Source organism: Euphorbia lathyris, chromosome 9 (genome assembly GCF_963576675.1).
Source record: "Euphorbia lathyris chromosome 9, ddEupLath1.1, whole genome shotgun sequence".
Lineage (NCBI taxonomy): Eukaryota > Viridiplantae > Streptophyta > Magnoliopsida > Malpighiales > Euphorbiaceae > Euphorbia > Euphorbia lathyris.
The window spans coordinates 78,835,521-78,907,307 of NC_088918.1; the positions used below are offsets into that span (position 1 = coordinate 78,835,521).

At 35.1% G+C, this 71,787-nt stretch overlaps 5 protein-coding genes across 8 annotated transcripts; 4 read left to right on the forward strand and 1 right to left on the reverse strand.

The window, feature by feature from the left end:
- Nucleotides 1–6,296: 6,296 nt before the first annotated feature.
- On the forward strand, nucleotides 6,297–8,259 carry LOC136207098 (uncharacterized). The gene is made up of 2 exons (XM_065998372.1): nucleotides 6,297–6,717; nucleotides 7,490–8,259. Exons 1-2 carry the CDS (start codon nucleotides 6,404–6,406, stop codon nucleotides 7,989–7,991), a joined length of 816 nt encoding a protein of 271 aa, XP_065854444.1. The 5' UTR covers nucleotides 6,297–6,403; the 3' UTR covers nucleotides 7,992–8,259.
- A 3,756-nt stretch (nucleotides 8,260–12,015) lies between these two features.
- Nucleotides 12,016–21,050, forward strand: LOC136205562 (uncharacterized). Of its 2 annotated transcripts, XM_065996213.1 has the most exons (9): nucleotides 12,016–12,223; nucleotides 12,363–12,400; nucleotides 13,324–13,397; nucleotides 15,571–15,708; nucleotides 15,811–15,886; nucleotides 16,225–16,320; nucleotides 17,457–17,973; nucleotides 18,791–18,926; nucleotides 20,477–21,050. In XM_065996213.1, the coding sequence occupies exons 4-9, from the start codon at nucleotides 15,592–15,594 to the stop codon at nucleotides 20,669–20,671; spliced, it is 1,137 nt and encodes a 378-aa protein (XP_065852285.1). In that variant the 5' UTR covers nucleotides 12,016–12,223; nucleotides 12,363–12,400; nucleotides 13,324–13,397; nucleotides 15,571–15,591; the 3' UTR covers nucleotides 20,672–21,050. The 2 variants fall into 2 exon arrangements, with proteins under 2 accessions (XP_065852285.1, XP_065852284.1); XM_065996212.1 differs by lacking the exon at nucleotides 12,363–12,400.
- A 2,846-nt stretch (nucleotides 21,051–23,896) lies between these two features.
- LOC136205563 (sm-like protein LSM8) lies at nucleotides 23,897–27,357 on the forward strand. Of its 2 annotated transcripts, none has more exons than XM_065996215.1 (6): nucleotides 23,897–24,129; nucleotides 25,422–25,495; nucleotides 26,116–26,156; nucleotides 26,245–26,319; nucleotides 26,935–26,987; nucleotides 27,085–27,357. In XM_065996215.1, the coding sequence occupies exons 2-6, from the start codon at nucleotides 25,459–25,461 to the stop codon at nucleotides 27,173–27,175; spliced, it is 297 nt and encodes a 98-aa protein (XP_065852287.1). In that variant the 5' UTR covers nucleotides 23,897–24,129; nucleotides 25,422–25,458; the 3' UTR covers nucleotides 27,176–27,357. The 2 variants fall into 2 exon arrangements, with proteins under 2 accessions (XP_065852287.1, XP_065852286.1); XM_065996214.1 differs by having other exon boundaries at nucleotides 23,899–24,125.
- A 7,429-nt stretch (nucleotides 27,358–34,786) lies between these two features.
- LOC136206740 (receptor-like protein kinase) lies at nucleotides 34,787–40,189 on the forward strand. 2 transcript variants are annotated; one of them, XM_065997888.1, is made up of 3 exons: nucleotides 34,967–35,073; nucleotides 35,187–37,863; nucleotides 39,555–40,189. In XM_065997888.1, the coding sequence occupies exons 2-3, from the start codon at nucleotides 35,367–35,369 to the stop codon at nucleotides 39,917–39,919; spliced, it is 2,862 nt and encodes a 953-aa protein (XP_065853960.1). In that variant the 5' UTR covers nucleotides 34,967–35,073; nucleotides 35,187–35,366; the 3' UTR covers nucleotides 39,920–40,189. The 2 variants fall into 2 exon arrangements, with proteins under 2 accessions (XP_065853959.1, XP_065853960.1); XM_065997887.1 differs by having other exon boundaries at nucleotides 34,787–37,863.
- A 7,871-nt stretch (nucleotides 40,190–48,060) lies between these two features.
- Nucleotides 48,061–56,494, reverse strand: LOC136205667 (exocyst complex component EXO84B). Its single transcript, XM_065996360.1, has 7 exons — nucleotides 56,165–56,494; nucleotides 55,643–55,740; nucleotides 52,872–53,928; nucleotides 51,634–52,149; nucleotides 50,512–50,700; nucleotides 50,295–50,431; nucleotides 48,061–48,442 (listed from the first exon to the last, which is right to left on the reverse strand). The coding sequence occupies exons 1-7, from the start codon at nucleotides 56,306–56,308 to the stop codon at nucleotides 48,280–48,282; spliced, it is 2,304 nt and encodes a 767-aa protein (XP_065852432.1). The 5' UTR covers nucleotides 56,309–56,494; the 3' UTR covers nucleotides 48,061–48,279.
- Between the last annotated feature and the right edge of the window lie 15,293 nt (nucleotides 56,495–71,787).

Consider the following 71,787-nt stretch of genomic DNA (forward strand, 5'->3'; position numbering starts at 1 on the left):
AATTCATATGATCAGATGCAATCAAAACGGATACATTGAGCAGCAAAAAGCAGTATCTCCTCTTCAAGTGATCATAAGGATTTTCCTTCATTGTTCCAAGAAAAATATCTTCTTTCAAGGGTCAAGTCGTAACTCAACGGCAAGACAAATTCGGAATCTTCTAGAACTATCCTCAGCAACAGTGCTGATTAAGCAGATGAATCCTGAAGGCTCAAAGCCAACATGATTATGTCAAAAAAATCATCATCTCTGGCTAGAAATTTTCTTAATCCAACGAAACATCTTTGATCCTTAAAGAGAAAAGTCGAGATGGAGTCATGATACCCCATATAAATGAATTGGTGTTCCAAAGAATGACGAGAAGGAATAACCTACATCAGTTTCAAAAAATTCAGATACTCCAGTGGATGTCTTTCAAGATAGTAAGTCAAAAATAAATCTCAGTTTTTGGAGCCCGTGAAAAAAAGCTCAACAAAGCTAGATGGTGAAAAAAAGAAAAAAAGAAGAAGAAAGAAACGTCAAAATTCCTCGCAAGCAACAATGATCCCTTTAAGACGAATATTGCTCTTCAAAGGAAACAAAAATATCAGAATGTTTGGGGGCATCAGATCGATCTCTTTAGCATCACCCAGTCAATCGTATCTGAATGTGAGCAAATCTAGGGGGCAATTGTGGAAATGCTACCAACAGAAAATCGTCATGTCATTAGTCTAAGCATGGATAGACGAACCTGGGGGGCAATTGTGAAAGCCAGCAATGAAAATCAGTGACTTTGTCGTCAAGAAATGAAGATGCGAAACACAAATTGGGGGCAACCAAGGTGTTGTTACTGAAGAAAAGTCGAGAATCAGAAGAGAAACATCTTAAGAAAATGTGTTAAATAATGAAATCTTCTTGGGAACGCCATGTCATAACTCCGACATTTGAGTATGTTCACTCAGAATTCTTCTTGGGGGGCAACTAGATTGGCTTCCTGAGCACCAAATCCATCAAATGGAGACATCAGTAGCCTGAAACCGAGAATGGAAAACATTGGGGGCATGGTACTTTCATATCAAATGGTTATAAAGAACCATAATCTTTGGAAGCCTTGAGAGCCAAACATCCTCAAAGGAGTCGGCCAATGTTTGAACAAAGAGATGTTGAGATACCGTTCCGATGTTTGAGCGTGTTCATGCAGAGTTTTCTGGGGGGCAACCAGACTGACCTCCTCAGGAACAAATCCATCAGATGGAGACATTAGTAATGCTAAAACCAGGAATGGAAAACATTGGGGGCCTGGTACAATCATATCAAATGGTTATAAAGAACCATAATCTTCAGGAGCCATTGGCTTCAAATATCAACAAAGATAGCCAATGTTCAGGAAACTGATTAGTCTTTGCGAAAATGCCAAAAATTGGATAGTTCACTAAGAGACAATGGCAGGACCACTGAATCTTAAACATAAGAAGTCAAGATCCTGAGAAGAAGTTTGATCTTCTTAGATTGTACATGAGCCAAATATCCCCCAGAATATCGAAGATTCAGAAAGATTGATCAGTCTTTGCGAAAATAAGCCGAGGCAAAGTCAGAATGATTGACTACGAGGCAATTTGTCGAGATATGATACTGGTCTAGAACCATGGAGTTCTGATCAGATGAAGCCAAATTTTCCGAGAAGAAGCACTGATCTCTCTCGGGTTGCACATTACAAATTAGCCGAATAAGAAAAATGACAAAAAAAAAACTAACAAAAAACTTTTCAGTTTCTTATCATTATTTTTCATAACATCTTTCATAGTGATTTCACAAAATTCTCCAGCATATTGCATTCATATTTAAAAAAAAAAAAAATTATATCGCATTAATGTTTTCGTCATTATTTTCCTCAAGAGTTTTCAAAAAGTATTATCATATTACATAAGTAGTTTGAACATCATTTTTTTTTTACAAAAAATCATCATATCAGCTCAATGTTTTCACGAGCATTAAAAAAAATCATCAACTTATATCGTAAAAATTTACAAAAAACATATCGCATTTATCCTTTCACGTTAAAAAAAAAATTCAAAAATTCACATCACATTGATGTTTCCACGAATTTAAAAAAAATCTCATTGATGTTTTCATATCTTTCACGATATTTTCATAAATAAACAAATTTCAAGCAGAAAATCACAAAAAAAATCATTGTCGCACTAAATTACATTTTCCCTCAAATGTTCCCCAAACATTCCTAAAAAAATTTCATTAATTAGAAAATTGCAAGCATATCATGCCTTGATCTATCCATTTCATCACAAGCATTCATTCAAGAAATAGAATCTTTGTGTTCATAAACTCAATTGCATGTCATTTCGAATCTATCATTTATCATGTTATTCCCTTTAAAACTATTGTTTCGTTCCAGTGTCCATCGAATGCTTTTGAAGTAATTTTCAGACCTTCAAGGTCTAAACTGTTCAGAAATTTCTCGCCTTATCAAGCAAGCTCATTCATTTATTCATCATAAATATTTCACACAACAAATTTACATTCTGTCACACCCGACCCTAGACAACCTCAATCGGCATCGGGCGTGAAATAGAAAGATTATAATCAACACTTAGGAGTCTCCAATTTATCCCAATATCATAATATCATATTATATTACAATTGAAATGCCAAAGTTCTAATCATAATTCTAACAATAAGCAGCCAACTTCCAAACCTCGCCTAAACGGTCGGTAACTTTCTCACCTAAAAACATTAAAACATTTAAAAACGTGAGACAAAAATCTCAATAAGAAACTATCAGCTATAAAAACCAACTTTATTTAATATAGCTACATATATACATTTATAAAGGGATTTAATCAAAACCTTTATTTTGTCAAAACGAATCAAAACAAATAAACGTTTCAGCAAACCAATTCAGAATCAAATGAATGTTTTATCAAACCAACTTGTAATCAAATAAATATTTTATCAAACCAACTTGTAATCAATCAAACGTAAAACCTTATATCAAAATCAATCATAACCGAAAACATAATCCAAATGAACTTAAAACATTGTATCCATCATCGAGTTTCTCCCCTTAAGTATCAATCCATAATCACATATATAATCGAGACGTCTCATAATATTGCCTATCCCATATGGTCTTACCCAACACTTCGCTGCCATACCCAATAGGTCTTCAGACTGTGTACACAGGCCATGTCCCTCACTGAACATGGTCTTCAAATATAAAACCACCGATCCGGAGACCTCTCGATGGATATAAAATCATAAAATCATAACGTGCTCAAATTTCCTTTCACAATCAAATCATTTGGCATCAATTAGCCCTTTTGTATCATAAAAATCATAGAAAGATGGAGGATCAAATGTGATATTTGCCAAAAATTCTCAAATCTTCCAGGAGATATCGGATCACTCCATCATCATCCTATATATTCTTTTCCTTTCTTTTTTCTATTCATTTTTTTTCAAATTCATCAATTTTCTCTGAACCGTTTCTCCACCGTTTCTTTGATTTACGGATATTCGACCGTCCGAATCATTCGAAATTGGAACCATAGCATTCTTATGTATAGATCTAAGTCCTAGCCGAAGAGTTTTTGAGTTTCGGCAGTGTTTGGAGGAAAATGTCTTAGACAGAGTTTAGAGGCGAATTGAACGGGTTTGTGGTCTTTAATTAGTAGCCAAGGTAAGTAACTATCAACTATATTTTGAGTTTTATGTATACAGATATATATATATATATATATAATCAAAGAAGTTTCAGAAAGTGATATTTTAGGGTTATGCAGGAATTTTGTAAAATTGAGGTTTTTCATGATTTTGCTTTTTATTGTAAAATTATGGTTCAAATGAAGCTATTGATTATGCTTCTATGTGAATTTCAGATTTTACTTGATTATGTTGATTTAAGGCTTAATTTGGTTGATTTACATATATACATATATGTTTTTTGTTTCAATATCTATATTGAACAAAATGAATTTGATGATTTCTTACGAATTGTTTTTGGATTGAGAAATCTGTTGCGGTTATTGTTGTTAGTATTTGAGATTGAAGTCCAAATATGATTTTTATGATACAAAAGGGCTAATTGAAGCCAAATGATTTGATTGTGAAAGGAAATTTGAGCACGTTATGATTTTATGATTTTATATCCATCGAGAGGTATCCGGATCGGTGGTTTTATATTTGAAGACCATGTTCAGTGAGGGACATGGCCTGTGTACACAGTCTGAAGACCTATTGGGTATGGCAGCGAAGTGTTGGGTAAGACCATATGGGATAGGCAATATTATGAGACGTCTCGATTATATATGTGATTATGGATTGATACTTAAGGGGAGAAACTCGAGGATAGATACAATGTTTTAAGTTCATTTGGATTATGTTTTCGGTTATGATTGATTTTGATATAAGGTTTTACGTTTGATTGATTACAAGTTGGTTTGATAAAATATTTATTTGATTACAAGTTGGTTTGATAAAACATTCATTTGATTCTGAATTGGTTTGCTGAAACGTTTATTTGTTTTGATTCGTTTTGACAAGATAAAGGTTTTGATTAAATCCCTTTATAAATGTATATATGTAGCTATATTAAATAAAGTTGGTTTTTATAGCTGATAGTTTCTTATTGAGATTTTTGTCTCACGTTTTTAAATGTTTTAATGTTTTTAGGTGAGAAAGTTACCGACCGTTTAGGCGAGGTTTGGAAGTTGGCTGCTTATTGTTAGAATTATGATTAGAACTTTGGTATTTCAATTGTAATATAATATGATATTATGATATTGGGATAAATTGGAGACTCCTAAGTGTTGATTATAATCTTTCTATTTCACGCCCGATGCCGATTGAGGTTGTCTAGGGTCGGGTGTGACACATTCCATGAGCAATCAATCATGCATAAAAAAAATTCATAAAAATTTCAAATGAGAAAACTTGTGTTTCTCAAACAAAAAAATCTCAAATATTCTTTTCAAATAAAGAGACAAAAATCATTCCAAAGAAATCACATTACACATGCATTCATCCATTATATCGTGCATAGTTATTGACATCTTTGCAGGAACACAAGAAGCCCTGACAGGTAATCACAAGTACAACTCATCTTCAAAAGGATACGAGGAGCCGTCGTCACTCAAATCAAATCAATCGGGGAGCCGTCATCACTCAACAAAAACTGGAGAAGGTCCAGTCTCAAAACCATTCAAACTGTAGAATGAACAATTTCAAGTCATTCAAAACTGGAGAAGACCCAATCTTTATACGGCGCGACACGATAATTGGCACCTCTAATTAATTAGTTATCTGTGGTTTAATTAAATGAAAGAGATGAAAGAGATGAAGGGAGAAAAAGATAGAAAAGTGAGAGGGAGTGAAAGCGATGAAGAAAAAAAAAAATTTATATAGTGAAAGGGAGTAAAATAGGAAAATAGAGAAATTGAGTTACCATAATAGTGGTCATGAGTGTAATTTAGTGAAAGGTAAGAGTATGTTAAGTTGGATTAACGGTAATAATAGTCATGAGTGTAATTTAATGTAAAATTAAAGGCTTAATACATTATTTGTCCCCTGAATTTATTTAAAAAAATTGATTGGTCCCCTGAACTTTCAAATCGTCCTAATAGCTCCTTCAACTTGCATAAAAGATTCAGTTAGCCCCTGAACTTACGTAAAATATAATCAATTGATCACTCGATTGCAAAAAAAAGTAAGTTAAATGCGGAAGATGTATTCCACGCATCTTATAATGTTATTACATAATTCCAAAATAGATTAAAAATTAAGTTGTTACTTGTTCAACTATAAAACTTGTTTTCTCTAATATTAGAACCGCATTACCCCGATTTTGGTCGTTTTACTTTTTTTAAGACACGTGCAATACATCTTCCACATTTAACTTATTTTTTTTTTTTTGCAATCGAGTGATCAATTGATTACATTTTGCGCAAGTTCAAGGGGTTAACTGAACATTTTATGTAAGTCGAGGGGGCTATCGGGACACTTTGAACGTTCAAGGGGCCAATCAAGTTTTTTGAACAAGTTCAGGAGGCAAAAAATGTATTAAACCAAAATTAAATGATTTTTATATTACGTTTTGAAATTCAGTTATCATACTGTGAAAATGAACAAAATTTAGTGGCCATGAGTGTAATTTACCCGATAATTTAGAGGTAATTGTGTAACTTATTCCATTTTGTTAGGAAGAAAGTAAAGAAGATTAAAGTAGAGGGGTTATATTGCAAAACCCCAAGAGAAAAAGAGGAAAAAGCTTCCGTAGTGCATTTTCAATCTCAGAATATAGACACACTTCCATGGCCACGTTTAGAGCCACTCAAACCCTCAACAGTTTTTGGCTGCCTGCAATTCAGAATCTCCATGAGAAGCTAAGAACCAAGAAAATTCAACATCCATGGCGTTTCTTCTCCCAAATCTCTCTCCTTCGTTGCTTCTCAATTCGAAATCCTCGTCCGGTAAAGAACGAGAGAAATCGATTACTCACCTCCATTCCCAAATTCTCCCTTCTTATTTTCAATCGACGACGACAACAACAACAACAACCACCACACCTACCATTTCTAATCCTTCTCAGTCTCTGACTCGGCTAGATTCGCAGCAGCACCATGAAAGAGATAACTTCTATGTCAATCTCGGGTTAGCTGTACGGACTCTGCGTGAAGATATGCCTTTGTTGTTCACAAAAGATCTCAATTACGATATCTACCGGTAATTTCTAATCTCCGCTTCGAATTCTAATTCTCTGATGTATAAGAGTGGGTTAAATGCATATTTGTTCACTAAACTTTTATTGGCTGTCTCAAAATGTTCATTAAACTTCAATTTGGCTCGATTAAATCACTGTTCCATCACTGGCTGAAACAAGCTGCGACGAATACATGATTGGTTGGGGGCCAATTTTACAAGTGTAGTTGTTTAAATTTTTTCTTTTATCATCTGAGTAGTCTTAATTAATTTTTATTAGTCCTTGTGAACAAACTTAGTGAAATTTATCTGTTCGTGTTTTATAATTAAATACAAACTTAATGAATTAGTTAATGAACCATCCGAATAAACAGGGACCGAAACCATCCACAGTGTAGGGATGGTTCCAATGATAATTTGAAACCATCAACAACAGGGGTGGTTCCAGCAGCCAGAGGGTCTGGCCCCTGTCTCCGCCCATGCACCTGTGTCATTTTGGTCAGTTAGGTAGCAGCCACTTGTCATTTAGGTGTCAGCCACATGTCATTGCCATAAAAGTTGATTACTTCTGATGTGTCAACCACGTCATGTTTTCTGGTATCTTTTTGCTCCTGGAGTCGATGAAGTGACTTAATTAAGAAAAAAAATTCAAAATTGAATGATTTTATTAAGAAAAATTAAAGTCGAGTTACTATTGTGAGACAACCATGAAAGTTCAGTAACCAACAATGCATTTAATCCCGTGTAAGTTTATGTTAAAAAATTGATAGTTGCTTGCTACTTCTGTGTTGTTCAGGGATGATATTACTTTTATTGATCCGTTGAATACGTTCTCTGGTATTGACAAGTATAAATTGATATTTTGGGCACTGAGATTTCATGGGAAGATTCTATTTAGGGATATTTCACTTGAGGTGTATAGAATTTGGCAGCCTTCCGAAAATGTAATACTAATTAGGTGGAATTTGAAGGGTGTTCCAAGAGTTCCATGGGAGGCAAAGGGTGAATTTCAGGGGAGTTCAAGGTATAAATTGGATAGAAATGGCAAAATTTATGAACACAAAGTAGATAATTTAGCCTTTAATTTCCCTCAATCACTTAAACCAGCAGCATCTGTATTGGATTTGGTGACTGCTTGCCCAGCTAGCCCTAATCCTACGTTTTTGTTTGGGCCTCCTGTGGATTATCATATCCATTCATCGTCTTGGATTGAGTTTTATCGTGCAGTTAGATGGACTTTGAATCAACAAGAGTGCTGTCAATTATTGGATCAAGATGGTTTGGTTACTTGCTCATAGTTCCTCATGGAGAATTTTGATTTTTTCTTTTATCAAATGTGTGTTTTAGTTATGAATCATTCATGAAATGAAGAACATATATACTGAATTGGGTTTGATAGAAGGAAGGTAAGGGTAATGTATATAAAGATACAATGTCCTTATCTAATTCTATCCTATGGTAGATAAGCTCACACATAGGCTAAAGCTCATATAGGTTACATATGTATATGTATGTTATACTAAATCTTCAGTTATTACTTCAATGATAGAGTTTTTTTTTTGTTTTGTTTTTCTGTTACAAGGTGGAATTTTGCATGTTTGAATTATGACTATATTAGTTTGAGTCTTCTTTTTTCTGTATTAGTTGTTGTATCATAGGTGTCGGATATTAATATGAAGTGGACCTTTAACTCTATTAGCTTGAGCTTTTAGTTCAATTGGTTTCAGAGCCACTTTAACAAGTGGTATAGGGTTCGATTTCTGGCAGCCTCATTTGTTGATTAAACTGCAGGACATGGTAATATGTGGGAATATGGGCATGCGTTGTGCACGCTGCAAGCCTAAGGGGCATTTGCATGTGGGGGTGTGTTAGAGATTATTAATATAAGATCTATAATTGAGCCTTAACTACCAGCTCGAACTTTTAGTTCAATTGGTTTCATGACGATGTCAATTAGGCTTAATGCATCTGGCTATTGGCCCTTGAACTTTCGAGATATCTCATTATCTTTTTGAACTTGCTTAACATGGTATGATTAACTCTATAAGTCCTACGTGGTAGAGCAAAGTGGAGATTTGTACAAGTTGAAGTGCATACCAGCTTAAGTAAGTTCGGGAATTAATAGTTCAGGATCTTGTGTTTGGCAATAATCCGATTGGCCCCTGAACTTTCGAGATATCTCATTAGCCTTTTGATTAACGTCGCATGATTAACCTCCATAAGTCCTACGTGATAGAGCAAAGTGGAGATTTGTACAAATTGAAGTGCATACTAGTGTAAACAAGTTCAGGGATTAATAGGTCACTTTAATCAAGTTCTAGGAGACCTAATAAAACATGTTCAAAGTTAAGGGGTGAATCAGATTATTGGTCAAATACAAAGGTCTCCTGATGTATTAAGCCCATCAACAAAACTATTCAACTCAAAAGTATATAAAATAAGCCCACCAGGTCCGTGCTTGGCCAACAATTCGATTGGCCCCTGAAATTCATAGATATCTCGTTAGCCCTTTGAATATATCTCATTAGCCATTTGAATTCGTTTAAAGTGTTATGATTAACCTTATAATTTTTTGAAATTTTTAATTTTGAGGTTATCAATGTTCATTTTACTTTTAAGATTTTTGGTTTTAGTAAAAGTGAAAACCTCAGTCACCTCCTAGTCGCAAACGAAATCACAGTCTTCATCTTGACAAATTTTTTTTTTTAGGTATCCGTCTAACAAAGAGTGGTTTTTTTTTTTGAACTTTATCCTTTTTTATTATTATGTCCATGATTGCGACCACGTCCATAATTATTTTTTCATTATTGTATGCCGTTGTATTCACTTCTGAGAATGTAATCGATCCAATAGGACGAGACTCATGATTTTTCATTAAAAGTTTATTATTTTATTTTGCTATAAACAGACAATAAATTAATTCATAATACTTTTTGAAACTTTTCTCTCTATATTGCTCCTGCATGGAGCACATTAGATTCATGAAAAGTAGAGAAAGATTTTTCTAACATAATTTCATCGGTAACATCATCTCCACCTAATTTTAATTGAGATGTAATCTTAGAAAGCGTAAAATTATATTTTGTTACTGATTTAAAATCTTGCAACCTTAATCAGCATGTCATAACGAGCTTTTGGTAATAGGAACAACTTTTGGTTATCATATATTTCCTTTAAATTTTTTCAAAGAACTGATGGATCTTTAACAGGAAGACATTCAAATTTCAGCTATTCGTCAAGGTGATGATGGAGAAAAATCTCGTTTTTGCATGATTTTGTAAATCAGCATTATTTTGGTATTTAATAGTATCTTTGAGACCTTTGACCTCTAAATGAAATTCCACGTCCAATACTCATGTAAAATAATTCTTCCCGAAAATGTCAAGTACCACAAATTAAACATTTGTAAGATTCGACATGTCTAAAATATGATACAAATAATTGTATTAGAAAACAAAATTATAATATGTAACAAAAAAAATAATTTAGAACTTAATTGAGATTAATTAAATGAACAAGTTCGTGATGAAATTAATCGATCAAGTAAACTCATGCTAATAACATGTTATAAAATTATGGATTATAATGTAATTATAACCACACTTATATATAGATTAATATATATTAGTAAATATATATGAAGATTATATATAGTACTAATATAACGAAGAACTTAGAGTGAGAAAATAATAAAAGCATAAAATGTCTTAATTTTGGCGTGTGTTACAAATGGGAAGATAAGTCTTATCTATAATAATAGACTTATATGAAATGAATACATGTTTTTTTTTGGTGTGTGTTACAAATGAGGAGATAAGTCTTAATTTTGGTGTGTGTTACCAATGATTTATATTAATTGCATTTATCTTTAATCATCACATGTGAATAATTAATACATGTTTTTTTTAAGGAAAAATAGAAATTTTATTAAGAATACTCAAGCAAAATGTTACAAAGAAAAGGATGAGGAACATGATCCCACACTCACAACCCGACTCGGGTATATAAGATACCAAATAGATTTTGGAAGACATAATTTATCTGAGGAAGTCCATCGGATGCCTTTTCCATCTCCACCATTCGAGCCCCACCAAAATAAATTTATCAGACGCTCAAGCTTCGCACAAAGTAACTCTGAAATTAAAAACAAGCTCATAGCATAAGAGGGAACTGAATAAACCAATGATTTAATCAACGCTTCCTTACTAGCTCTCGAAAGGAACTTACCCATTCCCCGATAAGTCCAACTTAGAGTACTCATTCTTTCTGACGACTACCAACTCGTCAAAGGCGAGAAATTCTTACTCAATTTTAAATATTAACTCGTCAAAAACGAGATATTTTTTAATTGCTACATGTTTAGTTGTTGGTGAACATACATTTTATCCATTTAATGTAACGGACATCTATTAAATAATTATTAATTTAATGGTTTTATATTATTCTATTAGCTTTTTTATTGAGTATATTTGGCGAAAATTAGAAATAAGGCCAAATACATCCCTAACCCCCAAGTTGTCCAAAAATACAATTGATTCTGAATTTCAAAACATTACAACTAATTCCCCAACTTGTTTGTTTATAACTAATAACTCGTAAAGTTGTGTATGAGTTATTTGTTCCCAATAAACAATTTATAAGGATCAGTTATAATATTTTGAAGTTCGGGATCAGTTTTTGGACAACGCTAGAGATATATTAGACATGTAAAATATCTCTAAAGATTTATCAGTCAACAAATTAAAGTAGAGGATTTATTAGGCTAAAAAATTGTTGTTTTCACTTTTTTTTCCCCGGGTAAATTACACCTATGGCCACTGAACTTTACTCATTTTAACATTGTGGCTACTGAACTTCAATTCTTAATGGTATGACCACTGAATTTTACACTTTTTAACATCGGTGACCACTCAATTTTAACTAACTCCTCAAAATGACCGCTAGCGACATCAAAATGAAAATATTCAAGAATTAAAGTTGTTCAGAACAACATTTATCATGAAGCCACATTTTTTATTTTCCAAAATCATATTTTTTAGAGCTTTCTTTCTCTAAAAAGTCACTCTCTCCTAACAAAACAACACATAAATAACCTCAAAATAAAATTTTTCAAAGAATTAAAGTTCCTTAGAATATTATTAACGCTTCGGATTTTTTATTTTTAGACCGTCAATGGCCGTTTTGAGGCATTGAGTGGCCACCAGTGTTAAAAAGTGTAAAGTTCAGTGGCTGTACTGTTAAGAATTGAAGTTCAGTGGTTATAACGTTAAATGGTTAAAGTTCAGTGGCCATGGGTGTAATTTACACCTTTCTTCCCTCAAACTCAATCCCTAGCAGATGCTCCTAACGTTTTTCTCCCCCACCTGAACGGCTCTTCCTCTCTTCGCCGCTTTCCACCGGTCTCACCTCCTACCGCAGTTCGTCTCACCACCGCCGGTACACCATTCACCAGAATCACCACCACCAGCCATTATAATCGCGACAAGTCTTGCAGCTACTCCAACTGGAATCGTCTCCCCTATCTGTCTCTGTTAGTTATTCTCTCCATCTCCCTTTTATCTTTTTCTCCATCACTCAATCTGTCTTTCTTTCACTCATATTTCTAGTTTATACATTCTTAATGATTAGCTGATGTGTAAATGATTAGATTTTTTTTCTTAATGTTTCAGATTTCGTGAATGTCTTCTTCACTATCGGGTTCATTCTTGTAATTATCTATGATTTTGTCCTTTTCTACATTAAATAGCATCGAAGATTACTCTCTAGGTCCCATAATTCTTGCTTGAGATATCTTATCAGGCTCTTCATGACATCTCAACTTAGTAATTTGATTATCCTTAAAGAGTTTAGTTCGGTGTGTAAAGTCTAGTTCTGAGTTTTAGGTCAAACGCAATTTATATAGTTTGTTACTTCCAGAATTGCAACAACATCGACAACACTAACTAATTGATCACCCTGTACTTGTAGAGTTCAGACTGTCCATTTCTACACATAATCCTTATCTATGTTGCAAAATGAAACGTAATCAGACACAGGGAACATTATTTCTAAGAAAATTTAGCTAGGAAACCGGTAATGGAAACGAAAAAGAAAGAGAAACAGAAACGCTAATGAGTAAGAGTTTCCGTGAAACATATATCCTTATGCTATGTTTATTACCGGAAATCTTTTAAAAACATTAAACCAGCAAAAAGACTTCATTACTTTCAGTGAGGCGAATAAGCAGAAACAATGCAAGGTGTGTGAATCTGTTTATTGAGGTTTAAAATTCTACACAAACTTTGAATTCTATACTTTTATATTCTATTTATAATGTATATTTTAGGCAAAAAAGTCAATTATTAAAAAATATGGTTGGGTTAGTTGGCTTGGGAATAAGTATTACAAGCCTGGGTTGGCCTGAGCTAGTTCTATTTATGGGATGCGCTGAGCGGAGCTTGGGCAACACTATTTATATGCAGGCTGGTCTGAGCCTTGCCCATCCCGCCTAATTAGCAGTTCTAGTTATAAGAATTCCTTAGCTTACTGTAGTTATGGTTTTGCTATTAGGTGATATTTCTGTGTCAAAATTAATTGCTGTATGATCTTGTGTTCTAAAATTATTATTATTGTCTATTTTTTCTGTGACAGGATATTCTTGTGAGAAAGCTGCTTGAGGATTGCTATAATGTCTACTGGCCCTGGACTTGAGTCTCTTGTAGATCGTATGTTTATTCTTTTAAGTACCATTTTGAATTTGAATTGCTTTCGTATTGATGTAGGCATTTCCACTTTCCTTGCTAGTATTAGATGCACTTCGAGTTCTTGTTTACGTATTTTGCAACTTTGATGCATCGATTTTGAGTAATAAGTTATTATATAAGCTCCTTAGCAAAATATTCCTAAACACATAACCAGCTGCCGACCGCATCCCCCAATTTCCCAAATTTAACTTATCTTTTCCATTGTTGAATTGAATCGAGTTCGAACCACTCTTCTCGAATTTCACACTGGAATCAGATTCCCAAATCCCAAATCCACTTCTAACCGGCTCGACTACTGCAGGTGCATCCAGCTTCCATTGTCCACATTAGTTCAAAGTTCTAGAGTCGACTGCTTAGTTCTTATTTAGTCTTCTCAAATCTCAGGCTCACTAGTTTCGCCTCTCTATCTGTTAGGTTGATTCTGCAACTGAATAGCTTTTGTGTTTCGGCTCTACACTTGCATAGTTGGCTTCGGTTCTTAAGCAATCTGAAGCTTCTAGTAGCTTCAATAGGTTGATTATGTATGCTGCTGTCACTGTGATGTTCACCATTAAGATTATTTTCTTATTCATTATTACAATGTGAGGTTAGGGATTGGATAGCGGGTTATTAGAAAATCATATTAGTTTAACAGGAATCAGGATTGAGATTAAATATATGGGTTGGTGTCATCGAGGTTTCAAGGAATTGAGATGAACTTGATTTCTTTATTGGCACATGCGATTGCTTTTCTTGGATTTGATTTCCTATTGATTATTTTGATGTGAGTGCAAAACTTGGGTGTGGTCTGAATTCTGGAGATGAGAACATGAATGCAATATTAGATCAAACCTTTTTGCATCTTCCCTGTAGAAGTAGAACTGTTGAGTTGAGATTAGTGAAATATGAAAATTGAAATGCAGTGTTAGGTTAGGTAGAGTTGTAATTCTTGTGTGGTTTGAGTCCAATTGGCAGAATCAGAATTCAATTAAATTGATTCTGCACAGCGTACTTCAGAATTCAAATACAATATTACTTAAGTAGAGTTGTAATCTGTAAAGTATTCAATTGAATTGATTCTCCATTTGCATCTTTTCAGTTTCTTACTTTTTTTTTTTTGAGCGGAAAGGTGAAAAACTGGGTTAAATGCACCATTGGTCATTGAACTTACATGGTTGTCTCAAAATGGTCAATAAAATCACTCAACTTTGAGTTTTGTCTCAATTATGTTACTCCGCCGATTTCAGTAATTAAAAGTCATCAAAATGATGACATTAGTGACACGTCAGCATGAGTCAACTTAGATCTCTGACCGAAACGACACATGGCATCCACGTATGTGCCACCTGGCCGTCACGTATCAGTTATTTTTATGCAAAAAAATTAATTGTTTTTTTTACCATTAAAATTGCCGATTGAGACAAAGTTCAAAGTTGAGTGATTTTATTGAGACAAATTGAAGTTGAGTGACCATTTTGAGACAACCATGTAAGTTCAGTGACCAATGGTGAATTTAACCTGTGAAAAACTCACTTCGTAAGTTTGATGTAGACCATAGATAGAATGCCAGCAAAATTGTCCTACTCGTATCAATACCATTTCGTAAAACCTGCAAATAATGATTCTAAACCCATTCAAGTTACACCTCCATTATCCATTTTTATCTCATATTCAATTGGTACTTCATGTACAGTGCCAAATAAAAAGGAAAAGAGAAAAAGAATAACTAACTATCTAGAATTCGAAAAAGTATTCATATATGGTACTTTTACATGCTTTAATTAAATCTTAATTTCTTATATTCTGTGTACTCAAGATTACATAATTATCTTTCATCTTCTGTACAATTTGAGGTAAATCAATTTTTTTTCCTTTTTTCATGCTAAAAGCTTTCCTCTCACATCACCATCTGGAAACTGGTCATTGAGTTTTTTTCAAGTGAAGCCAAGTCATCTTACTGTTTGGTGATAGGATCTCCACCTCAAATTTCACTTCTTCGCTAGCCATTGAAAAATGAGACTATTTTGTCGAATCATTTTATCTATCAAGTGGCTTGCATTATTTATAACACATAATCAAATAGATTGTTTTCTTGGGTTGATGATCAAATAGATTTAATGTATCATAAACTGAGAACAGACATTTGTTTTTATAGGGGAGTGAATGTTAAAAGCTAATGGATGAGTTATTGAAGAACCACTTGTTTGCAACACATGCCGTTGCTGCTGCAGGGTCAGTCGCTTTAGGCACTGTCTTTACTTACCCGCTTGACACTATCAAAGTTATTCTCCAGGTTTGTGTGCATTACTTGTCTAGTCAAACATATTTTGGTGCTTGGATATTTTGGAATGCTAATTTTTTTTTTTTTTTTTTTTTTTTGTAACTGGAATAACAGGTTGGTTCGAGTTCCAGTAAACCATTTAATTTGCATCTGGCTTTAAAGAGAGTTCGTCTGGTATCTGGGAATTCAGGTTTGCATTTTTCTTTTCTACACTGTTGATTTCTTCAGGTTTTACATTGCTTTGGCCATCATGTTATTTGCTTGTTTATTTTTGAACTTTTTGTATGCTTACATTTATTTCTTAATTGTTTATAAGACTTCCTTTTCATTGGGCATCATTATTAGCCATTGGTAGGCACCAACGTGATTTGATAAATTGCACTAATTGCATGCAGTATATGAATCACCCGACATGCAAGTCTTTGGCTTTCCCATTTGCTGTGATTTTATCTTATGTGAGCACTTCTGCGTAAATTTCAGTTTGCAATTAATAAACTGACAGCTATCTTTTCCTGCATGAAAATTCAGGCTTGTATAATGGCTTTGGGTGGTTGACATCAGGGAGAGCACTTGGTTTAGGAGCTCGCTTTGGAACATATGAAATTTTGACAGCTTTTTATAAAGGTATACTCTTGAACATAGTTCTTTACTACATATATTTTTGTAATTCTCAGACTGCAATTGTGTACTAGGATTAGGAAAAATGATGTTGGATGCAATGCATATAGTAAAGGCAGGCTTTTTTTCAGGCCATGGCTTAGCAGCTTAGAGCCCTGTTATGAAGTATGCCTTTAGAATGGTAAAATTAACATTCTTTGGATACCCATATGGAAGACTGCAAGGGTAACCGTTATTAGTATCATGTGATTTTTAGTTCAAAGTGTACAATTCATTTCAATTTCACCCTTAGTCCTTTTTCTAAATTTTTAAATTGAGAAAAGTACAAATAACCCTGTGGTTTGGCCGATTTGCAAAGGCAGTCTCCATGGTTTAGAAGTTTGCAAACACGGTTTTGTGCTTTATAAAATTTGCAGTTAAAGGATGTGTGAGTCAATTGTTGGGTCACAATTCTTGTGGTTTAGTTATTTTGCAAAGTTAGTCTTTTTAATTACTCCAAATTGCTCCCTTTTGGGGAAGATAGTTCACAACAACAATTTTTGACGGAATGGCTGAGTTTGTAAACTGCACAAAACACATAACCACTGTTTGCAAACTTTTAAACCATGGGGACTGTTATTGCAAATCGGCCAAATCACATGGTTTATTTTTTCAATTTTTCTCTTTTAAATTTTATTTATGTATTTCTATGGAGTTTACATTTTATGCACCTATCTTTGTGAAATATTACTGTGATCCACAATTTCTTTTATTATGTTTGTCATTCAATTAAGTTAAAGTGGGAGTTCTGGTACCTGCACAAGAGTTATTGTCTATAATATTAGGCATTATGTAATAAAATCACAACATATAATTATATTAGATTGTATATTAGTATAATTTTGTAAAGCACATATCCAATTGGCCCAAGGAGATTTACATATTTGTCAAGATAATAATGTTTTAATGTATTTCACCTATTCCACAAGCACATGTTGTCAGTTTTAATCAATTCTGATAATTTGTGCTGAATTTTGTAATGTCCTTTTCAAACCAAAATATCAATTTGGTTGAATTTAATTTTGACAAATATGGCTAGAGTAGCTACTTGGTATAAAATGTTGAAAGCTTATCAAATTGTTTTTATTTATTTTTTGTGGCAGATGGCCGAGAAGATAGTTATGTGCATGTCTCCGAGGCTTTCATGGCAGGGATGGCAGCTGGTGCAATAGAGTCTTTGATAAGCTCTCCATTTGAAATTATTAAACTTCGTGCACAGGTTGCCTCTGCAACACCCATTCCAAGGACCGCTGCTATTAAAGAAAATAAAGCAGTTGCTCCCTTGATTACTAAATTACTACATGGTTATACTCCAAATAAGACGGCATTGAACCATACTGTTGCCCTTTTATCCACCCTATCTGCTAAACACCCAAAGTTGGCCGGCGCCTTGCAAGAGTACCCTTGGATGATGACTGGCTCGGGAAAGGCACCATCAGTCTGTGATGTACAGAAGCCATCCAAGATAATTTCTTTGGAAGGTTGGGGTGCATTGTGGAGAGGCCTCCGCCCTGGACTTGTCCGAGATTCTATTTATGGTGGGTTTTTCTTTTCTAGCTGGCAATTCTTGCATCGAGCAATGCTCGACTGGAAGGCTGTAGGGATGGATCCTGTACCCAGGTGTGTAAACGTGCCCCATGCTTGAAGTTTATATGAACTTAAATGTCTATTTTCTCTCTCATTTTCTTACGTATAATCCCCTAACCCGCCATATTCCTGGAGTAAAATTTAAAGATTGGAGGTGTAAGTAGTTGATATTTAGAAAGTCTGATAGTTCTTATTTTTCATTTTGATTTGTCTTTTGCTTCTGTTAAACGGTGCACAAGAATGTAAAGATTGAAGAAGTATTCTTCCATGTGAGTTTCACATCAACATTTCACTTGTGGTATTATGCAATGGAAAAATGTAATTCCATGTGACTTTCTATTTCACCTGTTTATTCATTGGGTAAATAATTTATTAGTCCCCTCCTTTTTACCCAACATACTGTTTAGTCCCCTTATTTTGAAAAACACGTTGTAAGGTCCCTATCCTTTCTCATTATTAACCCTCTTGTCCTTCTGTCTATTTTTTTTTAGATTTTTAACCTTTATATTTGGCATAAACACACAAACAGAAAATAACAGATTAACATGGTTATTTTGTATTGTACTATGGATGTCCTGAAAGTTAAGATACGTTCGGTTAAAAATCTAAAAATGTAGACAAAAGGACAAAAGAGTTAATATTGACAAAAGATAGAGACCTTAAAATGTGTTTTTCAAAATAAGGGGACTAAGCAGTGTGTTACGTAAAAAGGTGGGGACTAATAAAATATTTACCCTTATTCATTTATTTGCAGGAGTTAGCTTTTCCATTTGGTACATAATTTATATGTATTAGCTGTACGGAAGACATTGCTTGTTTAATTTTCCTGAAATTCTTGGCTTTCAATCAGGTCTGATGAAGAAATTGGGCCACTCTCTCCTCTCTCAGTTAGCCTTGCAGCTGGTTTTTCTGGCTGTGTTGCTGCTGCTGCATCTCATTGTTTTGACACTGCCAAAAGTCGCTCACAGTGTACTGTGTTGCCCAGGGTATGCTTTTTCATTACAAATAGTTTGTGTATATGCATGTTATCTTATATACGTTACAGTAAACCAAATATCGTGAACGTCGGATAGTCCAAAATAAGGGAGAACTCACAAGCATGATTGAGTAAGCACAAACCAGATAGTACTACCCAATCAATGAAATATTGCTTGTTATATACAACTATTGGTTAATCTCACTTTCTCTTCACCAATTAGGTTTCAAACATAAGCTTTTAAATGTGCCTCAAACGATGAAGTATAGAAGGAAATATGCCCCTCGTTGATTAGCGATTTGCAACAAGGCTGTTGTCATATACACTGTAACAGCCTACATACATTTTATGCCTTTCTTTGACTAATTTGGTTATCTTCGAAAATTTTCAAAATGGGTATGTTAGCTGTTATCTTTTTGCATTTTGGTTTTACATGACACGTGTTCTTTAGACGCTCATGTTGGCAAAGAGTTCCTTGAATATCATACCCTTTGTTAGCAGCAGATACTTCGTGGGAAAATGTCTTTGTGAAGTGTCTTCTTCAGCTCGAATTTCAAATCAATGTGGTGGTCAAGTTTTGAAAACAATTTACCTGGGTTTTAAAATGGAAAATGTCTTTGTGAAGTGTCTTCTTCCACTCGAATTTCAAATCAATGTCGTGGTCAAGTTTTGAAAACAATTTAACTGGGTTTTAAAATGGTGCTAATATATTACTTGAGCTATAGAATCTCACCCAGTTCCTTATTTTCAACTTATTAAAATTTATCTTTGTCAGGTTAAGTTAGTTTTGGAAGTTACTATTTTCCTTGTTTTCTGCGGCAAGTTGCTTATCGATCTATTCTGTATTTCAATTCACGTAAACGTGAAAGGCAAGGGTAAATTACACTCATTGCCAGTGAACTTTACTCATTTTCACGGTATGTTTACTAAACTTCAAAACATAACATAAAGTCACTCATCTGTATACTTTTCAACATTATTGCCACTAAACTTCAATTAACGCCTCAAAATGACAGTTGACGACCTTAAAATAGAAAAATTTCAAGAATTGATAATATTCTAAGCAACTTCAAGTCTTCAAAATGTCGTTTTGAGGTCATCTAGGTTTTGTTTGGTTAGGAGAGAGAAAGAAAGATTCAAAGAGGGTGATTTTGAAAAATAAAAAATTCCGTTCATGTAAATGTGGTTCTAAACAACTTTAATTCTTGAACATTTTCATTTTGAGGCGTTAATTGAAGTTTAGTGGTAATAATGTTAAAAAGTATAAATTGAGTGATTTTTATGTTACGTTTTGAAGTTTAGTAGCTATACCGTGAAAATGAGCAAAATTCAGTTGCCATAGGGTGTAATTTACCCTGAAAAGCAATGTCATCAACTATTCCATTGAGCTCACTTTGCTTTCTGTTTTTGTTTTCCTGTAATTTTTATAGTTTAATGTGGTAATTTATACTACTTCACAATTATTTAGGAGTATCAAACAGTTTACTGTGTCATAATCATGTTATACGATTTATATATTCCGTTTGATAGTATATATTCAATCAAATTGTTTGTTTGTAGTATATTTCCATGGAGAGAAAGCTATTGAAATGGAGACGACCCGGAAAAAGGTTCGAGAGAGCTACCGGTATCCACCCAGCAGATAGAAGTCTCTTGTTTCGTGGCATCGGGTTGCGAACGGCTCGGAGCGGGTTAGCATCATTTATGATTGTAGGGGGCTACTACTTGGCTGTTAATAATCTTGTCTCTGAGTGAACCAAGATAAAAGAACAGGAAAAAATGGATTGAATACAACTTTTAAAGCCTTGGAAAGGGATGGTTATAGGAGGCTGATGAGCATGAATACATTACAGAAATACACAAAATGTACATTTCGGGTGAAGTCCGAGTCTAGTACATCGTATGAAATTTTGAGTCTGTTTAGTTCAACTATTGTTGTTTGGGATCATGATTAAATTTGATCCAAACGTTTTTGAAGAAGTGCAGATGTAGTTCTAAGGTATGAAAATGTAAATTTAAGATCAATTTTAGCCATTCATTATGGAAATCTTGAAAAAGTTGGGTTGACTGTTATTTAAATGTCACATCAAACATTTTAAATAAATTTATTGATAAACTAAGTAGTTTCATAACTTTTTTTTGGTTATTTATAATTGTACAAGTAATACAGTAAACATTTTAGATACATTGACAAAATAAAAGAGAGTAAGGGTCAAAATTTAATCCTAAAGTTTCAAGTGAATTGTGGATTTAATCCTAACTTATGAAATAGTGTAAATTTAATCTTAACGTTTCCAATCAAGATCAATTTTAGCGTTGCGCTATTGAAAATTATAAAAAACGGGTTTGATTGGTATTTAATTGTTATTTCAGACCTTTCAAATTTTTGATAGTGCAACGCCAAAATTGATCTTGATTGGAAACATTAGGTTAAATTTGCACCCTTTTATACGTTAAGACTAAATTTGCACTTTCCTTAAAACGTTAGGGTAAATTTGGTCTTTATCCCCAAAAAAGTTGCGATCATTTTGTATGCCACATACTTAGTTTTTAACATTTTAACTTGCTTTTTTTTATAACTGTGTTAACGACACATTAAATATTTTAGATCTAATTGATGTTTGGAAGGATCGATGTGATAATTAGATCATTTTTTTCAAATTTTCAGTAACGTAGAACTAAAATTGATCTTCCTTGAAATTGTTAGCATCAAATCTAGACTATTTCGTACGTTATGCTCAAATTTGCACCTCACTGAGAATGTTACAAATTTGGCCCTTATCCCATTGTAGATATTAGCTGATTCTTTCTTCATATAGTTATTATTAATTGTTTATCAATTCTAAAAACACTTCACATAACGTAACCCGAAAGATATAAAATAGTTCCCTTTTATTGGTTTCCAATTTTCTGAATTTTTACTTTTAAAGGTACAAAAAGGGTGATATGAATTCTAAGTAGAGTTCTATATAGGATTTCTTATGTTGTTGAATGTTTGGTGTACCAGAAGATAATAGTTCTACTCAACAGATTGATGAAATATGAAAAGAGACAAAAAAAAAAATTATAAAAATAAAGCTTGTGTATAAATATCGTGATTTAGTTGTTTTGTAAAGACAGCTTTTCGTGGTTTAAAGATAAAAAAGATTTACAAAGAGAAGTTTGTATTTTGTGAATTAAATGACATGTATGGTTTAGTTAATTTACAAAGTTAATTTTGGATAATTAATAGAAGCAGTCTTCTTAATTGCTCTTTCCTTTTGAAGTGATAGTCACGATCACCCTTGTCAACGCTTGTCAACGGAATCTTCCACAAACATTATCCAAGGCCTTTTATAGCCAGAATAAGGGATTGGAAGAGAAATATGTCAATTTAGAAGGCTATTTAAATCCTTATTTTTTTCGAATTTCATAGTCGAATGTTCCATCCAATATCTGCAATTCGCTTTGGATGTCTGTCTTTTGTGACGATAGACTATACAATAATGCCTATTAGTACCGATAAGTTTTCACATTATGGCCAGTTTCCGTATAATCTGAATATAACTCTATATGAGTCTTTGATCAACTTCTGATAAGGCACAAACAATTTTTCATTGAATCCAGGTGGGGCGGAATTCAGATTACGTCTCAACAATCCTACCTCGCCAAACAAGAATCCAACAATCTATTCTTGTGAAACTTCACATAAGCCCCGAACTCCACACGAACTTTCTCCACTCATGGAAGATCATCAGCCATATCTCACTGAATTAAGATAATTCCAGCCTAAATTATGCTTCAATAATTTGGTCATGGCAGTTGTTAATTCAGTAGATTGGATCTATGTTACTTTATATGAGTGTCGAATTCTGGTTATCTACTACGAACTCTCCCCCACTTAAAGGGGTTAAATCTCGTAGAATTCCATCGTCTACAATCGCGGGGGAGTATGCATTCGCTTTCTAGCATTTACATGCATTAACTATCACAGTTCCTTTTATCCATTTCTACACTCCCACACACTGTGTAAAAGTCTAGAAAATGGCTCGGTAAGCCACAAGCTTTCAATCAATCCGAAAAGCGTCACAAAATATTTTCGAAAAAAGCATCGTAAAAAATTTCGTTCGTCAACTCGTTGAGGAAATTTTGATATCGCTCGCCCACATCACGAAGGACTCACTTGGTTAAAGCACTGCTCGCTCATACCATGAAAAACTCACTTAGTTAAAGCCCGCACGCTCACACCATGAAGACCTCGTTTAATTAAAGGTTGATCGTGCATCTCGCAAAGAGCTTACTTAGTTAAGGCCATACCGCCCACTTCTTCAAGACTTTGCTTGGTTTAGGCTCTGATACCAAATGTCACGGGATCAGTTATGAGCCGGGTCAAAACCCCGTGTGGCACCGAGAACTACCAAATCCTCAGTTAGCCAACACCTACTGAAAGGGTTTATCCCTTTAAACATCCCATCAATTCATCTGTCGGTGTACCGTCCCAGAGGGTCCCCCTATATAGTAACCTCGCCCTAAAAAGAATACACACTATATGCTAACTCCAGAGTCCAAAGTGTCCATAGGGTTCCACCTTATCAAGACACCCGCCTTTCTTCACGAAGGCCAAATACCCGACTGTTCATAGGGTTCCACCTTATGAGGACATCCACCTCCCTTCACGAAGGCAAATGCCCGACTATGCTAGTCCCTAGTGGACTAGAGTGGATCACTTAAACTAGTATTGACAACTGGTTCAAAGGTTGGTGGAGGTCCGACAACAAAGGTAGTCACTATCGCATATAGTGTTTCTTATGCCAACTCGGACCTCACAGCTGGCTAGCGTGTGTTGATATTTCTAATTTTTTTTTTTTTTTTGTTAATTTACCAAAAATTATGTTGGATTGGATATAATTTTGTTAGTAATTTTTTTTATTGAGTATATTTGACGAAAATTAGAAAATATGTCTAAAGATTTATTAGTCAAAACAAATTGAAATAGAGGGTTTATTAGGCTAAAATATTGCTGTTTTCACTTTTTCCCTAAATCTCAATCCCTAGCAGATGCTCCCTAACGTTTTTCTCCACCTCACCTGAACGGCTCTTCCTCTGTTCGCCGCTTTCCACCGGTCTCACCTCCTACCTCAGTCCGTGTCACCACCGCCGGTACACCATTCACCAGAATCACCACCACCAGCCGTTAGAATCGCGACAAATATTGCAGCTCTCTCTTTCTGTTAGTTATTGTCTCCATCTTTTTCTCCATTACTCAATCTGTCTTTCTTTCGCTCCTGCTGTTTCTAGTTTATACATTCTTAATGATTTTTTCTTGTGTAAATGATTTGATTTTTTTGTTAATGATTCAGATTTCGTGAATGTCTTCTTCACTATTGTTTCATTCTTGTAATTATCTTTGATTTTGTCCTTTTCTCCATAACTCTTAAAATAACATTGGAGATTGCTCACTAGGTCCAATAATTCTTGCTTGAGATATCTTATCAGGCTCTTCATGACATCTCAACTTAGTAATTTGATTATCCTTAAAGAGTTTAGTTCGGTGTGTAAAGTCTAGTTCTGAGTTTTAGGTCAAATTCAATTTATATAGTTTGTTACTCCCAGAATTGCAACAACATCAACAACACTAACTAATTGATCACCCTGTACTTGTACGGGGCGTTTGGTATTTTATTGGGACATGGATAAGGATAAATGTTGGGACAGGGATAATGATAAATGGCTGGGATAAAGATAAAATATGATAGTCCGGAATTATTATTCAATGTTTGGTACGTGGGATGGGGAATAGGGATAAAAGAATACATTTTACTATTTTAACCTTATTTAAATTACATAACATTAATTTGAGGGATAAGATGGACTTTTCCATCCTATTAAAATTGCAGGAGCTTATCCCACCTCCTTATACCACCCCCCTCCCGGGTATAGGATTTAAGGGATAAGAGGCTTATCCCCCATCTGTCCCATTCTTCTATCTCGCAAACAAACACGGGATAACTTATCTCGTGTTTTTTATCCATATCCCTCCTCCTATATCCCTTCTAACAAACACCCCGGTAGAGTTCAGACTGTCCATTTCTACACATAATACCGGGAAACATTATTTCTAAGAAAATTTAGAAAACTTAAAAGAAACTGAGACGGAAACGCTAACATAGATCCTTAAGCTATGTTTATTACCGGGATTTTCTAAAAAACATTAAGCCAGCAAAAAGAGTTCATTACTTTCAGTGAGGCGAATAAGCAGAATCGATGCAAGGTGTGTGAATCTGTTTATTGAGGTTTAAAATTCTACACAAACTTTGAATTCTGTACTTCTATATTCTATTTATAATGTATATTTTGGGCAAGACTATTTATATGGAGGCCTGGCCTGAGTCTTGCTCATCTCGCCTAATTAGCAGTTCTAATTATAAGAATTCCTTAGCTTACTGCAGTTCTGGTTTCTGTGTCAAAAGTTAACTGTTGTGTGATCTTGTGTTCTAAAGTTATTATTATTTTCTTTTTGTGACAGGATATTCTTGTGAGGGAGCTGCTTCAGGATTGCTATAATGTCTACTGGCCCTGGACTTGAGTCTCTTGTAGATCGTATGTTTATTCTTTTAAGTACCATTTTGAATTGCTTTCATTTGATGTAGGCAGTTCCATTTTCCTTGCTAGTGCCTAGTCCCTTAGATGCAATACGAGTTCTTGTTCACGTATTTTGCAATTTTGATACATCAATTGAGTAATAAGTATTTTTATAAGTTACTTTGAAAAACAGTCCTCAAGACATTAAGAAATCCCTCCCCAGGCAACTTCAACAATCCTTGAATGATGGTATGGCGTGATTAATTAATCAGAAAGCTTTTGGTCTAAAACCAACAAAAAGATACATAATTTTTGTTCGGTTTCACATAAGCATTAACTTCATTAGTTGGATAAACTGTATTTGACTATAAACACCATGGTAGTTCTTTAGCTGTTGGAAAATGAAAATGGATACTTTAGCTATGAATGTTATGCCTTACTAGACTGCTTTCTAAGCTTATGCTGCCCCATTTCTTCTCTGAAAAGATTTATTTATTTAATTCTTGTGGTAAATGGTAATAGAAACTCCGTATTAACTTATCATTGTTTCATTATCCGTGGCATTTACTTCTTAACTTCCAGGGTTTATTGTCTCTAATTTTGTCATATTCTCCTGCGATGATCTACTTTCTATGCAGAAACTATTTCAGTTATCACCAATGATGGCCGCAATATAGTGGTATGTTGTACTCGTAGCCTGGTTCATCTGCATTACCAATATTATCTTTTACCATGTCTTTCTAATCGTAAATTGCTTTCTAAATCAGGGAATCCTGAAAGGCTTTGATCAAGCCACAAATATCATCCTTGATGAATCTCATGAACGTGTATACTCTACTAAGGTTTGTGTTCTTGTTCTATGACATGCTTCCAATTTTACTTGATTCTTTCAACATGCATGCCTGTTTGATCACTGAGGAATGAACGGAGAACTGTGAATAGTGAAACAAATGTGTTGGGGAGTCTCCTTTACTAAAATGGGCCGATGAACTTTAGCTCCTATCGAGGAAACTTTCTTTTTTCGAAGCAGTCTATTAACCTTCATCCGAGGAAGAAAGAGTACCTAGATATGCATCTAAGTAGTCTTTGAAAGAAGACTTATCTCGAATCCTCATCCCTACATAAGTAGTCTTATTTTGTTGAATTTCTCTTAACCTATGTTGCAGGGACACTTTTTTTTAGTAGTGTTTCTGTGTTTCATGGCTGTGTCTGTTTCCATTTGAAGGCTGTTTTATTAAGGTTGTGTGTTAGAAATAACATATACAGTGTCTGTTTCCGTGTCAGTGTCAGTGTCCGTTTCCGTGCAACATAGCTCTTCACTAATGAAGCCAGAAATTCACTCTCTTTTTCTACATTATGATATTCAATGGATTTGAAAGTTTATTTGCGGGTTGAGCTGTTGAGAACGACACTCTTCCATTTAAATCACCTAATTATCTGCTTTTGTTGATCTGCAGGAAGGTGTTCAACAACTTGTTCTAGGTCTATACATTATAAGGGGTGATAACATGTAATGCTTCCTTCTTTTAGTAGTTTACTTCCCCATTCGAATACTACATTCGAATTTATGTTAATCTAAATTGATCTTTTTCATTCTGTTCTTTTAGAAGCATTGTCGGGGAACTTGATGAAGAACTTGATTCGAATCTCGACTTATCAAACCTAAGAGCTCATCCTCTCAAGCCTGTCATCCATTGATCAGATTTGTGAAATACAGTGTTACGACTACAGTTACCGTTGTACCGAGCTGGAAGTATAATTTTTTTGTTTCTTTATGCTTTTATCTGTAGTTAATCTTTGGTTTTTGACCTATGACTTGATACAATTAGCGATTACTACCCTTTAATTTATCGCCATCCTTTTTCGCTTTCGAAACACAATTCGGAGGGATTGGTGTGTCCAAGTCTAACTCTAACACCAAGATTTTGGCTTTGGAAGATAGCAAGAAAAGAAAAATGGAAGGTTGGAAAACAGAGCGCTTCGCGAGGGTATAGTTTGCTTTTGATTAGGGATGGCAATTTCGGGTTTTCGTGTCAAAACTGTGTTATGTTATCTATGTGTTTTATATGATTATATAAGATGTGAATTCAAGAAAAATTATAGTTGTCTGTTATTTCTATTTGTAAGAAATTGCCACCCATGTATTTTCTCTTTTATGGAAAAAAGCATCTTAGATCCATTGATCTTGTGGATTGCTATACCCAGTCCCAATTTCACACTTTCAGCCACGAAAAAAGACGTAACCGTCCTTTAATAAAAAAATTGAAAATTTCAAACCCTCCCAAACTCTCTCAAATACATTTTGATCTGAAATCAAAGACAACACGTTTGATGGAGAGCAATCTGTTATCACCGGGGAGAGACGGGAGTGATGCTGTGTCTGAAGTTGAGGTATTTTTCCAATTGAATTTGTTTGATTTCTGTCCAAATTTTTAAAAAAATTCGATTTTTCGGCCCACGGACGTGTGGGCATCACGCCTCACCATGTGGTGAGGCGTTTGAACATCACGCCCCACCATGTGGTAGGGCGTGATAGCCACACGGCCCACCATGAGGTGGGTCGTGATGTTCATACGCCCCACCTAGTGGTGGGGCGTGATGCTCACACGCCCGAGCATATTTGTGGCTGTTTTTTCGGTTTTAGACACCGAAACGCTGTAGAATTGTCGCGTGTTGGAATGTAATGTTCGTTATTTATCATTTGCAGGGGGTTTCGTGGGAAGAATTTGGCGGAAACGGCATCGATTACAGTTCGCATTTTTTTCCCCAAACTGGGCAAAACAGACGGCAATTGGGGTCGGCTTCGAGTTAACCACAGCGTCGCACAATACAGGGGGCAAGACAAAGTGGATATTGGTTAAATGTGATCGTGGTATTAAGAATTATAGAAGGAAAAAGGATATGGATATGGAGGAAGTAGTACGGAGGGATACAAAAACAAAGTACTGTGGTTGCAAATTCCAGATAAAGGTTCTGGAAATCGCTGAATTAGACGGTTGGGTGGTGAATGGGATTGCTGGAGATAGAGGACATCACCATCATCCGTTGGCTGTATATCGTCAGGGTTACAGACAGATGAGAGGGCTAAGCCCGGGTTCCAAAAAACATCCGGAGGATTGCCCGACACAAAGACATATCTATAACTACAGGGAGAAAATTAGGACAGAGAGCTTTGAGGGTCGGGATGTAATCGGTCAGTTTTATCGGCTTGCTATAGATAAGGATTACATAAATTGGACGCAAACAGAGCCGGGAAGCAATGTTGTGACTCACCTCTTTATGGCACATCCGACCTCGATCACACTGTTCCGATCATATTACTTGTTTGTTGGTATGGATTCAACATATAAAACAAACAACTATAAGATGTCATTCTTTGAGATCATTGGAATGACGCCTTCAAACAAAAACTTATTGATCGCCTATGCAATCATGAAGGATGAAACTGAGGGAAGTTATATGTGGGTGTTACAAAAATTGAAGCTTTTGCTCCAACCTGATGTGCATCCAACAGCCATTGCTACAGACCGGGAGTTAGGACTGATGAGGTCGGTTCGTGAGGTATTTCCTCATAGTCATCATTTATTGTGCACATGGCATATTAATAAAGATGTGGATGATAGAGTAGGCAAGTTGAGTGGAGTGAAGACTTTTGGTGAAATTTTTAAGAATTCCAAATGGAAACGTATAATTGAATCCCCGACAGTAGCCGAATATCAGGCGGCAATGGAGGCTATGAAGGATACTACTCGCAACTGGCCTCATGTGATAGAGTACGTGGAGACCACATGACTAGTGCATAAAGAGAAGTTTTGTCAAGCATGGACGAACAAGGTGTTGCACTTAGGAAACACCACAACCTGTCGAGTGGAGAGTTCACATGCACAGTTAAAACAGTGGTTGAATTCATCTACTGGTGCACTCGATACAGTGTGGGCGAAGGTGCACAAGGACATTGAGGCTCAGATCGAGGCGATCAAGTAAGACATTTATTTTGTTATTTGCTTTAATCTTTTAAAGTGTAATACATTAGTATTGTAATCCTTTACTGTATATAATCAGATACTCACTCGAGGACTCGAGAAGAAGAACTGCGGTGGCTCAATGTGGAGCACCTTTCAAGTATCTCAACTTACACGTTTCACATTACTGCTTGCGTGTACTAAATGCTAAGCTCAAGCGTATGTACGGATTAACTACAGATGTGGTAAGTGAATGCGGATGCGTGTTGCCCATGACTCATGGCATTCCGTGTGCATTTGAGCTTAAAACGTATATTGACACAGATGAATCGGTCCGTGCTGACCGAATCCATCCTTTTTGGAGATCGCTTGCGTTTGAAGGTTTGAGTGACATACCAGTTACTGCTCCCGTATATGCTGACGGGTCTGAGGATCACCGGTTTTTTCACTCTCTTGTGGAAAAGGTTGAAAAATTAGATCCTTCAATGGTGCGTAGCATATCGATGATGATTCATGACCAGATAAATCCGGAACAAAGTGGCTTCAAAGAACCTGAGGTCAAAGACACAGTTAGGGGTAGACCAAAGGGGAATTCATCAACGAAAAGAAATCCGAGTGCATAGGAATACAATCAGGCACCACGAGATCGAGCACGGTCCTCAGGTTCGAGGAGTAGTCGTAGTCGAGGTCGTTCCTCATCATCATTTGTGCATAACAATGAGATGCTGGGTATATTTTATTTTATTAATATATATGTCGAAGTTAAAGTAAATATATTTTTATTGATGAATTTCATATATTAATATTTTCAGCCGGATTTGATGCGGATATCGCCGGTTACCACCATTTACATCGGGTTCAAGGTCTCATCGTACCGTTTATTACTGGATTTCATGATGTTGTAGCAGATGGCAACTGTGGATTTCGTGTTTTAGTAGATGTCATCACCTATAACGAGGAGGAGTGGAAGCTGATGAGAGTGCTCATAGAGAATGAGATGCGGGCAAACCGTGATCTGTATGCGCCAGTGTACGGGAATGGATTTGATGCTGCCCTCACGCGTATTAAATGGGCAGGACTGGGGTGTGGTGAGTCCCACTGGATGGTGACTCCGAATGACTTATATGCTGCTGCATCTGTATTGAATGCAGTCATATTCCTTTTTACTACATCACAGTTAGGATGTTGCACTATACTGCCGCTGCGTTCGGACGATGGAAGACCACCAGAGCGAGAGATTGTGATTTGTCATTTGGAGAGTTATCATCACTACATACGTCTTTATTTACATCATGCATTTTCAGTGCCTCCCATTGCCACCCAATGGCGTCTATATCATGATCCGAGTGTTCGTCAATTGGACAATCTATACGCTGAAAGGAGAGAGGTTTGGACTACATTATATTAGTTTTATATGTTGTAATTAATAATATTTATTCACTAATTTATATTATTGTTTCTTGATTTGAGTTAAAATTAGGGTAAATTCCAAAAAAACCCCTGTGTTTTCACTTATTGACAAAAAAGGATCTGTGTTTTTTCTTTTGTCAAAATTGGGATTGTGTTTAAGAAAGTTAACCAAAACGCGGAAAAACAGCTAACTCCGTCAACTGAGTTGACGTGGCAGAGGGTATTTTTGTCCAGTTTTTTTTTCTTTCATATAAAAGGCATCCCTTTCCATCAATAATCGATCACCAATTCAATTTAGGGTTTTTTCCCAATTTAGGATTTAACTTCTAGGGTTTCTCAGTCTATGAAGAAATTGGGGAAAAACCCTAAATTGAATTAGTGATCGATTATTGATGGAAAGTGAGACATTTTATATGAAAGAAAAAAAAACTGGACAAAAATACCCTCTGCTACGTCAGCTCAGTTGACGGGGTTAGCTGTTTTTTCGCGTTTTGGTTAATGGTCTTAAACACAATCCCCGTTTTGACAAAAGAAAAAGCACAGATCCTTTTTTGTCAATAAGTGAAACCACAGGGGTTTTTTTTAGAATTAACCCTTAAAATTATATGGTATTTTTAGGTTTTAAGTATAATTCTGTAGTTACGGGTTTAACGGCCTACTTACGGGTTTAGAAACATATTTTTTTTGCCAATCCGACACGCGGGCGTGTGGATATCACGCCTCACCACGTGGTCGGACGTGATAGCATCACGCCCGACCTTACGGTGAGGCGGTTGCCTATCACGTCTGACCACGCGGTGAGGCGTGTGGCTATCACGCCTGACCACGCGGTGATGCGTGATATCCACACGCACGCGTGTCGGATTGGGAAAAAAATATGTTTTTCCTCCCCAAAATCTATGAAAGGGCATTTTCGTCCTTTCACGGGGCTAGGTGTGTGAATTTGGGGCTGGATTTAACAACACCCTTGATCTTTTATTTAGATACATTAAGTCCCTTAAATCCCTGACTTTTTATTTATTTTACGTGTATTTGAAATTTGTATGTTTTTTACTGATTGAAAACAGTTTTAGATGTCTAGTAAGGGTAAATGATCAAGGGCTTAATTTATTCAAATAATAAATTTTTTTTTTATAATTTCAATACAGATGAAAGTAATAACATAATTTTAAGAGAATTACTAATTTGATACGCCTATAAATGATCAAGGGCTTAATGTATTCAAATAAAGAGTTTTATTAAGGGTAAATTTTAAAAAAACCCTTATGGTTTCACTTTTTTTTTTTTTTTTGGTAGAAAAAGGGTTTTGATTTTTTTTTTCTCAAATATAGGATTGTGGTCTATTCCTACACTATTTACGAATTTGGTGAAGATGTCGTTTATTTACTGACGTGACCGAAGGGCAAATATGAGTTTTTTAAAAAAAATTGGGGTAAATTTCAAAAAAAAACATTTGGTTTCACTTTTTTTTTTTTTTGCAGAAAAATGACTGTGATTTTTTTCATTTCAAATACAAGACTTTGATTTATTCCATTACACTATTTACAGATTTGGTGAAGATGCCGTTTATTTGCTAACGTGGCTGAAGGACAAATATGAGTTCTTAAAAAATTGACTATAAAAGGTCTTGAACAACCATGTGAGATTTGCACTCATGTGAGATTTCATAGTCAATATTGTAGCCACAAAATAGTTATAAAAAAATCCATTGGTCAATATTGTAGATCCAAAATAGTTATAAAAAATATGTTGGTCAATTTTTTTTTAAAAACTCATATTTGCCCTTCAGTCACGTCAGCAAATAAACGACATCTTCACCAAATCTGTAAATAGTGTAATGAAATAAATCACAATCATGTATTTGAAAAGAAAAAAAACAGTCATTTTTCTGCAAAAAAGTGAAACCACTGTTTTTTTTTTAAATTTACCCCAATTTTTTTTAAAAAAACTCATATTACTCTTCATCCATGTCAGCAAATAAACGGCATCTTCACCAAATCCGTAAATAGTGTAACAGAATAAACCACAATCCTGTATTTGAAAAGAAAAAAACCACATTCCTTTTTCTAAAAAAAATGAAACCACATAGTTTTTTTTTTTTAAATTTATCCTTTTATTAATAACGATGTTTTTCCTTCTTTTATTATACTATCAAGGGAAGTATAATACATTAAATCAATCCTTTTTTTATACTTTTTCCCGGATGAATATAATATTCATCATTTTTTCTTGACGAAAAGCATAATTAAGCCTATGAAATTTATCTGTTTTAAGGATCAAGTTCCTGATCAATTATTTTGGTCATTGATTTTGTTATGGATTTAGTTCTTATTTAACTTTTCCGTCGAGTTTGGAAGAGGAGAAAGTCGATCTAGCGATTCTAATGCTGAAAATCATAAAGTGGAAGATAAGAAAATCGAGTTTGGAAGAACTTACTGGAAATGAATTTTTGTAATTTCTTGTTACTTTTTACTCTTTATCTATCTTAGTCAATAAACTCTTATTTTTATTTGTCCACATCAATAAGTCGAATCGTCCTAACAATGTGTGCCGTCCAAACTCGACAGAAGAGTTAAATAAGGCCGAATCCTTAATAAAATCAATGATCAATCGCCCTAACAATGTGTAACGTTCGTTAATCTAAGGATAAAAGTCACAAAACAATTTAGGCGCATAAGTAACAAATTTTGAATTTCTTCCATAGCAACCTCGGACTCAGTAATATAATGGACCTTTGTTGAAATGCAATCCACCATCCATTTGGCATCCGTTTCGAACTAAACATTTTGAAAGTGGAGCGAAACTATCCAAAGTATCACATCACGAAGAGTCAACGCCTCAGCTAATGAAACTTGAATATTACCTGCCGTAAAAGACTTGCAACACGCAATAAAAGTTGCTGGTACAAGCCCGAAGAACTTCTCACATACTGAAACTATTCTCTGATTGAAGCACGACCGCATCAACGTTACACTAAACATAACCAACAGCTGGCTTCTGCCAATGAACCGTTGCCTGTCCCACTTCACAAAAATAAGTATTGAATTTAAAAATATTAGTTGAATATTTAATTTAATTTTAAATTAAATGTTTTGACTTATGAGGATAAGTGAGTTTTTGATGTAACGTAATTTTTAAGTGGCATAATTAAACAAGCTAAAAAGCCTATGGTTTTTTATTTGGATAAATTAAGTCTCTAATCATTTATTTTTGGTTTCAATAAGTTATTGATAATAAAAAATCAAATTTAAACCTAAAACTCGGTTAACATAATGTTTTTCATTGTATTTGCATTTAAAATTTATATTTTTTAACTGTTTGAAAGAAGTTTTGGATGTGTAATATAACTATAGGAAAACTGGAAAATATATTTTTTTATATATAATTTCGAATAAATAATGAATTAGTAACATAATTTTTTAATAGAATTAGATGTTGAAATTATAAGACCAAGGGCAATAGGAAGATCAGAGCCTACTTTTTGCTTTTTTAAGGTCTAATACATGAATAACCCTCTGAATTTGTTTAAATTTACAACTGTCTCCTTCAATTTTCAAATAATTTATCTTTTAAATTTATTAAATTGTAAAATATAACCCTAAATTGCTGACATGAACTGCAATTGAAGAAATACGTGAAATACAAAATTTTCAACGCTCGTGAAGTGTGATAATCAGATCTTTGGCGTGATACGAATCCGGAGAAACGTTTTTACTGTTGCTTCAAATACGGGATAAAAAAAATTCCAATTTAGAGATATATTTTACCGTTGGACAAGTTTAAGAGACAATTTGTTACAATTGAAAGTTGAATGGGGCAGTTGCAATATTCTAACAAGTTCATGAGTTATTTGTGTATTAGACCAGTGTACGGTTGACTCATCAATTACTAGAGTTAAAACAGTCGAAACAGCAATCAATGTCGGAGACCAATTTTGAAAATTCATTCAACAGTTCACATTTGAATACCATAAACCCATTCATGGAAATCAAATTACTCTCCTCTTCTCTTCTTTTCTCTTCTTTTCACTCTAATTTCTCCTCTTCTCTTCACAAATGGAGTATTTCTTGCTGTTCTGTTGCTTCTTCCTATCCGTACACGGCATTTCCTCCTTGAATTCAGAGGGTTCTGCACTTTTATCCCTTCTGCGCCACTGGAATTCCGTGCCCCCTTATGTAACTTCAACCTGGAATCCATCTGATCCTACACCTTGTTCTTGGTTAGGTATCAAATGTCATAATTCCTCATTTTCCCCAAATGTTATCAGTTTACAGCTCTCTGGTTTTGCAATTTCTGGCGAATTGGGATCTGAAATTTCAGAGTTAACGCATTTGCAGATACTTGATTTGAGTAACAATACTCTTTCTGGTGAGATTCCTGAATCTTTGGGTAAAAATTGTAGGCATCTTCAGTTTATTGATTTGTCCTTGAATGCCTTCACTGGTGGAATTCCTGATTCTTTCAAGTTTCTGCGGAGATTGAGAGTCTTGAGTTTGTATTCTAATTCACTCTCTGGTATGATTCCTGAATCTTTGTTTAGGGTTTCGAGTTTAGAGTATGTTTATTTGAATAATAACAATTTTAGCGGTTCAATTTCTGATAATGTTGGTGATTTGAATCGAGTTTTGGAGTTATGGTTGTATGGAAATAGATTATCTGGTTCAATTCCTGATTCTATTGGTAAATGTAGTAAGCTGCAGACATTGTATTTGAATGAAAACCTCTTAGAAGGGTCTTTGCCGAATTCTGTCACGGAACTGAAATCCCTTGTTTACTTGTACCTTCATCATAACAATTTCCATGGTAGAATCCCTTTCGGGTTCGGAAATTGTAAGAATTTGAGTGTTTTAGATCTGTCATTCAATGGTTTCAATGGAGGTATTCCATCAGATTTGGGGAATTCTAGCAGCTTAACTGAAATAGTCATTGTTGATAGCAACTTAACAGGCATTATACCCTCTTCACTTGGCCTGTTAACACAACTTTCTGCTCTTGATCTATCCGAAAATCGATTTTCGGGGAGAATTCCTCCTGAACTTGGGAAATGTAGGTCCTTAACAAGCTTGAAGTTGTACAGAAACCAGTTAGAGGGAGAGATTCCAGGCGAATTGGGAATGCTGACTAAGTTACAAGATCTTGAATTGTTTACTAATCATTTGCGTGGTGAGATTCCGATTAGTATTTGGAAAATTCCGAGCCTCGAGTACTTGCTAGTGTATAACAATAGTCTTTCTGGTGAACTGCCGCAGGAGATGACTGAGCTCAAGCAACTAAAGAATGTTTCGTTGTTTGACAATCGATTTTCTGGTGTCATACCTCAAGGTTTAGGGATCAACAGCAGCTTATTGCAGCTTGATTTCACTAATAATAAGTTCACAGGCGAGATTCCACCGAATCTATGCTCGGGGAAGCAATTAAGGGTTCTAAATATGGGTCATAATCGACTCGGAGGCAGCATTCCTTCTGATGTTGGACAGTGTCCAGCACTATGGAGGTTGATCTTCAAGGGGAACAACCTTACAGGGCCTCTTCCCGAGTTTGCAGAGACTCCACGCCTCGAACACATAGATATCAGTGAAAATACTATTTCGGGTTCGCTTCCACGTAGCTTGGGTAACTCTACCAGTCTCACTTACATTGATTTTTCAATGAACAAATTCTCGGGGTTTATACCCCCGGAGCTTGGTAAGCTTGTAAAGCTCGAGTTCTTTGATCTTTCGCATAACCAACTGAAAGGTCCTTTGCCGTCTCAGCTGTCAAACTGTTTCAAATTAGGCTATTTCGATGTGGGGTTCAATTCATTGAATGGTTCGATTCCTTCAAGTCTGAAGAATTGGACAAAGTTATACACATTGAGTTTGCAAGAGAATCGATTTACTGGGGGCATCCCCGCTTTTCTCTCGGAATTCGAAATGCTTACAGAGCTACAAATGGGTGGAAATCTGTTACGAGGCGAGATTCCTTCTTCCATTGGATCATTGCAGAGTCTACAATATGCACTGAATCTCAGCAGTAACCAGTTGACTGGTGAAATTCCTTCAAGCCTCGGGGACTTGATCAAGCTAGAGCAACTCGACATATCTAACAACAATCTGACCGGAAGTTTGGCCACTCTTAATAGGATCCGGACATTGTTCCTGATAAACATCTCTCAGAATCACTTCACCGGTCCAATACCAGGCGAGATGATGAACTTGCTTAAGTCATCTCCGTCATCATTCTTCGGAAACCCTGGCTTATGTGTTGAATGTACCTTAAAATGCACTGAAAATGAACATTTCAAATCATGTGCAAGTCAATTCGGACCTCGAAAAGGCCTTGGAAGAGTAGACATCGCGATGATAGCCTTAGTTTCGGTGGTTGCAGTTTTCATTCTCGTATTTGCTTGTGTCTTCGCCTTCCACCAAAGACAAAAAAAGGATACCGAGATAGCTTCTGCAGAAGAAGGTCCAGCTTCCCTTCTTAGCAAAGTAATGGAAGCTACGGAGAATCTAAATGACAGCTATATCATCGGCAGGGGATGCCACGGAACTGTTTACAAAGCTGCATTAAACGAAGACGGGCTTTTCGCTGTGAAGAGAATTGCATTTTCGGATCATAAAGGCGGAAACAAAAGTATGATCAGAGAAATTAAAACAATTGGGAAAATCAGGCACCGGAATCTGATCAGATTGGAACAGTTTTGGTTACGAAAGGATTACGGACTAATCCTATATACTTACATGGAAAACGGTAGTCTTCATGATGTTCTTCATGGTTTTGTACAATCTGCAGGTCTAGAATGGAATGTTCGTTACCGAATAGCGATCGGAACTGCAAATGCATTGGCATATCTTCATTATGATTGTGATCCTCCTGTCGTTCATCGAGACATCAAGCCGGAAAACATTCTGTTAGACTCTGATATGGAGCCTCATATCTCGGATTTCGGCATAGCTAAGCTTTTAGAACATCAGTGTTCTGCTTCAGAGAACTCTACTGTTGTCATGGGCACAACAGGATACATTGCACCAGGTAAATTTCTGAAGTTCATTATATTCTCGTTAAATAAATTAAGTTTAAGGTATTTATTTTCAATTTCTAGTAGTTGGAGGACCATGAGTGGAATTTACCCCAAATTTCTATAGTTGATTATCTAATCAATTCAATTTTTACGTAACTGTTCTTTTAAATAGAAATTTCTAAAGTTAATTATATTCATGAACCTCTAACTATCAGAAATTGAATGAAAATGTCTTAAATATTAAATTCTTAACGAGAAGTTATTCTCGCTAAAAAAATTAAGATTTGTGGTATTTATGTTCAATTTCTAATAGTTGGAGGACCGTGAGTATAATTTACCCGGATTTCTCTAGCAAATTGCATAGTTTTGCATAGTTGAGTACCTAACCAGTTCAATTTTCGCTAAGGGTAAATTTTAAATAAAACCCTTGTGGTTTCACTAATTTTTAGATAAAGGACCGTGGTTTACTTTTTGTCAAAACGAGAATTGAGGTTTTGCATTTTTAATAAAACAATGACCTTTCGGATTAATGCTATTAAAACTATATTTTCGATTTTCGAAAATAATCTTTTTTGGAACTTTCTCTCTCCTTACCAAACATCATCTAAATAATCTCAAAATAAAAAAGTTGAAGAATTAAAGTTGCTTAGAATATTAGTAGCTTTTAAAATATGTCATTTTTGAAGTCGTCAAGGGTAATTTTAATAGTATCAATCGAAAAAGTCCTTATTTTGCTAAAGTTGAAAACCTCAGTCCTTACTTTGAAAAAAAGTAAATCACAGTCCTTTATCTGAAAATTAGTGAAACCACAAGGGTTTTATTTGAAATTTACCCTTTCGCTAATTAAGCAATGATCTTTTAAATAGATACATTAAAGCTTTCTAAATAGATACATTAAGATCTTGATGCATTATTTCCTAACACATTTACCCTTATTAGAAGGCTCGGTTATGTGTATGATTCAAACCCGTTTTAGCGCCTGTAGAATAGCTCTATTGTCAGCATGCCACCGAGTAAAACGGATTAATACATTTTTAGTTCTTTGTACTTGTTTGAAAAAGTTAACGGCTCTCAATACTTTGAAAAAGTTATATTAATCCTTTGAAATTGTTTAAAATGACCAATTGACTCTTTGAAAGGAATCTATTAGCTCTAAATTTTTAAGTGATCTATTAGCCCCTGAACTTGCTTAAAATATACACATTTCAACTTTTTCAAAATTTCTCCTTATTATGCTACGTGGATTTTACGGGATTAATACACCAATTTAAACAAGTTTAGGAGTAAATTGAATATTTTAAAAGTATATGGAGTAATTGACTTTTTTTTGGACAAGTACAAGGGTCTAGAGATGTATTAAGCCGAGTAAAACAGTTAAACAAAATGAGTTTGACACGTTGACAGCTTCACGCACGTTAGACGGAATTTGAATCACACACAAAAGGGGCTTAATGCGTTCAAATATAATTGATTAAAGGCTTAATGTAAAAGATCGGGAGTTTAATCAGTCAAATTGAATTGATCACATGCTTAAATTGACACGAAATTTTGACACTAACCTGAATTTGACATGAAGCGAACATGACACAGATCTGATAATTGCCACTATGCGTTTAAAAATAATTGATCAAAGACGTGTAATTGTTAATAACACTTGTTTTTCTGCTCAGATTTCTAATTGAAATCACTTTTTTCTCTTCAGAAAATGCATTTACATCAACGAAGAGCAAAGAGTCCGATGTGTATAGCTACGGAGTTGTTTTGCTTGAAGTAATAACCCGAAAGAAGGCACTTGATTCGTCATTTCCCGACGGAATAGACATTGTCGAATGGTGTAGATCTGTGTGGTTCAACAGACAAGATATCTGTGACATTGTTGATCCAGGCCTTGCTGAAGAATTCTATGATTATAACACAATGGTTCATGTTTCTAATGTGTTTCTCTTGGCCTTGAGATGCACCCAAACCGAGCCATCGAGAAGACCGACGATGAGAGATGTGGTCAAGCAATTGTTGAGCCAAAATGAAGCTACGAATAAACCGTTGCGTGTTTGTTCTACTAGTTAGGGTAGATTTTATTGGGAGGATCGGGTATATCGTCATTTTGGACACGTGTTAACAATTTTTTTGGAGGTCCTTGTGAAAACCCGGTACTCCTAATAAAATCCCGGACGTAGGTTGTGTTAATTGGTTGGGTAGATTCATGTTTTAATTAGTTGCTGTTTGTAATTAGTGTTGATGTTATGTTAATTATCAATTAGTGTTAAATGAGTCCATTCTAATTTAATTAAAAAAAATTGTTATCGTGTTAATCCAAGCGGATTTGTGTATTGTTTATGTCATGTTCGCAAATCTATACTATATATAATTACAGAAGCAGAGAGAAATGAAAAAAGTGTTTTAGAGGTCTTTTTGATAAGTTGTCAACGTAGTAAAAAATCAGATTAAAAATATTTAATTAATTAAAAATAAATATTTAATTAATTAAAAGTAACAAATTTATATTTATAATATATTAAATAATTACTAGCCTATTAATTAAAATAATAAAAGAAAGCAAGAGTTACGGGAAGATGAAAAAACATAAAGCAAAGAAAATCCAAAAGTCACAAATAAACTTCTATATAAAACATGATAGATAGTATTCCACCATTATATTCATTGGTCACGATAGATAGTATTATATTTCTGAAGGTAAATATTCGATTTTTTTCATATGTTGTAGTTATTTTGTTCTCAATTATGTTGTTGTTTTATTTTTATTAAACAATAATTGTTATAGTTTCATCTTTCAGATTCATTTCTGTTGTTACCGAGGTTCTATACCTCTCGCTATCTTATCCATGTTTTCTTTTTTATTTGTCTTTTGTTTTTCAAAACTGACAGCTTCAATTGAAGAAATCCGACAGAAATAGAAAATGCATGAACAACTAAAATCGGAAAACACAAAAGTGTCAAAAATTACAAGAAATTCTTATGTTTCTCAAGGTAATTATTCGATTTTTTTTTCATATGTTGTAGTTATTTTGTTCTCAATTGTGTTGTTGTTTTCTTTTTATTAAACAATAGTTGTTATAGTTTCATTTTTCAGAGATAAATTCCATTTCTGTCGTTACCCAGGTTCCATACCTCTCGCTACCTTATCCATGTTTTCTTTTTTATTTGTCTTTCTTTTCAAAATGACTAAAATAAAGATTTTGTAAATTTGTATTCTTTTTTAGTATATGTTACTAGGTGTTATCGTTTCGATTGCTAACTCTTAACTAAAATTTAGATTTTCGGCTTTATATGAACTCAATTTTGGTTTTCTCAATTGTGCTGTTGTTTTATTTTTATTAAACAATTGTTGTTATAGTTTCATCTTTCAGAGATGAAATTCCATTTCTGTCGTTATCCAGATTCCATACTACCTTATCCATGTTTTCTTTTTTATTTATTTATTTTTCAAAATGACTAAAATAAAGATTTTGTATATTTGCATTCTTTTTTAGTATATATTCCTAGTGTTATTGTTTTGATTGTTAACTCTAACAAAATTTAGATTTTCGGCTTTTTATGAACTCAATTTTTAGTTTTAATTGAAGTTAGATTAATTTTTCTAATTCGGAACATGTTGAAATCCACTCATTTTTTTAGTTTGAGTTTAGCTAATTGATATGGATTGTATTTTTTATTTTTGTGCATTTTGGTACAAATAGATATAAAGTTTCACACGATAGTTGTTCATTGAAGTTTGAGACATATTAAATAAAATATTAAAGAGATATTGGAATATTATACTTACAATGAAGTTTATTTCAATATAAATTATGTTATATTATTATTATCAATAAGTTATTTTTCTCAATTTTCTAGACAAGGAGATTGTAAGCTTCTAATACGCTTGATAAGATGTTTATTCTTGAAGAATGTGGATTATGCTAGATACGAATTCAAAATCAAGGTAAATAAAAATAAATTTTGATGCTCAAAATCCTAAAAATGTACATTAATTATGGATATTGAGATGATTGCTTTTGCAACATTGGCTTATATAATTTTTAACTATTATAATATGGTTCGTACAAAATTGTTAGCATTTCAAGAATTTTTAACAGATGAAAATGAAATATGATCATAGGACAAATTATTGAAAAATATTAATTAAGAAAATATTATTATTTGAATCTCTTCAAATTATCAAATGTTGAGCATAATGATTCTAATTAATATAATTAATTTCACATATTAATTATAAAACGTTTTATTTTTTCTACTGAGTGGTTACAATTGCGATTTAATTCTATTTAACTAAAATTAATTTATGGACTTAATACTTCATTAAGAAAAAATAAAATGTTTAATTAATGGGCAAAAAATATTTCCACTCTCCTCTTTATATGCTTATGTCTCGACATTCTCTCTTTTTTTTTTAAAAAAAAAAACCCGAGAGGAAGATGGTTCTCTCCTAATTATCTTTTTCGTCCCTTCATTTTTTTTCAATTCTTTTGTTTGTTTTTGTTACTTACAAAATTCAAGAATATATAATTATTAGAAAATATTAATGAAGTCAAATAAGTGATATCTGCGAGTATGGCTAATATTCTATATATGAAGATATTACAAGATGAAAATAGGAGAAACCATCATCTTAAACTGATTCAATTAGATATATTGGGTTATTGTAGCAGAATGAATAATTGAATTCGAATACTTGATGATCATGAAATTCAACCAACCAAAATAATTATCATCAAGATGAATTTATGACTAATTCTTACGAATTTTATTTTTTTATATGTAACATATTGAATTGATAAAGTTTCTTCATATGCAACATTAAAAAAGTATTGATTGTAATAGTTTATAGAATAATATATTGATGTTGCTTCCATTTTAACATAGATTGTAATTGTAATTCTTTTGTATCGTAGATATAATATTTAATTTTAATTGTAGTTTAATTCAATTTTTGTTTAACCTATATTGTAATTCTTTTGTATCGTAAATATAATATTTAATTTTAATTATAGTTTAATTCAATTTTTGGTTTTTTATTATATTCTAATATATTTCTTAATTAATCTGCTATTTTATGATTATTGTTTCACAGAATATTTGGAATATGAAAATGTATTAAAATTCCTAAAAAGTACAAATCATTGAATTTTGTAAAAATAAATAAATCATTCATCTTTAGTTAAAATTCTATAAAAAAAAGTAGTCAATTATTTTTAAAATTAATTTAATTTGAATTATCATTAAAAAATATATATAAATTTCAAATATACATAATAATTTTTTTTTTCATAGCATGATATAAAATTATTTAAAAGCAATATGTCAATTTATTTATTTATCTAAATTATATAAAAGTTTCATACCCCGTGCATCGCACGGGTTTTCGACTAGTAACATATAATTTTATAGCATTTTTTTTAGGGTTTTGCTATTCATTGCCTCCAAATTACTTATCACCGCTCCTATTGGACATTTTCGCTTTTTTCATTTTTCCATTCAAAAACTTAATATCCCCTCTCTCCCGAGCCAAAAATTGGATTTATGAAAAATGGATCCGAGAACGTTGAGGAAATCAAATAACTACAGTTCCTATTTACACTAATTGAAATTCGTCTAAAAAAACTAACCGATTTAATCAATATGTAAAAACAAATTCATCCAAAATTTGCTAAACGGGTGATTCACACCATTCTGCCTAGGCAGAAACGGATGAACCCATTTCCGTCTAGGCAGCCGTTTCTACCTAGGCGGAATGGTGTGAATCACCCGTTTAGCACATTTTGGATGACCTTTTTTCTCCGAATCAGGAGATGGAACTCGTGTTTTCGATTCGATTTTCAAATAAAAATACTTATCCAGAGAATCATTAGTCTTTTTCCTTTATCGTGTTTAAGTTCCATGAATGTTGTTTGAGTTTTTGAATTTCGAACAAATTTGAGAGAATTTCAGTTTTTGAGTTTAAAAAATGAAAAGAGCAAAAGTGTCCAAAAAGGGAGCGGTAATAAATAATTTGGGGTGGTAAATAGCAATCCACTTTTTTTATCGGTAAGTTCTAATCTTTTAAAGTTTGAAATTTTATCTCAAAATCTATAGTATAATGTATTCATGTCTCATGTAATTTACTAGGTTTAAAATATTATTTATTCTCCAACTTATATAAAAAATGTTCACGTTTGCTTCCTGACTTATTATTTTATGACATTGACCCAACATATTTATGATGTTGATCTCTCGTATATAACAATCAATCATATTTCGTTCTTGATGTGCAACAATTAATGACATTGATCTAGTATTTTCATTGAGACTCGTGTCGGGATTAGGATTCTTGGCAGTAGTGATGATGAGAGTAGAATAATCGGCGGATAAGACTCTCAAGGATTAATCGGGGATTAGTTGAAGTTAATCAGATTTGTATTCTTATATTTTTTATTTGTTAATCAGCAAATTGTTATATAAACTGAATTAAAATATGTATTATACTATCTAAAAAGAATAATATAAAAATATTTAATATAAAAATATACGTATATTTATAACATATATCTTTAAAAATGTGTAAATATCAATATTTCAGCAACAATACCATTTAAACAACTCAAAAGTGAATTATAATAGAGTAAACAATAAATTCACAATAAAAAAATGTTTTTGTTAGGCAGTCTATGCGGCTAAAAATCACCTAGGGGCTATAAAAAAAACGCCCAGAGAAACTAATCGGGGAAAATCAAAATGAGTTCTCGATTTCGAGCACCTAGACGGTCCTGACAGTCTTGTTTCGAACAATGATTACAAAGCTTCAGTTGACTCTTAACTAATGTTATTAGAACCGGACCTAACATCAAACCGAATTTGTAACTGGGTCAGAGAACACTTGGTCGGATCGGATGGTTCAGATTGGTCGGACCGAATGACGTCATAATTAAATAAATAATATATATATTAGTTATGTATAATTAATTTATAATTATTTTTATAAATTATATATATCCAAAACAAATTATAAACAACTTTTGGTTTATTACTTTTTATCAACTTGAGGTTTAAATATATAACGAATAAATGGAGTTTAGAATAACTTGAAATATGTCAACGCATTTTATACCATAAGATCTTTTTAACGGTCTATTATAAACTCAAAACGGACAAGTGATGAATGAGAAATTGATGCTCGAAGTGAAACACTTGAAATGGTTTGGAAGCAGATAAAAGAAAATTAAGTATTCTCATCCCACATAGGAAAAAACTAATTAAGAATCTTAACTGAGTCATAAGTAAATGGCTTTACAAGCCTTTAACCAATTATTAGGGGAAATGCCCTCGCATGAGCAGGTGGATGTTTATTGTTATTTAAATTAATTTTATAATTTCATTCATTTTGTCTAACAAAACATGACAATGATAATTTAACGTGGTTCACCCTTAATATTGGGCTACTCCATAACTAAACTCGAAAATTAATTGTTCCACTATAAAATAGTACGCATACAAAGAGATCGTTCTCTAAAAAAAGAATTCTAGAGTTACAATGATATAAGAAAAATCCGAAATAATAGCATTTAAGTGTTTTCTAGAAATATCTCTAAATAATTATCTTATTATTTTGTCACTGTCGAATTAATTGGACTACCCTCCTCAAAAGCTCAAGTCTAGTGGATCTTATCAAGTTATACTAGATTCCATGCCAGTTAAAATTACAAAAATGTATTGTACTTTCCACAAGTGAAGTAGAGTTCATTGCAACAATTGAAGCATGTAAAGAGTTTTCGTGGATGAAGAAGTTCTTTAATGAACTTGGTTTAGAAAAAAATATAAGCTGTTTTGTGACGGTCAGATTGAAAGGTATTTACTTACGACACTGGATGCACGAGCTGTATTTGATCGTGTGGGCACCATGATATATATTAAAGCATCAGGAACTATGCTCATTTCCTCCTTAGCTTTATATGTAGAAGGGTTTTGTTTGGAACTAAGTTTAAAATGATTGGCAAGATTATTTTAGCTTTATATATGTTGAATCGTTAAAGTACTTTTTTAATGTACTTCTAATAAGGATGTAAAATCTCTGCTATTTAGTATATTTTTTATGTTTAGCTCATTTGGAGTTATTTTTGTTAGTAATTTGAGCCAAATGTATATTTTGTACTTTTATGTTTAATGTTAATTTTATAGTTTTCTAGGTTTAATTTTAGTCATTTTTAGTCAATTTCACATAGTTTCAGTTTTTAGAGTTAATATTTGCTATAATTTTTCGTTTTTATAGGTTTAGTACTTTTTTTATTTTCTGTCTTTAAATTAGATTTAGGTGTTAATTAATTCATTAGTGAGGATATTTTCAATTTGAGCTTTTAATTTAATTAAATTTGTTTGAGTAGATTTTATTTTTGAAATTTAAGTTTGAAATAAATATTTGATTTATGGATAATGATTTAAAAGTCAAACTCAGAAGGATTTGAAATATTTTTGTAGATTTTTAGTTGAGAAAGATTAGAGGGAAGATTGCTCAAAACTGTCCATTTGTCACCTGCGCAACAAGGCAACACGTGTTCCCTTCAACAACACGCTGTATTGAGCCAGGATGAATAGAATTCTCCCACAACACGGTGTGTTCCCTTCAGCAACACGTCGTGTTAAACCTCAGTGCCCAATGCCACAAAAAATCATCTCGCAACAGGTCATGTTCCCATCGCCAACATGTCATGTTGAAGCTCAGCTTTGCCGACAGTCCAAGAATCAAGCCCAACAGATCGTGTTCACTATATACAACACGACGTGTTGGACCAGTTATCCAGAATTTAACTGTAATTTTAATTGCAATTTATTCACCGTTTTACTACTAAAGCTTAGTTTCCTATAAATAACCATTTAAAATTCATTCTAAATATTCAGATTTTTAGAAAATGCAGTCTATAATTGTCACCCTTGAGTTAGATGTTCAATCCTCCATTGCACAAAGTAACCATCCATTGAACTCACAATCTTGTTTGATGTACAAATAGGTAGCAACAAAAAAGAAAATGTTGCAGCACCATACCTGTAGATAAATCAGGTCTTTGAACGATTTGGGAGGAGATAAATGTGCGGTTCTAGGAAAAGATTAGAAGGTGGAGATTGATTTTCATGAAACGGAGAAGGCGATGATGAACCAAGGATTTCGGAGATTCTAATTGGTTGCAATCTTTTCCAATCAGATAAGGACTAAATCTATAATGCATTGAATGCTAAAAGGCTCAATGTCTAAACATAAATGATCAATGGCTTAAAAGCAGTAAAGTTCAGAGGTTTAATGATGGGTTTTGCCTACTTTAATTAAAAGCATATTTAAAAAATCAAATAAAAAAAAGGCTAAAAATCAACCTGACAAGTCAAAATTCAACCAATTACTATCTAATTATATTATTATAATCAAGTTAAATGTAACAGATTAATGAGTCAATCCAAAACCCAACCTCTTTATTTTACAAGTTAACCGTGCCGACTCATTTATGACCCAAACCCATTAAACCTCAACCCTAAATCGTCAAATCTGCAGGTTACACAAATCAGATTATCATGATGTGACCCATTTTGACAAACCTAAAAAAATCAAAGATATATAATCAAACTTTACTAGATCTATCATTTTGCTAAATTTATAATAGATTTTTATTCATGTTACAATAAATAATTTTTAGGCTTAATGCATATTTACAACCTTAAACTTGGCACATTTTGTCTATTGACATCCTTAACTTTTAAAATAGTCTATCACACACTTTATAGTTGACTTAAAAAACCTATTGCATACCTATAGTTGGCTTTAAAAACCTATTACATACCTATAGTTGGCTCATCCGTCCGGACCTCCTGCACACAAAATCGTTGACGGTCATCTTTGACAGATGATGCGACATGCAGAACGAAACTCAAGTGGGTTTTTTTTCTATAGTATGCACATGCCACCTCATTTGTCATCATCAACAATTTTGTGTGCAGGAGATCTGAATAAACCATATACGTATAGGTGTGTGACTTTAAAGCCAACTATAGGTGTGTGATAGGTTTTTAGAACCAACTACAGGTGTGTGATAGGTTATTTACCAAGTTTTGGATGCCAAAAGACAAAATTTACCAAGTTTAAGGATGTAAATATGCATTAAGCCTAATTTTTATGTCAAAAATTGATGTATGGAGGCGTTACTGAACGATGAATATAATTTACCACCAGCTGCCATCAAAGAATAATTGCACAATTGAATTCAAGGTCAAACAGCATTTACACACTTAAACATGATCTAGCTAAACTAAATTTCATACAGCTCAGCTCCCAACTGTAAAAAAAAACAGAATATCTACTCAAGTCAAATATGTGAATTTGCTTACAGACCACTGTAAAAAAAATCTATTCACTGCCTAATTTACAAAAGGGTTAAAAAAAAGAACCTGCCTTAGGAACTGCCGAGAGATCTTACAGATGACATGGAATGAGCAGATACAGAGGCTGTTGGGCTGTTAAGCTCCCGTTCTCCATCAATACCTTTCGGTTTTCCACTTAATCTTTCCATTGCTTCTTGGCATATCTCATTAAACCACTCATCTTCTGGCAGTACGCTGCATTCAAAGCAAGATTGTAAAAGATCAGATCGGGCCGACAGGACGTCGGAGATTAGTGAGATTTGTATTTTTATATTTATTAATAAACAAATTATTACATAAATGTAATTTAAATATATATTATACTATTTAACAACATGATAATATAAAATGTTTTTTAACTTGCAAACAACAACATTTCAACAATAATATCGTTGAATTAACACAAACAAGTAAGAAAAATATAATTCGCCAAAAACTACAAAACAATATCTTTATAGTCTTAAACTATATTAAACAAAAATATCCGAAAATAATAAACACAATTCACCAACAACCTTGCGACAATCTTTAAAAGTGAATTAATAAAGCAAAAAAAAAAAAAAAGTAATAATGCTGATAAAATGGTTTTGTTCCAATCACCGCAGCGCCTAGGTGCTGCCTAATCGGCTAAAAAACGCCCAGGTAAAGCACCTAGAGGACCTAATAGGAAAAAATTGGAACGGATTCTCAATTTCGAGGCGGCTGTTTTCTTGAACACTGATTAAAAGTACATGTTCAGCGTCCGAAATGCTACCATATTAATGTCATGTGGACACACACATTGAAGAAAGGAATAGCATACTATAATGCCCGTATCGTTCTCAGTTCAATAGCACATTTACTCGTAACATCATAAATGATACAATTGATGGCCCAACATTGACAAAATGGACAAATTTCAAAAAAACTCAAATATTTTGTTCGGTTGCATATCAGTTGGTTCAAAAGACAAGGGTTTTGTATTGTTTGCGATTTCAAAAAAAGTTTCGAGGATGGAATCTCTTTAAACTCGACAATACTTTTAGTTTTTTTTTATTTAGTTTTTTTTGTTCAACATGTGATGAACGCGTGATGAATCTGGGAGAAATGGGATCCACGCTATGTCATGTGTTTTTTTATCTGTTACTGATGCGTACATGATGAAAAATGTGGAGTAGAATAACGAAATTCATGACTGAGCATATGGCTCCACTAATTATGTCTGAAATTGGTCCTACCTACCAAATTACGCCCTCAATTATATCATTTATGGTGCTAAGAAAAAAAATGATCTTGACTGACAACAAATTGGGGCATTTCTTTACTTTATCCCTTCAAGAAATCATGCAAATATAGAATTTGAGCAACGCCCAATATCCCGCAAAGAGGATGGGCCTTACCCGAAAATAAAGAATTAGAAAATCCAAGTAAAGTGTGGCAAGAATGGATAATTCTTGGAAGTGCACCATAGCAAAGGAGGTCATTTCATCCTTCTTATCAGAACACTTAGTTGAATAAAAGAAAATTTCCCTAAGAAAAACTAGGGATGTAAACGGGGCACGGATTCTCAATCCCTGTCGGGGATCCATCCCCCCGTGGGGCGGGGATGGGGATCCTCGTACCCGTCCCCGATATGTCCCCATGGGGATCTCCGCGGATTCGTCTATTAATTCCCCATTTAACATTTATTTTTTATTATTTATATTTTTTTTAATCTTTTCAGAGTTATTAAGTTAGGTCAATTTTATTCTTTCTTTCCATCATTCAACTCAAATTTCATCTTATTATTTGTCGTTATACTATGCAAAATGCCAAGATAGGGAAAAAATAGAATAAGATAGAGAAAGAACAAAATGAAACAGGGAATGGGGATCCCCGGGGGGAATGCGGAGACGTTGAACAAAATTTTCCCATTTAGGTTTCAGGACAGGGAATCCCCGATAGGTCGAGGATAGGGAATGTAATCCCCGCCCCGTGCCAATTACATTCCTAAGAAAAACCCACAGCTTGCAACTTAAGAAAAGTAAAATGGTAGATTCATTGAGCTTTAAGTGGTAGATTCATTTACCTGTCTGGATCCATTCCTGTAGCAGAAAATGCTGTCACAGCTTTAGCGATGATCTCATTGACGACACGATGCAAATTCCGTGATAAATAACGTCCTTGAGAAGCGAAGCACATCACAAACTTCATATCCAAATAAAACTGCACATTGACAAGGGTGAATATCAACAGCCTGATATACCATACATATACATTGATAAAAGATGCATGTTTTTACGTACTTGTTGCAGACCAAGAGGACCTAAAGGCCTTGGACCTTCCTCAATATCATCCCAAAAGCTCTGATCTTCCGAAAGCCATAATATAACTGTTTCAGTGAGCCTCATCAGTAGTAACGTAGCAAATCTTTCCCTTCCTACAAACATATCGGCTGCTATGCTAGCCATTCGGTTCAGCTTTATAAAAAGTTCCTGAATTGCAACACAGAAAAACCAATAAGATTCTGAGAAAACTTATATGTCCGAAGTTACACACTGAAACTAGATATTATAAAATAGTTATAATGTCTAGTGTTAATTTTATAATGTCTAGTGTTAATATATATATATATATATATATATATATATATGCTTAAAGCACTATTTGGCCTCTGGCCTATCCAAAAAAACTTTATTCGGCCCTTGACCTATCCCAATTGGTGAAATTTCACCCAATTCAAATGGAGATTTGACAGAACCATTATCCTCTTGGCACATGGTGATATTTTGACACCCGAACTTGGTACATGATGCGTCTTAAAGTTTTTTTTCCACAGAGATTTTCTAATGTGGAAATAATTAATTAGATTAAAAAAAAGTAAAAAACAAATCCGCACACTAAAATCTATCAAGTCCAAGTGTCAAAATATCGTTGCGTATCAATGGAATAACAGTTTTGTTATCCATCCAAATTGGGTGAAATTTCACCGATTGGGATAGGTCAGGGGTTAAATGTGGCCAAATATAGGTCGGGGTCAAATGACAAAATTTTATATAGTTCAGGGCCAAATAGTGGTTTAACCCTATATATAATAACTGCAACATAAAAGGAATAAGCTAATCTACACATGAAGCTAATGGAAGCAACACAAAAAAAAAAAACAGCACAAAACTATTCCATGTTCTTTTGTCCTGAATTTTCATTATCTATGAACAACTATTATTTTAATTTTTATCCATGCATAATATTTTCAGTTGATATATATATAATAACTGCAACATAAAAGGAAATTCATACTGAATAGTGCAACAATTTATAGAACATAAATACAAACAGCTACAACCACTCCTACCAGAAATTAAAAAGTAAAAAATAAAATACAAATGAAAAAGAAAAGCAGCTTCTGTTACCATTAAACAGAATACCTGGAATATCAGAGACGGAAACCATTCAAGCTCCTCTACACTTCCATCCACGTTTAAATACATTTCTGCAGTAAGATGGCTATCACCATCTTCTGTGAAAATAAGATCAAGAGCATGTTGTCGACAGAAAGTATCCTTTAATCTATCAACTGAACTTACAAGCCGCTTCCTCCATTCTCGTTGCTCAGGATGGCGATTTTGCCTATCTAAGGGCCTTCTACGGTTATCGTCCTTGTAATTGGCCTGATGCAGAGGAGAAAGCTTCATAGCAGCCCGAGGGAGCAGTTCATCAGCCAATAATGAGGCATTGGCTAATAATGCAATTTGCTGAGCTTCATCCTCAGCCATTCGCACAATTTTGTTTCCAGGGCCGTCAAAATTTGCTTCTTCTTCCATTGAACCTGGTAAGGCTTTTATAAGCATGTTCACGTATGAGTTAAACACTTCAAACAAACCTTCCAGAGATTGACTTCCCAACTGCATGCTTAAAAGTGGTCCAACATCCTCAAAGAAGTCCTAGAGAGCAAGTGTAACAATGTCATGGGCAATGGACAAAATTAAAACCATCAATAAACAGACAATGAGAAAATAATTAATCATTCAAACTGACACAAAGAACACAAGCACTAACTATTAAATATGAATTGATAATTCTGAAGCACTTAACAAAAAGTTGTCTACTCAATTGTAAGTGTGAACTCAAGTGAATATTCATGTGGAATCAATAAGAGGGAAAAGAATCCATCCTAGCAAAATTCCTATAAGAGGAACCAAATGTCAAGTTCAGAAGATCATAAAATGCCAGACAAGCAGGCAAAAGATGATCAAAAGGATGGTTCATTCAACAACAGGTCATCTAACTATCCTCCCACCATAATATAACAGTTACTGCAAAGAGTACTTTTTGTTGCACCGCTGTACTCAAAAAATAATAATTTACTTCAGCAATGCTCAGCTTGAAAGAGAACTGAAACCAGAAAAGTTCATATAGAATAAGTTATCAGACATCAGAAGCATCAACAAGAAAACACCTCTTCCAATTAATTTGTTCACAACCCGCAATGGGCACACCAAACAATTAAAACACAAGTCAGAACAAGGCAAAAAGAAAGTACAAAAGAAAAAATAATGGAAGGGAAAAAACAAATTGTAGTACAGACTTTCTCAAAATTATATGTACAAAGGAGAAAATACTGAACGATTCAATTGATGAAAATAACTATAGGCATATAATTCACCTGCACCATCAAATTGAAGCGATGGGCGCTGCTTGTAAGTTTATGTTGAAATGCAGCTGTATTACTAAGTGCTGCAACAGAAGACCTGCCAGACTGCCGACCTCCTGTTGGTGGATACGTAAGCACCCACTCATCAGCAGCAGCCAAAGCAGCAGTGCTCTCTTCAATTCGTTTTAGATTTGCATCTAACGCCTGTTCAACACTAGGTCTAAAGTGTTTTAAAAGCAAAGGACAAAGAGACAAGCCACGAGCTTCCAACAAAGAACAATGACCTAAAGCTATTTGAACACACTCTGCTGCAGCTCTTAAGCCTCCAGCAGCTGCTGATGATGCTAATGCATGTCTTTTAACAAGAACAGCAAAAGCTTCTGTTTGCTTTGTAGCCCACATTACAAGCTCAGAATTATAAGCTGGCTCTTGGCCAAAAATAGACAATGAATCAGTAGCAGCTTGGGATATAGCAGAGAATACTATCTGTGAGAGTGCAGCAGTATATGCTCCTCCATATGAGGTGCTAGATGGACGAAGGCTTTGCATGTTATACTGAAATCTCTGAGAATGTGCATTGAGGAGTAAATTATGAGCACGAGAGCCATCCCCAAGCTTTTTAAGAGCTGATATTGCTGCACGAAGTTCACTACCACGGGTAGAAGGTTGGCATGCAGCCTCAGCAAGCTGATCGGCTAACTTTTGCCGGCGCTGTGTAAGAGCTCTCTGCAATGACCCAAGCATATTGGGACTCAATAATTTTGTTTCTCTTGCTTCGGATGCTACACGTTCTCCTTCATCCAAGGCTACTAAAGCTTCATCCACTCTTCTTTCAGCTAACAAAACATCAAGAAGATCAGGAAATTCTATAGCCCGCTTCTCCAAGTCAGACTGTTCTTGATCTTCAGTATCCAAAAAACCATTCATAGTAGAGGCTTCTGAAGACTTTGTAGATACTGAATCAAGTTGAACTCCCTCAGCTAAACCGTGAATTAAAGTAGCCTGAGTTGATAGCAAATTTCTGATGGATGAAAGCTCCCCCTCTAAATCTGATATTTCTTTTGAAGTGCTGTAATCCCAAAAGAAAGATCTTGTGAATTCCAAAACACCGAATAATGCAATTCAAGAAAGAAAAAAATGATACCATAGTCCAAACAGCTAGATTAGTACCCAGTGACATGAGGTCCACTTGGTTGAAGGGATGTGGAGCTAATGCCGGAAAGAAACTAAGATGTCCATTATTTGGTTTACACAAATCTAGCATTTCAAGAAATCAGCATTTTTAGGAGGGAATAAAATATTGAATTCATTTGGTTCACAGAATACTACTTGCCTCACAAAATCGCATCTTCAAGAATGTAATCATTCCGTATACATTTCCATGACTGTAACTTCAAGAACAATATGTGTTAATCTTTAGTTTTGAATTCCTGAAAATTAGGCAAGATTATCATTGAATCCCTATGTTCGATAGTCAATAGTTATATTGCCTTCACTTTAAATCCCTTGGAAGTGTTTTAGAAAAACACGAAGGTTTTATACCATTAAACATGAAGATTAAATGAAAAGTTAGAAGACTTTGCAAATCATTTAGCTGTATTGACTAGTGTCTTGTTTAAATCGAAAAATAGGATCCATAAACTCTAGAATTTATAGCAATTTTGGCCAAAGACCCTCTTCTCTCACTAGGGTCTATGTCCTGCAGATGGAACTTAATTTCTTCAAGCTGCCTAGGATAAAATTAAGTTGAAAGTAAAAAGTAAAACATGATATTTCAATTTGTAAGAGAATGGAAAATTGAGAAAAGAAAAGGGAAAAGAAACACATTTTATCTAACATACGTCAATTTGAAACACGAAATGCGTTCTAAAGGAGAACTAGAAAGTGAGTATAATTGATGCACACTTTTAATCATTATTTTTTCTTAAAATTGCAATCGCAAATGAAAAGTTCTATGTTTCTAGTCATTTAGCTCATAAAACTCATGTTGGGTGAGAAAATTAAATCGAAGGATACTAGAAGTTATCTATTGATACTACTACAGAAAAGTCTCAATTATAATGATCCTAAATTAATAGGAGCATAAAGGGGAATGTGATTTAGTTATATCATATCCAAAACCTTTGAGAATGCGAAATTATGTTACCACCAACTGAGGAACATGGGATTCAGAAGAATGTAAGGTTGCCAACCATAAAAGACTCTTGTGTAAACCAAACACAAAGGTTCAACCATTCAGCTTTGCATCCATTATTCACAAGAACTGTGCCACTTTATTGTTGAAAATATTTTCTATTTGCAACCAACTAAGAAATAGACAATCATTCAAATTCCAAAATATTGCAATTTTCAAAATGGCCTGTGCCCTGATATCACATTTGACATTTCGTTTTCCTAAAAAGCCCTCATACATGTCTTATCACTGCCAATCCTCCATCTCCCTCTCACCTTACATGACTTGATTATTTACATTCTTAAATTCCTATTTAGGTCTGTTATAATCTCTATTCATCATCCTAGAACTCAATTTCTTGATTTAACTGGATCAAAGCAATTAGCAATATAATCTACTTTTCTATGACATAATAAAATGAGAGGAAGAAGTTTCTTAGAACTAAATAGCACTAATCACCTGTGAAACACAACGTTAGACCTCAGCTTCAATTGCGGTTTTCCTAGAAACTAGTCCATTTGAAGTTACTATAAGCAAACATGTGTGACAAAGATGGAATACAGCTAGCAATGTCATCTCTGTCTGTAAGAGTAAAAAAAAAATCACTCACCGAATGAACGCTGTATAATTTGCATAGACACTCTTCCGCATTTCCTCAGCAGAAGCCTTCTTCAAATCCAAAAGGTAAGTACATAATTGCCTAATCTCCTGTAACCAGCAACATAAGGTATATCATTATGGAGTAAATCAAACACTCATTTCTGAAATTTGGCAGGAGAAGCATAATTCGCCACAAAAACAAGTCAGAATTATAGGAGAGCAGGAAATAACTAAAGTATATATCATTATGAAGTAAATCTAACACTCATTTCTGAAATTTGGAAGGAGAAGCATAATTCGCCACAAAAACAAGTCAGAATTATAGGAGAACAGGAAATAACTAAAGTATATATCATTATGAAGTAAATCTAACACTCATTTCTGAAATTTGGCAGGAGAAGCATAATTCTCCACAAAAACAAGTCAGAATTATAGGAGAACATGAAATAACTAAAATATCTACAGTTAATTGAAGAAATCAATGATTTATACATCAAATGAGAAATTAAAGACGAAGGAGAACAAAATTGACCTTATCGTTGAGAGAACATTTAGACTGAACATAAGCATCGGCATCGAACTTTTCGGATTTGAAAAGAGTGAGACCTTCTTCAAGTTTGGTCCCGTTTTCCTTGACCGGAGTACCTCTAGAGCGGGCAGTTTTAGCAGAAGCCATATAGAGAAGATGAAATTGAGGGAAAATCAAAGTAGAATGAAGAAAGAGAGATCTGAAAGATGATTGGGAAGAAGAAGACGAAGAAGAAGAAGAAGAAGAAGTTGGTGAAAGTGGAGAGAAGAAAGCGTGGAATTTGGCGAACCAGAGCCACCCTGTCTCTCTCTCTTTCTCTCTCTACGCTGCTTTTTATATTTTCTCACATCTGTCAACAAGTCGTCTCTTTCACCCGCGATGACTCTTGTTTGTTTCTTTTACTTACTGACCATTACTGCGGTAAATTTTAAGTATGGCCGTTAAATTTAACGACAAAATTTGCTTGCGAAATTATTAATTTTATTATATATTTATATTATACGTGATAGGAGGCAAATAGAAAGTCGTCGCGTGGCACCTAAAAGACCTGAACCGACACTCGAGGAAAGGTAACATGACATCTTTATACCTAATCCGAACAACACGACTCCATATTAGAGATCTCTAATTTGGAAAGTCTCACAAGACTCAGTCAAGAATCCATCTATTACCGTAATCATTATGGGCTTGAAGAATATTAGGCATCGATATTTGAGCATATGTATACGTATTAATAGGTGACATGTAGCATATCTCGTTCCTCAACTCATAATCGTCTTCTAGAGTCGGATCGTAGTATAAATAGTGTAAGTTCAGCTCAATGTACACTACTTTATTCATTCATTAAGCTTGCATTGTGTTCATCATCGAGTCCTACCTCCAATTGACTTAGGCATTGGAGTGGGTTAGCTGGACAGATTCCCCCCTGACCTTGTTTCTGTCCAATTGTAAGTTTCCAAATGGATTTTCAGGATTCAACCACATCAAATTGGTGCAATGAACATGGAACAAACGCAATAATGACTCGCTTAAATAATTCCATCTAATTTCCATCTTCCAGTGCGCTCCCTACATCTGAAGTTTGTATTGTGGCATAAGAAGAAGCACGACACAGTTTCAGGCCAATCACGATCTGGCTTTAGATATGGCGGAGGACAGTCCCTAGACACCCAACAATAGAGGCTCCTAGGCGCAATCTCTCGGCAACTAGTAAAAAACCTAGGATCTGTCCACATCGTCGTCGGCATCATGCAATAAGATATATCCAAATGGCTAAGGTTAAAGAAAAGCTGGAAATCGCAGAAGAGACCATCAGGTACATAAATCAATCATAGAATACCAACCGCTCAACTGGACATCATACTACCTAAAGTTGCCATCGTCAGCGAGACAAATTGTCAATGGATTGGGTGAGGGATTCAGGCGCCCAGTCGAGGGAAAAAAGACTCCCCAATAAGACATCGCAAATCTCAAACTCCCTCTATAAGGCAAGCAAAGGATGTCGACGAGCATTCCCTCGAAAGATCAACTCGGGTGAGAGAAAAGAAGCGACCCTCCCCAAACAAGAGGACCCGGATACAAACTGTAGAAGAACGCGACAAATATCTACCGAGTCTAGATATATCAGCCAAAAAAGGATGGTCGAACCCCATACTTAGGATTGATGGATGCCTAAGGAAAGAAACCTTTTGGTAAAATGCGAGGGTTTTGAGGCAAAGTTTGAGGATAAAATCAAAAGCACAATCAATGAAGCAGGGATCGACTCGAAGCATCTGACATAACGGATGTAGAAATACCACTATGTAGGAAGATAATGACTGAGCCTATGCCTCGAGGGTTCAAATATGTGTTACTAAAAAAGTAAGTCGGGTCCCGCCAACCCCCCCTCCTGATTGCCTCGGGGTTCATGCCTATTTATAAGCGCGAGCCCCGAGGCGGCTCACCCCCAAAGTTGGGCGTGGGCTAGCTTCCCACACCCAACTCTAGACGTGGATTGCTGGCAGCTGATGCGGTTTCTGCGAAACCTCACTAAGGGATAAGTGTACCCCGTCGTTATCAAGTAATCAATTTCTGGTTTAAGTCCAGGTTATCGTCCACAGGATTTATTTTTGCAAGTATCAAGCTACTCGGTCTCGGATGTTATCTAAGCTTAGGGGGTTTTGAGTTTGGTTTGTTTAATTAATCTACTCCTAGGTTGAATTATGCTAATCCTAGCTAAGTTATCTAATTCTAACTAAGTTATCTAATCCTAGCTAAGTTATTCTACGCCTAACTAAGTTACTCTACCCATAATTGATCTTTCATTAATGAAACTATTCGAAGGAACATGGTATGAACGATAATAATCAAGATAGATTATCAAGTCCATTGAATAAAAACCTAATCTGAGTCACTTGTATTCAAGGCGATTAACCCTACTTACCCTCCTGAGGTTCCTAGCGCGTGATTCCCTAAGGCCGAAACTAGGTCTAAGGCTCAGTAAATTGGCGCTTAATCAACTAAGAGGTCGTCAATCTCCTAGATTCTGACTAGGTCAGATTCAGCTCGCAATATGTGCCTACTAGATTTTGGGGCTTTTGAATGAGTTAAACCAATTGAATAAAGCGTAAGACGGAGATTAGACAAATAATCATAGAACAAAACAAGAGCTAAATTATTATTAAAGGCGAAGATAATTGTCACAAGATACAATAAGTCAAGTTCGGCAACTGTATCAAAGAGTAAAAACATGGAAAGATAAAAGGAGATACAAAAATCCCTTTCAGGGAACCTGTTTACTCTGCAGCCGGCGACTTGATCTTAAGGACGGACCTTGATAATTCCTCGAGGAAAAGCTTTGAAGGAGCTTCAATGGAGGTTGAGGAAGATGGAGAAGATGAAGAGGAATTACAAGGGGAAAGCTAAAATAATTTACAAAAACGAAAGATATCTAATTACAATGAAGAAAATCCTATTTATAGACGCGTCTCGGGCCTCGTTTTGACCTATTTTCGTGTCCTTGTTGGTGTAGGAAGACGTGGGACCGTTCGTGGCTTCGTGGGGGCGGAATTGGTCTTTTTGACCAATTCCCGCAGGGCTGCTCGCCGAGCAGGGCAGGCTGCTCGGCGAGCAGGGCTGCTCGCGCCGAGCAGCCCCCTGCTCGCCGAGCAGCCCCCTGCTCGCCGAGCAGCCCCCTGCTCGTCGAGCAGGCGCCTGGCGGCCTGCTCGGCGAGCAGGCTCCTACTCGCCGAGCAGGCCTCTGGCGGCCTGCTCGGCGAGCAGAAATGGCCCACGGGGCCCTGCTCGCCGAGCGTTTTCGCCCGGAGCGTGCTCGAATCTTGCCGAGTGTCTTTTAAGTCCCTTTTTCGCCCGACTTTACACCTGCGCACGTATAAAAACTCCAAATAACATTAGTCCAAAAGCTAAATTGATCCGTCAATCGCTTATTTTGAGCAAACGCTTCGTTTGGTGCGACTTTTGACGGACCAATTAGCTTTAAAAGATAACGGAATTATATTATGCATGCTATTTTGGCCGTATTTGCCTAAATTGATCACAAAACGAGCCTAAACGACGAAAAGTAAATAGAACGTTTCCAATTTCTAACTAACTCACACAAAAGCATTTAAATGCGAGAATTGCTCGCTTATTGACTAAATAACTCTAAAACCCGTCCTAAAACCGTACCCAAAGATAGGGGTTTTTGACCCCTATCAGCAGCCCACGCCTAGCTGGGCGCCACAGCCCCATTCATATATAGGTACATGGATAAGTCGATATGCTCGTTTACGCAGGCCCATATCGATTTTGACGGGCCCATTTCGAGTTTGATAGGGCCATTCATGTGGGCCCGCATCGGATTCGATAGACCCGTTTTTTGACGGGTTTGCTGGTTCATGCCCATTGGTACGAGCATGTATCGTCAGTTATGTTTGCCTAATCCCATTATTGGTCCATCGAGCGTTTCTTTCGATTATATGGTTTAGATTTTCTTAGTTTTTTGCATGAATTAGTCGTTATTATTTTTTACCGTTTATCGTAGGTTTTCATCACGGGTCCTCCGACTCTAATGTCTACATCGTGTTCAATACTTTATTCCTTCTGAAATGTTTACATTAATGTTGTCATGCTCTGATAAGTTAACTAAGAACTTTTAGAAAATATTTAAACGCCAACTTATATCAAACCCTAATAATAACTTTCATATTTTGATATATGTCTACGCCTAATACTAATTCGTTTTTTTAAGCTCTGAACTAATTTTGCTATTGAACGTTTTAACCCTTCTGAGTGTTTTCAATTTAGCAAAATTCAGTAGCGCAATCCTTATGGAGGAGTATCCAGAAGCAAGAGTAAGTTTATCAATTCTAGGGGAGTAAGTGAAATGTATTCATTCTCTGAAATTTTTTGTCACCTACAAAAAGAGGAGATTGTTGAAACACAATTTTCATGAGTTTTTTTATTATAACAAAAATAATTATTAAGAAAATTAGATCCCCAAAATATTTAATTTCAAAATTGAATTAAGTTTGATTTATGTTAATGTGTTTGTTAAGTGTTGATTTAAATTAAAGCATAAATCCAAAGACAACTTAAAAGGCCTTGAGAGCATTAAAGGCCCAAAGCTTAAGTCTGGCCCAGAACCCATAAGCCAAATCCGGAACCAAAAGCCCATTGACAAACAAGTCAACCCAGGCGTTCCAAAAAAAGCAAATCGACAGAAGACTTTATCATACAAACGTCTCTCTCCATCACCCATTTAAGGAAAGATTCAAACTGAAGTCTGCAACGCCAAAAGTCAGAAGGCGATCATTGACGCTGCTCAACGATCGACAAATGGCTTTGACAACGATAACTTTTCTCTTATGGATAAAATAACATAGTGGCCCCAAGCACGTCATAAGACAGAAGAGACTTTTCCCTCCAACGTCTAGTTTGAATTTCAAACGGTCTTCTTCAAAGTGCTCCACTATAAATACTAAGCTAAGAGCTCATTTTCACACAAAAATCTTCACAGGAAAAAGATATCAAATCTTCAAGTGAAAAATTAGAGCAATATTGTAATACACATTTATTTTCATACTTGTGTGAATCCAATAGAGAGATAGTACTTCAACTGTGTTTTATATCAGACCCAATTTTCTATTTGTAAATCAGAAGCTCTGTTATTTGCTTCGGTTATAAGCGAATAACAAGAGAGGTAGATAGCTCGAGTGTGAGTATAAAAGAAGGTACTTTACAGAAGCTCTGTCTATTGTAAAAAAGTTTATGCTCTACCCGTTAATGAGTGCTTTAGTGGATTAAACTCGGAAGAAGTAATTTTAGGTGAGAGGCCGAACCAGTATAAATCTACTAAGTTACGTACTTATTACCTTTGCCTTTATTACTTCTGATTATATTGCCCGCTCTAACTTATTTATCTCACACATAAGCTCTAACCATTGTGCGCCAATTAAACTATTAATCTTGAGAAGTTAGAAGCTCCACTAAATGAGTTGTCCTTTGAGCGCATTCATCAAAAGCGGAATCCAACTCACTAGACTGATTAACTCAGTAAACTAAACTTGCCTCTGACTCCGAAGTTTGCTTATGTGTTAAGTCATTGAACGTTAAGTGAGAAATTTATAAAATGTTAAAATTAACCGATAGTTCCATTCACTCCTTTTTGGAACTAATCTAACCTCACAAAGGACCAACAAACCGGACAATAGTTTTTCCCTTGACATTGTTTCTATCCAATTACAAGTCTCCACGTATACTTTCATGATTCAACCACATCAATAAGTGAAATATATAAATGAAAAAGTACAAAAGCAACAAAACTTTATGATTTGACCGATTTAAAAGACAGTCCTCGATTTTTAAAAGTTTGTATATAGAATTTTTTGTTTTGTGAAATTCGCAGTTAGAAGATTTGTGGGTCAGTTTTTCGATCAAATAATACATATAGTTAATTTATAAAATCAGACCTTGTATTTTGTGTGATTTGCGAAGTTAGTTTTTTAGTTGCTCCAAATCGCACATTTTTTGGGTAAATAGTTGCAACAATAATTTTTGATGGTATGCCCGAGTTTGTAGACTGCACAAACCATAAAACTCCTGTTTTTAAACTTTTAAACCACAAAGACCATTTTTTCAAATCGATCAAACATAAAATTTATTTTTATAAATTTTTCTATGTAAATCATGTAACATAATTATAACACGACAACCTAATTTGACATTTCTAAACCTTAAAACTTCTATTTTTAGAAAAATATTACAACATACCTCGATCAATGTAAACTCGCCACATGTAATTTTTTAATCAGAATAAGAGTAGATAAACAGAAAAAATCATTTAAATTAAATATAGGGTAAATTCCAAAAAAAAACCCTATGGTTTGGCCAATTTTCAAAAAAACCCCTGTGATTTGTTAATACAAAAAAAATGACTGTGTTATACGCCGTTACCCGAAAAACGGAAAACGGCTTAACAGTGTTAAAAGTGATGACGTGGCAAAGGATAAAATGGGCAAAATTAAAATAAAAAAATAAAAATAAATAAAAAATAAAAAGAAAATTAAAATAAAAAAGATCTTCAACCTTCTTCTTCTTCTCTGTTCTCTGTTCTTCTATCTCTGTTGATAACTGGAAATTTGCCGTCAAAGGCTAAAGCTTTCGATCTCGAAGATTTGATCGCTAAGTCGAAATTCTATAATGGCGAGTCTCTATTGGTTAACTCACTATCTAGACCTTCTCAATTTGATGCTTTCAACCTCGAAAAATCTCAAACTTTGCCGTTGAACGGTCGGGATTTTGCTTCCACCATGACTACACGGAGTTCGGACTTTAAGCATCGCACACGAAAGCAAAATCACTTCTCTCGATTGGGCTTTACGGAGAAAAGCAACGATTTTAACTCAATTCACCGCAGTTGATTCTCTGTTAGCATTTATCCCAAATTTCTCAATTATCAGTCGAGGAGCCGTTAATTCACACTTCCCGACTTCCAGTGTTCTGGGTAATTCTTCTTCTTCGTCTTCTTCTTCTAAATAGTTCTTCTTCTTCTTGCGGTAATTCGAGTGGAAACTGGAGGCGGTGGAATGATGGATTCGATTGCTTTTGAAGATCGGCGATGGAGAAAGAAGGAAAAGGAGAATCGTTAGTGTAGAGAACGATTGTAGCACAGACGAACAAGACGAAGAAAGTGAAAATGTAAGGGAATTTCTTTTCCTTGATTACATTGGTAACTGAAATCGCCATTTTTGTTTGATTCAATGTGGAAATGAACTGTGAAAAAGTTGAGAAGAAGAAGAAGACGCGATTTGAGGAAATTGGGGAAGAAGAAGAAGAAGGAGAAGATGGAGGAGGTTGGGGATTTCTTTTTAATTTTATTTTTTGTTATTTTTATTTTTTATTTTAATTCTGCCTATTTTGCCCTTTGCCACGTCATCACTTTTAACGGTGTTAAGTCATTTTCTGTTTTTCGGGTAACGGCGTATAACACAGTCCTTTTTTTTGGTAAAAACAAACCATAGGGTTTTTTTTGGAAATCGATGAAACCACAGGGGTTTTTTTTTGGAATTTACCCTTAAATATATTAATCACTTATTTTTTTTATTTTTTTTAAATAATCACTTATCTAATTCAAGTGTGTTTAATAAATGTTTCAAAAAAAAAAGTGTTTGATAATTATTGTTTATTAGCCACTTAAATTATTCAACTAGATTAAAATTCGCTTATTCTTAAAATTTTAAGTTGAACATTAATATTTTTAAATTCAATATTTATTTTTAATATTTATTAAATAATTATATTATTTAATACTTAATATTCAGTACTTAATATTTAATAATTATTTTTTTAGTATTTAATTTTAAATTTTAACTTTTTAACTGTTTAGCTGAATTCATTACCATGTTGAAAAATATTAGTTCATTTTATACTATAAGAGAAAACTTAGAGTCACAGATAGAAGATGACAATTTCGGTTTGAAAACGTCTGGGTAATTGAAGAGGGCTTTCTTAACATGGTATCATCGCACTGGCAGAGTCTTGGCCAAGCTCCGCTCCTTTCTAAATTAGTTCAGAGCAGTTCCTTGATGGGTATATAGGGTTCAGATTTCTATCGGCAGTTCAGTAGTCGGGTAGCCTCATGCAAACGCGACCTCCTCCTTGCACTTCAACAAAACGAGCAGTCCTCATCCAATCAGGTCATACTATACCGTCAGCGGCTTGATACGGTTCTCCGGTAAGAAGAGGATTACTGGAAGCAAATGTCTAAAACACACTAGCTCAGAGGGGGAGACCAAAATAGTCGTTTCTTTCATGCTTCAGCTTCATCTCGTCGTCGTCGAAATCGATTCACCAAACTTCAGGATAATAATGGTGTGTGGATTGAGGAACATGGAACACTGGAGCAACATATTACCTCTTTCTTCACTGATTTATTTGAAGTCTCAGCGACCTCTATCCCTCCAATTATGGACTATGTTTAGACGGGTATTGCACAGTCAGTCAGTGCGGATCTGATCCAGCCGTTTGCTTTTGCTGAGTTCACCGAAGTAGTGTTCTCTATGAAATCAGACAAGTCCCTAGGTAATGATGGCCTTAATCCGTATTTTTTTCAGAAGTTTTGGGATACTATTGGCTCGGGAGTGTATACCACTTGTGTGCGCTTGTTAAATGAGGGGTCGTTCCCTGATACGATTAATGAGACCCTTATCACTTTGATCCCAAAATCAGATTGCCCAGTGTCTATTCAGGAATTCAGGCCCATCTCTCTCAACAACGTCTTATACAAGATCGTGGTGAAAGTCCTTGCAAACCGGCTCAAGCAAGCCTTGCTTGATATTATCGGGGTTGAGCAATCTGCTTTTGTGGCTAACTAATCTATTTTGGACAATGTCCTAATTGCCTTTGAAGCTATTCACTATATGCGTAGACGTACCAAGGGTAAGAATGGAGTGGTGGCTTTCAAAATTGATATTATAACGCGTCTTATGGTCGTATCTCCGCTCTATCCTTCAGCGATTGGGCTTTTCAGACATCTGGATTGGTTGGGTAATGTAGTGTGTGACTGGGGTACAATACAGGGTCCTCGTTAATTATAATCAAATGTCAATAATTACTCCAAAGCGGGGCCTGATAGGGGTCAAAAACCCCTATCTTTGGGTACGGTTTTAGGACGGTTTTTAGGTTTATTTGGCTAATAAGCGAGCAATTCTCGCATTTAAATACTTTTGTGTGAGTTAGTTAGAAACTGGAAGCATTCTATTTACTTTTCGTCGTTTAGGCTCGTTTTGTGATCAATTTAGGCAAATACGGTCGAAATAACACGCATAATAGAATTCCGTTATCTTTTGAAGCTAATTGGTCCGTCAAAAGTCGCACCAAACGAAGCGTTTGCTCAAAATAAGCGATTGACGGATCAATTCGGCTTTTGGACTAATGTTTTCTGGAGTTTTTATGTGTGTGCAGGTGTAAGTTCAGACGAAAAAGGGTTTGGAAGTCATCCGGTACGAATTGAGCGCGCTTCGGGCGAAAACGCTCGGCGAGCAGGGCCCCCCGGGCCATTTCTGCTAGCCGAGCAGGCCACCAGGCGCCTGCTCGGCGAGCAGGGGCTGCTCGTCGCAATTCTGCTCGGCGAGCAGCCTTTCCTGCTCGGCGAGCAGACCTGCGGGAATTGGTCAAAAAGACCAATTCCGCCCCCACGAAGCCACGTTCGTCCCCACATCTTCCTACACCAACAAGGACACGAAATTAGGTCAAAACGAGGCCCGAGACGCGTCTATAAATAGGAATTTTCAATTGTAAATTAGGGATCTTTTACTTTTGTAATTAGCTTAGCTTCCACCTTGAGAAATCCTCTCCACCTCCTCCATAACCTTCAAACCTCCATTGAAGACACCTCCGAAGCTCCATTCACCGAGGATTACTCAAGCTCCATCCTTAAATCCTAGAAAGACGCCTGCATTGGTAGACAGGTTCCCTGAAAGGGATTTTTCTTCTTTTATATTCTGTCTAGCCTCTGATACATGCTATGAATTCTAGGTTTATTGTAACTTCGTGACAATTCCTTCATCTTTGATATATAATATAGATTTTGTTTATTCAACTGTTTTGATGTTTTAATCTTTGTCTTACGCTTTGTCTGATTGGTTTAACTCATTCGATAATCCCAAAATTAGGTTGGCACATATTGCGAGCTGAATCTGACCTAGTCAGTGCCTATAGGATTGACGACCCTATAGAAGATTAAGCCCAAATTACTGAGCCTTAGAGCTAGTTTCGGCCTTACAAGGGAATCACGAACTAGGGACTTTAGGAGGATAGGTCGGGTTAATCGCCTTGGACATAAGCGACTTAGTTTCAATTCAATTGCTTAAACACTCTATCATTGTTATCATCGTATTCCTTCATGTTCATTCAGTCTGATTGCTTTGGTAAAAGATCAATTAGGGGTAGAGTAATTTAGTTAGGGTTAGAATAACTTAGTCAGAAGTAGATAATCTAGTTAGGATTAGTGCAAACCAACCTAGGAGTAGATTAATTAAACAAAACCAACTCAAACCCCTTAAGCCTAGATAACATCCGAGACTTAGTAATTCGGTACTTGCAGAAATAAATCCTGTGGACGATAACCTGGACTTAAACCCAGAAATTTATTACTTGATAACGACGGGGTACACTTATCCCTCAGATCGGGTTCTTCACGGAATCCGCATCAAGTTTTTGGCGCCGTTGCCGGGGATTGTAGATTAATTCTATAAATACCCGACAACCGCCAATAATCAAGTTTTTGGCGCCGTTGCCGGGGATTTATTTCTTCTGCAATATCGAACCAAAGGTTGATTTGTTAGTTTAGGCATTCATTGTGAATATCTTTGTTTATATCGTTTATACTTGTTGATATATGATTTCTTTATACGTTTCTATACTTGTTCATATCTGTATACTGTTACTTATCAACTTTTGTGCTAGAACTTCACTTTTTCTCAGCATTCTCTGATCAATGAATTGGCAAGAAAAAGTCGAGTGGCAAGCTCAAAAGTTTACTATCCCATCAAGACAATACATTCATACCCTGGAGAATGAGGCTCACAATCCCTCCATGGCCGACTTAAATGAGAAAATGGATATCTTGATGGCAAATCTGAGACTCAACACCAATGAAAGTGTAAGTTTTGTGGGTAATCACCAAAGGTATAATTCTAACCCCAATTCTTACAGCTTTTATGGTAGTGATTGGAGGAGACCTCAACACTCAAATCTGTCCTACGGGAACCCTAACATATTGAGGCCTCCAAATAGGTTTGTTAATGAGCACAGGGAAAACGAATTGGGAATGTTCCCTTACGAACAAGCAAGCCAAGTTCCTCCACAACCCTCTAGCTCACGAGATGAGGTGTTGTCCCTTTTGAAAGGAATATCAGCCCGACTTACAATCAACGAGGAGGTTTGCAAGGACTTGAGCAACCAACTGGCTCAAATAAACCAAGAGATGCAAAAGCAATCCCGAGATGCTCTCCCAAGCATAAAGGAAAACATAGAAATCCCACAAAGGGAATCAGCTCAAGCCATCTCTTTGAGGAATGACAAAAAGGTAGAACCAAGTCCACTATCACATGCATCACTCGAGGTAAGTGAAGAACCGGAAGCGGTAAGCAACCCCGGTTCAAAATCTGAAATTCTAAATCATGTGGTAGAGATAAAAGATCAAATCAAAACTTGTGTATCTCAAGTACCTTTTCCTCAAACATTAGAAAAGTTTAGGTTTGTTTCATGCTCAGAAGTTTTCATTCTCTTCGACCTACCAAGAGAATCCAAAAGGGAGCAAACCAAACTTTTTCATAATATGTTTAAATTCGGCCTCCTGCTTTCATTAAACTTATTAGAGGCTCTTAATCCGTTTTGTAGGTACGGATTATTTATTCAGGAATTTAAATTTCTAACGCGAGTAGAAGCATACACCTAGGCGGGAATTCTATGTCGAGCTCACCGACTATAACGTAGCGCTTCTTGGGAGGCAACCCAAGTTTCAATAAAACTTTTCAGGTTTGTTTTATTTAGATTATACATTGATCCTTTAGTTTAGTCTTTTTAGTTTTCTTTTACGTTTTTTTTAAAGTGTTCGTTAAAAAAAATAAATAAAAAATAAATAAGAAAAAAATAAATAAATAAATAATTAAATAAATAAATATTTTTTTTTAGTTGTTTAGTTTTATTTTATTTTATTTTATTTATTTTTATTTTTTCTTTTTAAGTTTTTAGGTTCAAAATAAAATTTAAAAAAAAAAAAAAAAAAAATATTTTGGCCCCAGGAGGCCCAGCTCGGCGAGCTGGGCACTGCCGCCCAGCTCGGCGAGCAGGAGCAGGGCCCTGCTCGCCGCGCGCTGGGCACTGCGCCCAGCCTGCCGCTGGCCGCTGGGCACTGCTGCCCAGCGGCGGTGCTCGGCCGCGATAAGGAATTTTTTTTTTCGAGATTTTTTTTTTCTCCCGAACGAAGCTGAAATAAATAAATAAAATAAAATAAAAAAAAATTTGCCACCGCAAATCGTCAAGCTTTTGCGATTGCGATAAAATCCGTAAGTTTTCTTCTCCACCCTAACTTTTTACACTCGTACTTCATGATTTATGATGCAATGTTGGAACTTATTGCATATTTTAAGTGTGAGGAGGAGGGGTAGACAAACTTACAAAAATTGTATAAATTTTTAAATTTTTGTTGCGTCGTGTCTAGTTTAGGTTTGCGTTTTGGCGTTTTATTATGTTTTTGCATGTTTGAGACCTAAAACCGTGAACCTCCTTCAAATCTAAACTTCGTTATTTGTCTTTGAGGGCTGAGAACCGAATCTAAAATTGCATGACAACTAGTTTAGGTGTGGGACACAACTCTTGTATCTGTAAAAGCATGAGCTACAGTTTGCATTTAGACCCTACTTTTGAAGAAATGCTAAAATCATTACTTAGGTAGATAACTTAAGAATTGAAGGCATGTAATATTAAACTTGAGTTTGGGGAAAACTAGTAAACACAAAATTGAAACCCAAAGAATTGTGAGTTGAATTTGAGCCTAAGAGCGAACATCAAAAAGCTCTTTTTCTTGACATTTTTGTGTGAATGCTTTGACTTGTGGAAGATTACAGATTTTGCACCTAATACTGTGTTGAACCTACATGCAATGATTTGAGATGATAAACGATGAATCAGCCTCATTAGAATTAACCTTTTCTTTACCTTGTTTTTCTTTTTCATCCACTCTAGGAAGCCCCTTTGAGCCGACATTTTTGTAGTTTGTAGATTTTTCTTTCGTTCTAACCCGTTTTTGCGAACCACAACTTGGTTCGCTACTTAACCTTATTGAGCCTTTGTTTTTCTCTAGCGCTTTATCGTTGTTTATGGCATTATAGTAGCAAGTCAAAAGGCTAAGAAGTGAATGAGCATCACTATCCCAAAAAAAAAAAAAAAAAAAAGAGAAGAAGAAAAACAGAAAAAGAAAAAGAAAAGAAAAGAGACGAACAAAAGGGAAGAACCCCATTCCCTAGTTCTTAGAAAAATAAAAAATGTCTCAAAGAAAACATCCCAAAAAGAAAACAATAAGGGACGAATAAAAAGCCCAATCACTTCATATTTGCTAAAGCCATTTAAACTTTGTTGTTGTAGCGCTAGAACACTTAACCTTTGCTGTACCTTTAACTCTCTAACCACATTACAACCCCAATTAGAGGCTGTTTTTGATATCATCGGAGTCATTTAGCATAGTAGAGGAACTCGGATGAACGTTCAAAATCAACGTAATCCTAAGCAAGAATATAAGCCGAGAGTAAACACTTTAGCCACCAAAATTGTGTGAATGAGTGAACTACCTATGGTGAGGTGTTTTACTTAGCGATCCCCTCAAGCTCGTTCAATTGAACATGTGTTCCTTTACTTAAAACTATGACCTATTGTAATTGAAATGCGGCTTTTGGATATCGTGTCTCTACTTTGTACTTCCGAATGCATGTAATTACAGATGCTCGAAATTGTGTCAAGCACCTAGTCAAACTGGAAAGTTTTCTAGCTTGCTTGTGATGGCGGGTTTAGTTTTTTTAGTTTACTTGGGGACAAGTAAAGTTTTAAGTGTGAGGAGGTTTGATAGGGGTCAAAAACCCCTATCTTTGGGTACGGTTTTAGGACGGTTTTTAGGTTTATTTGGCTAATAAGCGAGCAATTCTCGCATTTAAATGCTTTTGTGTGAGTTAGTTAGAAATTGGAAGCATTCTATTTACTTTTCGTCGTTTAGGCTCGTTTTGTGATCAATTTAGGCAAATACGGTCGAAATAACACGCATAATAGAATTCCGTTATCTTTTGAAGCTAATTGGTCCGTCAAAAGTCGCACCAAACGAAGCGTTTGCTCAAAATAAGCGATTGACGGATCAATTCGGCTTTTGGACTAATGTTTTCTGGAGTTTTTATGTGTGTGCAGGTGTAAGTTCATACGAAAAAGGGTTTGGAAGTCATCCGGTACGGATCGAGCGCGCTTCGGGCGAAAACGCTCGGCGAGCAGGGCCCCCCGGGCCATTTCTGCTCGCCGAGCAGGCCACCAGGCGCCTGCTCAGCGAGCAGGGGCTGCTCGTCGCAATTCTGCTCGGCGAGCAGCCTTTCCTGCTCGGCGAGCAGACCTGCGGGAATTGGTCAAAAAGACCAATTCCGCCCCTACGAAGCCACGTTCGTCCCCACGTCTTCCTACACCAACAAGGACACGAAATTAGGTCAAAACGAGGCCCGAGACGCGTCTATAAATAGGAATTTTCAATTGTAAATTAGGGATCTTTTACTTTTGTAATTAGCTTAGCTTCCACCTTGAGAAATCCTCTCCACCTCCTCCATAACCTTCAAACCTCCATTGAAGACACCTCCGAAGCTCCATTCACCGAGGATTACTCAAGCTCCATCCTTAAATCCTAGAAAGACGCCTGCATTGGTAGACAGGTTCCCTGAAAGGGATTTTTCTTCTTTTATATTCTGTCTAGCCTCTGATACATGCTATGAATTCTAGGTTTATTGTAACTTCGTGACAATTCCTTCATCTTTGATATATAATATAGATTTTGTTTATTCAACTGTTTTGATGTTTTAATCTTTGTCTTACGCTTTGTCTGATTGGTTTAACTCATTCGATAATCCCAAAATTAGGTTGGCACATATTGCGAGCTGAATCTGACCTAGTCAGTGCCTATAGGATTGACGACCCTATAGAAGATTAAGCCCAAATTACTGAGCCTTAGAGCTAGTTTCGGCCTTACAAGGGAATCACGAACTAGGGACTTTAGGAGGATAGGTCGGGTTAATCGCCTTGGACATAAGCGACTTAGTTTCAATTCAATTGCTTAAACACTCTATCATTGTTATCATCATATTCCTTCATGTTCATTCAGTCTGATTGCTTTGGTAAAAGATCAATTAGGGGTAGAGTAATTTAGTTAGGGTTAGAATAACTTAGTCAGAAGTAGATAATCTAGTTAGGATTAGTGCAAACCAACCTAGGAGTAGATTAATTAAACAAAACCAACTCAAACCCCTTAAGCCTAGATAACATCCGAGACTTAGTAATTCGGTACTTGCAGAAATAAATCCTGTGGACAATAACCTGGACTTAAACCCAGAAATTTATTACTT

Coding starts and splice junctions, on each gene's coding strand:
- LOC136205562 (XM_065996213.1), top strand. CDS start 15,592: ATGGATGAGTTATTGAAGAACCACTTGTTTGCAACACATGCCGTTGCT. Junction 15,887..16,224: donor TCTGGTATCTGGGAATTCAG/GTTTGCATTTTT, acceptor ATGAAAATTCAG/GCTTGTATAATGGCTTTGGG. Junction 18,927..20,476: donor AGTGTACTGTGTTGCCCAGG/GTATGCTTTTTC, acceptor GTTTGTTTGTAG/TATATTTCCATGGAGAGAAA.
- LOC136206740 (XM_065997887.1), top strand. CDS start 34,905: ATGGAGTATTTCTTGCTGTTCTGTTGCTTCTTCCTATCCGTACACGGC. Junction 37,864..39,554: donor AACAGGATACATTGCACCAG/GTAAATTTCTGA, acceptor TTTTCTCTTCAG/AAAATGCATTTACATCAACG.
- LOC136205667 (XM_065996360.1), bottom strand. CDS start 56,308: ATGGCTTCTGCTAAAACTGCCCGCTCTAGAGGTACTCCGGTCAAGGAA. Junction 55,741..56,164: donor AATGTTCTCTCAACGATAAG/GTCAATTTTGTT, acceptor TGCTGGTTACAG/GAGATTAGGCAATTATGTAC. Junction 50,701..51,633: donor TTCCGTCTCTGATATTCCAG/GTATTCTGTTTA, acceptor GTTGCAATTCAG/GAACTTTTTATAAAGCTGAA.
- LOC136205563 (XM_065996215.1), top strand. CDS start 25,459: ATGTCTACTGGCCCTGGACTTGAGTCTCTTGTAGATC. Junction 25,496..26,115: donor ACTTGAGTCTCTTGTAGATC/GTATGTTTATTC, acceptor CTTTCTATGCAG/AAACTATTTCAGTTATCACC. Junction 26,320..26,934: donor AACGTGTATACTCTACTAAG/GTTTGTGTTCTT, acceptor GTTGATCTGCAG/GAAGGTGTTCAACAACTTGT.
- LOC136207098 (XM_065998372.1), top strand. CDS start 6,404: ATGGCGTTTCTTCTCCCAAATCTCTCTCCTTCGTTGCTTCTCAATTCG. Junction 6,718..7,489: donor CTCAATTACGATATCTACCG/GTAATTTCTAAT, acceptor TGTGTTGTTCAG/GGATGATATTACTTTTATTG.